Raw genomic sequence first — 71,674 nt, 5'->3', positions numbered from 1 at the left:
ACAGAAACTAATGTCACATGCAAACCACAGAATAATATGTCAGATTAGAAGTTTTCAGAGTGAATGCAGAGTGAATGAGGTCAAATTTCAGGTTGATTTTTACATCAATCTGAAATTTAGATTCAAAATGTAGAAACAGAAAATGTGAAAATTAACAGTTTGGGTCATATTTATTTCAGTCAATCAACTGCAATGTACAAAAAAATCTAAAATGATTATATGTGCCATATGTGAAAACTGCACATATGGCACATTTTCATTGACTATTCATGCAAATAAATACATTCAGAATTTATCCTGATACATTTCTATGATAGAAGGGTCCTCTTTTGTTTGAGCCAACACTAACCATGATTCAGTAATATTAATTTGACAGGTTATTCGATAAACTGGCTTTCCAAAGAATGGAAAGTCAGTTAATGCAGCCAGAAAAGGTTGTTTTTTGTTTGTTTTTTTAAAAAACAACAACAATGTTTTCTGATGTATATCAGCTCTTCCTGCAGCTGCTCTGCTTGTATGGAAAGAATAGATGGGGATAAAAATCATCACCATTCATTAAACCTTAATAACTGGAAACACAAGTTAGCATAATAAAACTGAAGTTACTTCTAATTTCTGATTTATTACACTTTACATAATCAGTTGCGATAATTGAATTTACTCGAGTACTGTATGAGGTAGGTATATTTCCACATTTAAATTATGTTTACTTCATTTACTCCACTTCCTTTATATAAAATCTTTAATTATTTTTTGTATGTTAGTAAAGCCCCTAGGGATCCCAGGGGCTATGTTGTCTGGGGGCTTTTGCCCCCTGGTAGGGTCTCCCATGGCAAATTGGCCCTGGGTGAGGGACCAGACAAAGAGCGATTCATAAGACCCTTATGAAAAGGACACCGAGGGAACAGTTTACCCTGCCCGGGATAGGGTCACCGGGGCCTCGCCCTGGAGCCAGGCCCGGGGAGGGTGCCCGAGGGCGAGCGTCTGGTGGCCGGGCCTTAGTCCATGGGGCCCGGCCGGGCACAGCCCGAAGAGGAGACATGGGCCCATCCTCCCGCAGGCCCACCACCCGCAGGAGGCGCCATAGGGGTCGGGTGCATTGTGTGCCGGGTGGCGGCCAGGAGCGGAGGCCCTGGCGGACTGACCCCCGGCTGCCAAGACTGGCAATAGGGACATGGAATGTCACCTCTCTGGTGGGGAAGGAGCCTGAGTTAGTGCGTGAGGTTGAGAGGTACCGGCTAGATATAGTCGGGCTCACCTCTACACATGGCTTGGGCTCTGGAACCAGTCTCCTGGAGAGGGGCTGGACTCTGTCTCTGTCTGGAGTTGCCCCTGGTGAGAGGCGGCGGGCTGGGGTGGGTATCCTAATATCCCCTCGGCTTGCTGCCAGTACGTTGGGGTTTTTCCCGGTGGACGAGAGGGTTTGTTCCCTGCGCCTTAGGGTCGGGGAACGGGTCCTGACTGTCATCTGCGCTTATGCGCCGAGTGGCAGTTCAGAGTACCCAGCCTTCTTAGAGTCCCTGGGGGGGGGGGGGGGGGGGTGCTGGAGGGTGCTCCACCTGGAGACTCTGTTGTCCTGCTGGGAGACTTCAATGCTCACGTGGGTAACGACAGCAAGACCTGGAGGGGCGTGATTGGGAGGAACGGCCTCCCTGATCTGAACCCGAGCGGTGCTCTGTTATTGGACTTCTGTGCTAATCACAGTTTGGCCATAACGAACACCCTGTTCGAACATAGGAATGTCCATAAGTGCACGTGGCACCAGGACGCTCTAGGCCGTAGGTCGATGATCGATTTTGTAATCGTATCAGCAGATCTGCGACCATATGTTCTGGACACTCGGGTAAAGAGAGGGGCTGAGCTGTCAACTGATCACCACCTGGTGGTGAGTTGGATCAGGTGGCGGGGGAAGACGCTGGACAGACCTGGTGCACCTAAACGCGTAGTGAGGGTGTGCTGGGAACGTCTAGCAGAGGCCCCAGTCCGCAAGATCTTCAACGCACACCTCCGGCAGAGCTTCAACAGCATTCCGAGGGAGGCTGGGGACATTGAGTCCGAATGGACCATGTTCAGCGTCTCCATTGCCGAAGCTGCTGCATTGAGCTGCGGCCGCAAGGTGGTTGGTGCCTGCCGTGGTGGTAATCCCCGAACCAAATGGTGGACACCAGAGGTGAAGGGAGCCACTAGGCTGAAGAAGGAGTCCTATCGGGCTTGGTTAGCCTGTGGGACTCCGGAGGCAGCCGACAGGTATCGACAGGCCAAGCGGAATGCGGCTCGGACAGTGGCTGAAGCAAAAACTCGGGTGTGGGAGGAGTTCGGAGAGGCCATGGAAAAAGACTTTCGGACTGCCTCGAAGAGATTCTGGCAAACCGTCAGACGTCTCAGGAGGGGAAAGCGGTGCTCTACCTGCACTGTGTATAGTGCTGGCGGAGCGCTGCTGGCGGAGCGCTGCTGACGTCGACTGAGAAAATTGTCAGGCGGTGGAAGGAATACTTCGAGGACCTCCTTAATCCCACTGACACGTCTTCCGAGGAGGAAGCAGAGTCTGGGGATGAGGGGAATGACCCGCCAATTTCCGGGGGCGAGGTCACTGAGGCAGTTAAACAACTCCTTGGTGGCAGAGCCCCTGGTGTTGATGAGGTCTGCCCCGAGTTCCTGAAGGCTCTGGACGTTGTAGGGCTGTCCTGGTTGACACGCCTCTGCAATGTTGCGTGGAGATCAGGGGCAGTACCTGTGGACTGGCAGACCGGGGTGGTGGTCCCCATCTTTAAGAAAGGGGACCGGAGGGTGTGTTCCAACTACAGGGGGATCACACTCCTCAGCCTCCCTGGGAAAGTCTATGCCAGGGTGCTGGAAAGGAGAGTTCATCCGTTAGTCGAACCTCGGATACAGGAGGAACAATGCGGTTTTCGTCCTGGTCGCGGAACACTGGACCAGCTCTTTATCCTCTCCAGGATACTTGAGGGTGCATGGGAGTTTGCCCAACCAGTCTACATGTGTTTTGTGGACTTGGAGAAGGCATTCGACCGTGTCCCTCGGGGTGTCCTGTGGGAGGTGTTGCGGGAATATGGGGTGTCTGGCCCATTGCTACGGGCCATTCGATCCCTATACAACCGTTGCAAGAGCTTGGTTCGCATTGCCGGCAATAAGTCGGACTCGTTCCCGGTGGGTGATGGGCCGCCCCAGGGCTGCCCTTTGTCTCCGGTTCTGTTGTGGCGGAGGGCTTTCGCTTTGGTGGCCTCATCTCTGATTTTTGCAGATGATGTGGTTCTGTTGGCTTCATCGGGTGAGGGCCTCCAGCTCGCACTGGAACGGTTCGCAGCCGAGTGTGAAGCAGCGGGAATGAGGATCAGCACCTCCAAATCTGAGGCCATGGTTCTCAGCCGGAAAAGGGTGGAGTGCCCACTCCGGGTCGGGGATGAGTTCCTGCCCCAAGTGGAGGAGTTCAAGTATCTCGGGGTCTTGTTCGCGAGTGATGGGAGAAGGGAGCCGGAGATCGACAGACGGATTGGGGCTGCAGCTGCAGTAATGCGGACGCTGCACCGGTCCGTCGTGGTGAAGAGGGAGCTGAGTGTAAAAGCGAAGCTCTCAATTTACCGGTCGATCTACGTCCCTACCCTCACCTATGGCCACGAGCTATGGGTAGTGACCGAAAGAACGAGATCGCAGATACAAGCGGCAGAAATGAGCTTCCTCCGAAGGGTGGCTGGCCTCTCCCTTAGAGATAGGGTGAGAAGTTCGGCCATTCGGGAGGGGCTCAGAGTAGAGCAGCTGCTGCTCCACATCGAAAGGAGCCAGCTGAGGTGGTTCGGGCATCTGACAAGGATGCCCCCTGGGCGCCTCCTGGGTGAGGTGTTCCAGGCATGTCCCACCGGGAGGAGGCCCCGGGGCAGACCCAGGACACGCTGGAGAGATTATATCTCTCGGCTGGCCTGGGAACGCCTTGGTATTCCCCCAGATAAGCTGGAGGAGGTGGCTGGGGAGAGGGAGGTCTGGGCCTCTTTGCTTAGGCTGCTGCCCCCGCGACCCGGCCCCGGACAAAGCGGATGAAGATGGATGGATGGATGGATGGATGGTAAACTTCCTTCCAAGTATAAGCCCATGTGAAAATACTATGTTTCTTTATCTCCAGTCAGGTTTGATTTCTTTTTAGGTCTCACTGGACCCTTAAACACAGCATCAGATAGAAGCAATTCCAATGCTATTCAGAGAAAGGGAGGCCTTCTCCCTCATTCTAAGCTCACATGTTTAATGCATTACTCAATGACTTTTATTTCACTGGCAGTGGAAATTAACAAGAAGACTGATTTAAAACCACCTTATTAAAAGTCTGGAGTCCTTATACCAGGCACTTCAGATTCAGATCGTTTAGTAAAATGACACAATAAACTTACTACGTAAAAGGTTTTGCCCCTCTTGTGTTAGAGGCATGAAATTTAATATAATGCAGTATTCCCTCCCCCCCAAAAAAGAAAAGAAAAACTCAAATTTGTAGGCAATAATAGATAATCAACATGAACGCATAGGTTATATTTATGAGATCAGTCCCTTGAAAGAAGTATTCTGCCGATACTGAACCCTCCATCTCTGGTATGGCTACACTCTTGCACTGAAACTGGATTTAGTTTCATGTTCGGAACAGGTTTGTTTGTTTATTCCTACTCAACTGCTTTAAATATCAGAGTTTACCAGAGACTGAAGGTAGCCTCAGGCATTATAAGGCTGCCAGTATACTTGTAGAGTATAATGGCAGCCATGAAAAGTTCGTGGTATACCACAAGCTTTCATTCTGTGCAAAAATATCCCCTGTTACTGAAATCTTCTAATTTATAGCATTATTAGTTGTTTAGCCTCTATATGAGGGTCTTTAACAGCTTTTATGCCTGTTAGCTGCCACAAGTACTGATACAGGAAATCTTTAATATGTCACCCAATAGTCCTTACAATACAACATGTCTGGGTAGCAGAGAATCATCTTTTCGCTCACTGTTACAGCAGAGAACAGATGCAAACACAATGCTCTGGCCTCTGTTACGCTGGGCCATCTGATATGTGCTGTTTATATTCATTAAGCCGTTTGAAATCAGATTTTTCCTTTGTTGATTTTTGAAACATTTTACTTTGTTATTTAATAAATAATTTCATATTTGCATCCGACTTCATCCTTATTTTATTTGAGTCAATTTACTTTGGTTTACGTTTCGTTTTTAACTTTTATTGACCCTCATACCTTTCCACTTATTTTGTTATATGTTTGTTGTGTTTCACTCAACGTTAAGTATCTTATCTTTCTTATCTTAAGATAGTTACAGCTTCTCAACACACCTGAACAGTGAGAATGCACACTTCATATCAGGGTTGGAGTCTGATAAGTAATTGGATTGACAAAGTCATTCTTGTAGTAGGGCAGAAGAATAAATTAACAGTAAGTGGCAATATTTAAGCACTTTCATTGAAATATTTTGTAAATACACAGAACACTAACATATATGAAATATGTGTCAAAGTAAAACCGATTTATTAAACATATGGCAGCCTCTTTAAAAGAGAGACTGGCATACATTTAGTGTACTGAATCGAAGATCTCTCCTTTCCACGTGATTTTTTGTTGTTAATTGTCACTCATCTTTTCCAGCTGGTTCTGTTTTTTTTACATTCGTCTTTAGTCACTCTAGACTTGGGTGATTGTTGCTATAAACAGGTGGTTTCAGTGTGTATTGTACATAAATGCAAGTCTCACCTCTGAGCCAGCGCAGGAGGTAGTGATCATGCTGCGCAGGCAAGCTTGGAAGGATGTCCTGAATCCTCTCCCGAAACTGGAAGTGAGAGAACCAGAGAGAAGACAAAGTTATTTTATTATTTAAGGAACAGTTTTACATTTGCAAAATTAGACTTGGTCGCTTTATTGCAAAGTAAGAGAGGTTTGATACCACTCTCATGTCTGTACATAACAGTGTGCAATCACAGGCAATCAAATATATGTTGGTCATACAAATATATGAAACTACAACCAGGAGATACCTAACTTATAATAAAGACTGTTAATGGCCCAAAAAGTACTAACTTGGCCTCATCAGTTCAAGCTACAAAATGATTTTTTAATTTATTTGTAGTTTCAATTTATTCAAAAAGAGAATAGTTAAACTTTCCTCTAGGCTTAACCCACCACCCTAAATTTATGTTACAAGACAAGACATTAACATAAAGTGGTGTGTTTCGTTGTGTGGAAAAAAAAAAGATACACCCCAGTAAACTCACAGCATAATATCAACCAATTTTGATGAGACCAAAGACCAGTGTCAATGAGTTACTGCATATGACACTACCTCAAGCCCACAGATACAACAATTTGATAGATAAGAACAATTAAACCATTCAACTGAACATATATATCTGCATAACGTTAATTGTAAATGTCTTACCTCGGCTAAAATCTCAGCCTGCTTTGGGCTCAGGTCTCCTATTCGTCCACTCATCTCTGTGACCTTGTGTGTTTAATGGAAGCAGCCTATGTGAATGAACAGCACTTGGGGGAAATTGAGATAGAATAGTAAAAAAGCCACACCCCCTCACACACACACCGACCCATCCCTACACAGAGATCTGCCCACACACCAAACACTCACACAAATAGGTGGACTTTCATCTTTTAGCTTAAAGATCTGTTTATATTTTGTCACCTTGTGAAACCTGATTACAGGGGAGGCATTCAAAAAGGTTCACATTACTGCACAATGAGCAACCCCCAAATAATCCTGTCACTTAATTATACAGGGCATGCCCATTTACCAGTGTAATCCTTTTAATGTTGCTACTTTGATTTGCTTCATACACTGCTGGGTAGCTTGTACATTTCCCCCAGGGATCAATAAAATTTGATAATACGCCATGTTTTTAATGATAATCATTAAAAATTATACAAACTTAATTAAAGAATTAAGTTTGTATAATTATGTAATATGTTATAATGCAATAAAAGTAACAGAGATAAAATGCTTTTATTCTATAGCTACCTTCAAGAAAAAGTGCAAAAAACCCCACCAGTTTAAGGCTAGTGCAGACTGAATGCGCTTCTATTCTATTAACCAAGTCTGCCTTTTTTATTGTTGTTATTTGGCATGTGTTATGTCATCGGACAGTATTGTCTCATTTATACTGTGTAGTTTTATGTGATCTATAAGTGTAATTTGGGAGTTTTGCTAAAATGCTTTAGATTTTGTTGACCATCACATTGTGCTCAATCGACTGAGATACTGTGTGTGTACAGGGGTTTGGCTTTTGCGGTGGTTTTATTTATCTAAATGACCCTTTTCTGTGGCTGCTTCCAAGTAAAGCTCCTCTTCCACTTCTCCCTATGGTGTACCTCAAGGTTCTGTTTTGAGGCCTTAAAGGTCTCTGTTATATCTGAATCTCTTCAGCTGATACTTGCTTGTTTGTTCTCAACTGAATGAAGTTAAAACAGAAGTCATTGTTTTTCCCCCTGACAGATTTGTGGGCAGGGATGGAATGACTAATAGGGAGAGTCGGGTGAATACCCGATAAACTAATTCACTTTCACCTCACTTTTGGGCCAGTTCAGTAAGGCCCATAAGTGCAACTCTTCCAAGTGCTCACTTATCACACCATTGCTAATTAAGTTACACCAAATCCCCATTAACTTTGGAGTTCACTTTAATATTGGGGCTTTGAATTTTAGAGCTTTGTATAGACATGCAGCAGTGTACATTGGAAAACTTTTACATATATACATCCCCAGCATATGATCAGGGCCTGGCTGTGCAGCATACAACAGTGGCGAGTCTGTGGGCCTGACTCTGTGAAGCAAGTGGAAACTCCAGTTAAATATTTTATTATTATTTTTTTTTTAACTTTCAGAAAGATAACAGGCAGGTTGAGTTTTGTTTTTTCATAAAATTCTTTTATTCTTTAAATACACAGGCTATTCAGAAACTGGTTAGGATGCAGACCGCAGGGTCCTCAAAAAGTAAAGCTGGTCTTATGAATAAATGGATGATTTACAAAAACTTACATAAAATCAATCAATACTTCTCATTTTCACACAGTGGAAGGTTGTTTTAACGAGAGAGAAAGAAATTTGAATAATATCCCTCCCAAAATATTTCTCAAAATGGACATGTTCTCGTCCCAAAATCCAAAGCTATTAGGCTTTGGACTGTGGAAGGAGAACATGTCCATTTTGTAATGGAGGGGGAAAAAGGTGGACTTTGTAAAAATCAATAAGTTTTACATAAACCACTGCCGTACGTTTCAGAGATGTTTGCACGGCAGTATAAACGGCACAATTTCCCCTCATACCCGCTTTCTACATCAGAATCAAAACTCACATTTTTCCTTTTTCAAACTACTCAATAACAACAACAATAATAATAATGATGATAATGGTGGTAATGGTAATAATAACAACTTTAGATAATCCACCATAAAGAACAAAAGCGGCTTTAGGTGGAAAATAGTAAGTCTTTGTGAGCTCCTGATTAAAGTGTGGTTGGTGTTTAGTAAAGGACCTTAAATACAGATTCAATATAAATACAGATTCAGACTCAGCTTATTCAGTCCACTGAACACATTTCGTTTGCATAGGTTTTTTACAGGTCAGATTTATAGCCAATTTAAATCTTTGGACAACCTTTTATGTTAGCAGAAAATATCATCTGCAGATTAGGTGTACATAAATGCAGTTTTCAGGCAATAGATCACGGCCTCTCCAAAGGGTGAGAGATTTCTACTGAAGCTAGAAAGCCTCCCAATTTAACATTCAGTCATTGCATGCATGGCTAAATATCAACACAGTCAGTTACGGCAGTTGACCTTTCTAGTGTTTAATAAACATATCTCACATGGAGAAGTTAATCAACAACTCACAGATTTCAGTGATTAAAAAAAACTGTATAAACCTTCATACATCTAGAAGACTGCAATCAACCTGGAGGTTTACAAGTCTTTACACGAGTATTCATAATAACGCAGTTGTTGCTAAGAATTAGAGCACGACTTGCAGAAGAGTTCATAACTAAGCTCAGTATTCAGATTTTTACCAAAAACATTCATGTCAAACGAAAGCGCTTCATGTATTTTGAGATTAGATATTTCTACCTTCTAACAATTAATTCATTTCTTGATTTGTTTCTCCTCTCAAACAGCTTGCTACACAAACTGCAGAATTAATGTAGCCAACCTATCAAAAATATTAACTTTTTTTTCTTTTATACCAACATTTCAAAAATAACTTTTAATATTTAAAAAATGCACAAGGTTTGATACAATCTCTATGTATACAGGATATCATCTATACATTTGGAAAAAAAAGTCCTAACTGAAAAGTGAGATGAGATGCGACACAATGCACTTTGCCCTAAAAAACAAAACAAAACAAACAAACTCAGACCTAGCTTTAGACAAATGGAGGCTGCAAAACACTGCTACAAACAGTGGACACAAAAGTGAATGCATTTTACAGGGACATAACCTCTGTGTACTCTGAGTTTCAGGAGCATTTATTATTCCGACTCATAAGAGATAACTGCCAGTTTGGATCCAGAAATATCATTACCAAAAAAAAAAAAAAAAAAAAAAAAGGTTTGGTTTGACAGATTGCCTTCGGGCATCTGTCAAACCAAACCTTTTTTTTCTAACACATCAGCACACTGATATTTATAAAGTGCCTAAAGCTGTTATAGAGACATTAAATAATGCTAAAATATGAACCCAGTATAAAACAGCTCCTACTCCAATCAATAAACTGAGGAAATTAGCTTTTTTTGTCCTTCTGCACAAAACCTGGATGAGAAGATTGATACCACTCTTATATTTGTGTGTTAATTTTAAACTAAAGCCACAAAGCTGCTAGATGAGACTTGAATTTAGACTGGAAACCACCGTCGTGTCTCAGTTCTTCGCTACTTGAATGATAGAAAAGGACCACCAAACAAGGTTCAGCCAGCAGGAGGCTGTAATCATCAGCACTGATGATAGTGGCTTTGCTAGCTTACTAGCTAACAGCAGCAGACAGCAAATTGTCCATATGGGTGGTAAAAGGCAGAACAAGTTTAGAACATGCAGTAAATCGCGGGACAACCTGAGTCCAACATTCAGAATGTCATTTCATTTAAGAGCAGAACGTGACATGTCCATTTGAGAATTAATCAGTCCAAACTTACACACTAGACAAGTCAGCATGTAGTAGTAGTTTTAGTACTACATGAAGTGAACTAATATTATGAACGAAATTGAGACCAAGCATAGGAATTATTTATCTTAAAAGAAATGGTCAATAGAGAATTAGCTCTGAAAAGTTGGGCCAATAACAACACTTAAAAATAATAATTTGGCTGATAATTAAAATGTTATTGTTCTGCCTTTTCTGCAACAGAAACCAAAGTCTTCATTAGAACAAAATAACCAGTTGTTTCAGCATCTTATAGTCAGCACAGAATTAAGGTGACAATACTTGAGTGTGTCACTGCTATTGTTACCTGTCACTGAATGTGTCAGTCAATGGCAGCCCTTAAGTCTGATGTTAGCTGGTAAAGACAATTAGCTGCTCTATCCATGTAAACAGCCTAAAAACCAACCACCAATTAACTCAATTAACTCCAGTGGTTTTCATCCTTCTTTCTAAACATCAAACAAAATATACAGAATAATTTGTAAGCTTTGATGGTTCTTGAAGGCTGAATGAGGCCAGGCTACACAGTTTCACCCGTTTCTACCAATCACGCTGAACTAAGCTAAGCTAATTCGTGAACATAGACTATATAAAAGATAGAGGTAGCCTCTGGGCTTGTAAAGTGGAGCCAATGTGGAAGAGCTTTAACTCTGAATTTCTATAAATGGCCAACAGGAGGCGACCAGACTGAATAGCAATAGTTTCAGTCTGATCCATCCATCACGCTTCACATCCAATTCAAAAACACTACAATGCTCACAATGAAAACAGGCACCTTCAGTCCCACATAACTGGTGACATTACTATGGCCAATTCCATTGCTTATATACAATCTGTGTTCGTGACTTGATAATAGTGTAATCAATCTTCTCATCTGAAAGAATCATCTTCATTTTTTTAAATAACTAGTAAAAGTTGTGAGATGAACTGAATGAAAGAGTTCTCATTAGCTGTGCAAAAACAACATTTAACTGAGACTGAAGCAGATAACGTAAAACATCTTAAAGGAGAAAATAATCATTAGTATTTTGTGTTTGATCTGGCAAGAAGTCATCAACACTGAAAGAGCATCTCTGTGAAAAACAGGAGGGATTTTTTTGTTTTAACTCCCCTGACTGGACATTTTCATCCAGAAGCAGAGTGTGTACAATTAATATAGCATCCTCTTTGTTAAATTTACACCACCTTCTGAGAAATAAAAACTGTCGGGATTGACATCATCTTTTCTTTTGTAAGATCTCAGTGTGAAATGAAACCTCAGTGTGAAGATGGATGATCAAATAATAACGGAAAGATTTTAAGACAAACATACTATTGGATCAATTTTGTGCCAGCAGGATGATGGAAACAGAAACTAAAGCTCTGAGAAGAGCTACACCTGCAAGCTCAGTAATGAGCAGCTTTAACGTCAGCTACTCACCAAGAAAGACATATTCAACTACAAGAGAATATTTTAACCCCTCACCTCCACCAGTTGTAATACTATTATCCAAATAGTTCTGTAGTTTCATCAAGGTCAGTAGGTCAACACTCTTAATCCTGCCAAAATATACCTGTCATATGTTCACTTTTTAGGAATAAAAAAAAACATTTGTAAAGTTCCAGACGCAAACTTCAGCCATGTTACTGACACACACACTGGGCCTCATGCAGGAAAGACTCACTCCCACAGGTTTGTTTCCATCACTCTCATTGCCTGTAAGGAAAGTGTGGCCTTATAATTACGAATTATAATTGACAGAATAAATAAATCCTTGATTATTGCTGCTGTTGTACAATCAGGGCTCAGAGAAATGTTTTTCAGATGCTTTCAGCTGAGAGTATTACGAAGTGTCATCTAGACACTGAGCTAGCCAAACATCTGGGCAGCTCAGTTGAGCTAACCGTTTACACTGGTGAGGCTGCCTCCCCTGAATGAGTTGCATCCTGCACTTTTGTCGTATGAAATTCATGTATATTCTAGACCTGTCGTTTAATGTAGTGCACAGTCTCTGCTTTTATCCACATTGGAATGTGTTTCTTTGACTTGGATACATCTTCATTGGATTTTTTGTCATAATGGCTGTCGTTTTTCTTTAAAGTCTGACATTTTATTGGCGAATATAAGATTGGTAACTTGTACACGTTATTCACTGTCAGCTTGTTAGGTTGTTGTGCATCAACGATTAGTTGTTGTGTAACACTTAACTGACAATAAATAAAGCAGAACAAGTAACAAAGCATGACAGGTCTAGATGTCAATTAAACCAGTGATTCTGTCACACAAAATGAACACACTTAAGCATTATGTAAAAACTCAATAATTGTTAACAGTTAACAATTATATGTCAATTATATTTGCCATATAATTTAACATATAAATTATATGTCAAATATAATTTAAATGAAAAACAAATAAATAAATGAAAAAAGGGGAGAGTCGTGAGAGTACCAGAGTGTTTTAGTAGGCAGCTGGGAAATAATTGGGAGTTGTTTTTAACATAAAGCTAAAATTAGCATCACTGGTCCATGCCATGCTGGTTGGGAGATTGTTGCTGCAAACGGGGCAGGGAGCAGCAGTGGATGTGTGTGCACCAAGAGACCTGCATAGCAGTTACATTGTGAGTGGAAGAGAGCTGAAGCCTCTGCTATCCAACTGTTACTTGTTGCAGAAAGCAGACTCAATTGAGGGGAAAAAAAAAAAAAAAAAAAAAACAGACCCTGAGCAATTTCCGATTGTTAATCCTCCCTGTAGATAGACCTTGTTGATCAAACACTCTACTTTTCTTAGCTTGAGTTGAGTTAAACCGGGAGAAACTCTGGGCACGTGGATAGGTGTCCTTTAGAGCAGTGCACTGTAATGAAGTTTGGTTTAGTTTTTATAAATTATCATTAAAAGGCAAACTTGGAATTTCAATCAAATATCATTTATCAGCCCAGCCCCAGGACATAGTTACAAAAAGGTTTCCTGCAGAAGGCCCATTGTTTTCTTGTGCAGTATCATCACAACCATCATGTCAAATGAGAGCATAGTACCTTGAGAGAAAGTGAGCCCTGTGATGTCTGCATTTAGAACAAGTCAACTATGTATGTCAAGTAGCTCTATAGTAGCACCTGATCACATGTCTACGCTCATTAATGTCCCTACTTTTAATGTAAAAATAATGAGAGCCATTTCCATAGTGTCTGTAGGAAACATTCACTGAGGTACTCCACACTGACGGAGGCCAGCAGGGAGTCTGGAAGGCAGAGCAGAGGAAAGCGCTTTGAATAGTTTGGTTGCTTTTGGTCATGTTGTCATATTTCTTGTTTAGTGTTTGGCTTCTTGTATTAAAGCAGCTTTGGTGAACATGAAACACTCAAAAGTACAATGGCTTCTTAACAGAAGACCATCATCCAATCATTGATCCCTCTAAATCACAAACCTCAGGGTGGAAATGTTTTTCTTCCTGTGTGGGTGGCTGCTGCTCCAGCTGGGAACAAGCATCCTGCCTGAAGCTGCAGCTATGTTTTTGTTTTTTTGCCTCCAAAACTTTGAGTGTGTCATGGTCTACATGCACATTCAATGGCATGTGTGATATAGAACATGAACTCCATGTCCATGGCAGTCTGTGGCACACTTGCACTCTCCCCATGGATGACAGGGATTAGAGCGCTGTCCATCTCATTCATGTAGCGCTGTGGGAGAAGACTGCCTTTGGAGCCAGCCTGGTACTCCACCTGAGAAAAAACAGTAAAGAAATATTCAAAAGGCTTTAAGTGCTAAACACAATAAAATAGGGCTGTCACAATACCAGATGTTCACTTCACAATTACTGTGGTCAAAAAACTTCCCAAAACCTATTAGGGGTGCAACGATACACAAAATGCACGGTTCGGTTCGATACTTTTTTCGAAACAAAAAAATGTTCATGCTTTTTTAATTTGTCATTTATTAAAATTATAAATATCTATTTTATCTCAAAAGTACAGTTTTTAAATTTAATGCTGCTGAAACAACGAAATAATAATAAAAAAATTAATCTATCTGATCGAGAAATCACTCATCTTTGGAAAAGAGTTTATTACAGAGAAATGGCTCTTTCCAAAATGAAAGCTATACTATACGCTTCTTCTGGGCTATATTCTCAGCAGCATATTAAACATATCAGGTCCTCATAAGGAGAATCATGTGCTAACGACTGTCTAAATGACTCGGGTAAAGTTTGTAGCATGCATGCTTCCATGCTTGTTGTTTTTGTCTGCTTCCACTTGTCTTTGCACTAGGATGCTGTCGGAGTAAATGTGCAAATTCGTTGTGTTCCCACTAGTGCTTTCAGGTTAATCTCGTTGAAATGACCTTAACGCCGCAACACGGCAAATCTCCGTTAACGAGCTACCCCTGATCGCCCCGTGCATGGGGCTAGACGGCCAACACGTTAACGAGCTAACTGCGCTAACACACTAGTTCCACCAATGTAATTGAGCATTGCGTGGCACATCCAACATACTGTTTTACTTTAGTCCATGACGCGCTTACCTTCAGGGTCATATGTCACATGAAAACCAAAATAATTCCAAACGCCAGATCTGAATGAGGGTGGGGGAGGTTCAATTTGCCATGTTGAATTCAATTCAATTCAATTTTATTTATATAGCGCCAAATCACAACAAAAGTCGCCTCAAGGCGCTTCATAGATACAGAGAAAAACCCAACAATCATATGACCCCCTATGAGCAAGCACTTTGGCGACAGTGGGAAGGAAAAACTCCCTTTTAACGGGAAGAAACCTCCGGCAGAACCAGGCTCAGGGAGGGGCGGCCATCTGCTGCGACCGGTTGGGGTGAGAGAAGGAAGACAGGATAAAAGACATGCTGTGGAAGAGAGACAGAGGTTAATAACAGATATGATTCAATGCAGAGAGGTCTATTAATACATAGTGAGTGAGAAAGGTGACTGGAAAGGAAAAACTCAATGCATCATGGGAATCCCCGGCAGCCTAAGTCTATTGCAGCATAACTAAGGGAGGATTCAGGATCACCTGGTCCAGCCCTAACTATATGCTTTAGCAAAATGAAAGTTTTAAGCCTAATCTTGAAAGTAGAGATAGTGTCTGTCTCCCGAATCCAAACTGGAAGCTGGTTCCACAGAAGAGGGGCCTGAAAACTGAAGGCTCTCCCTCCCATTCTACTTTTAAATACTCTAGGAACAACAAGTAGGCCTGCAGAGCGAGAGCGAAGTGCTCTAATAGGGTGATATGGTACTACAAGGTCATTAAGATAAGATGGGGCCTGATTATTTAAGACCTTGTATGTGAGGAGCAGGATTTTGAATTCAATTCTGGATTTAACAGGAAGCCAATGAAGGGAAGCCAAAACAGGAGAAATATGCTCTCTCTTTCTAGTCCCTGTCAGTACTCTTGCTGCAGCATTTTGGATTAGTTGAAGGCTTTTCAGCGAGTTTTTTGGACATCCTGATAATAATGAGTTACAGTAGTCCAGCCTGGAAGTAATAAATGCATGAACTAGTTTTTCAGCGTCACTCTGAGACAGGATATTTCTAATTTTAGAGATGTTGCGCAAATGGAAGAAAGCAGTCTTACATATTTGTTTAATATGTGCGTTGAAGGACATGTCCTGGTCAAAAATGACTCCAAGGTTCCTCACAGTGTTACTGGAGGCCAAGGTAATGCCATCCAGAGTAAGAATCTGGTTAGATACCATATTTCTAAGATTTTCAGGGCCGAGTACAATAACCTCAGTTTTATCTGAATTAAGAAGCAGAAAGTTAGCGGCCATCCAGGTCTTTATGTCTTTAAGACATTCCTGCAGTCTAACTAATTGGTGTGTGCTATCTGGCTTCATGGACAGATAGAGCTGGGTGTCATCGGCATAACAGTGAAAATGTATGCTATGTCTTCTAATGATGCTGCCTAAGGGAAGCATGTATAAAGTAAACAGAATTGGTCCTAGTACTGAACCCTGTGGAACTCCATAATTAACCTCAGTGTGTGAAGAGGACTCTCCATTTACATGCACAAATTGGAGTCTATTAGATAGATATGATACAAACCACTGCAGTGCAGTACCTGTAATACCTACAGCATGTTCTAATCGCTCTAATAGGATATTATGGTCGACAGTATCGAACGCTGCACTGAGGTCTAGCAGGACAAGCACAGAAATGAGTCCACTGTCAGAGGCCATAAGAAGATCATTTGTAACCTTCACTAAAGCTGTTTCTGTGCTGTGATGAGCTCTGAAACCTGACTGAAACTCTTCAAATAAACCATTCCTCTGCAGATGATCTGTTAGCTGTTTGACAACTACTCTTTCAAGGATTTTTGATATGAAAGGAAGGTTGGAGATTGGCCTATAATTAGCTAAGACTGCTGGGTCTAGAGATGGCTTTTTGAGTAAAGGTTTAACTACAGCCAGCTTGAAGGCCTGTGGTACATAGCCGATTATTAGAGATAGGTTGATCATATTTAAGATCGAAGAATTAATTAATGGCAGGACTTCTTTGAGCAGTTTTGTAGGAATGGGGTCTAAAAGACACGTTGAAGGTTTGGAGGAAGTAATTATTGAAGTTAACTCAGAAAGATCAATTGGAGAAAAAGAGTCTAACTTAACATCAATGGTACTAAGAGTAGCTGTAGATAATATTACATCTGTGGGATGATTACTGGTAATTTTTTCTCTAATGATAAAAATTTTATTTGTGAAGAAGTTCATGAAGTCATTACTAGTTAACGTTAAAGGGATGGTTGGCTCAAAAGAGCTCTGACTTTTTGTCAGCCTGGCTACAGTGCTGAAGAGAAACCTGGGGTTGTTCTTATTTTCTTCAATCAGTGATGAATAGTAAGATGTTCTGGCTTTGCGGAGGGCTTTCTTATAAAGCAGCAAACTTTTTCTCCAGGCTAAATGATGATCCTCTAAATTTGTGACACGCCATTTCCTCTCCAGATTACGAGTCATCTGCTTTAGGCTACGTGTTTGAGAATTATACCACGGAGTCAGGTACTTCTGATTAGAGACCTTAGTTTTCACAGGAGCTACAGTATCCAGAGTCGTACGTAGTGAGGAGGTGAAATTATTAACAAGATAATCGACCTCTGTTGGGGTAGCGTTCAGATAGCTGCTCTGCTCTGTGTTGGTACAGGGCATTGAAGATGATAACAGTGGGTGGATTATATTCTTAAACTTAGTTACAGCGCTTTCAGAAAGACATCTACTTTGATAAAGTCTACGCTGTGTAATCAATTATTGTAAATGTAAATGTTATCAGGAAATGATCAGACAGGAGAGGGTTTTTAGGAAACACTGTTAAATGTTCAGTTTCTATGCCATATGTTAAAACAAGATCTAGAGTGTGATTAAAGTGGTGGGTGGGTTCTTTTACATTTTGAGAGAAGCCAATTGAGTCTAATAACAGATTAAATGCCATGTTGAGGCTGTCATTTTTAGCATCTACATGGATGTTAAAATCACCCACAATAATTATTTTATCTGAGCTCAGAACTAAATTAGATATAAAGTCTGAGAAATCAGACAGAAACTCTGTGTAAGGCCCAGGTGGACGATAGATGATAACAAGTAAGACTGGTTTCTGAGTTTCACAGCTGGGGTGGAGAATGTTAAGCATCAGGCTTTCAAATGAATTAAAAGTCTGTCTTGGTCTTTCATTGATTAACAGGCTGGTGTGAAAAATTGCTGCCACACCGCCCCCTCGGCCTGTGCTTCGAGGTTTCTGGTAGTTAGAATGACTCGGGGGTGTTGATTCATTTAAACTAACATAATCATCCTGCTGCAACCAGGTTTCTGTAAGGCAGAGTAAATCAATTTGTTGATCAATTATTAAGTCATGTACTAACAGAGACTTGGAGGAGAGAGACCTAATATTTAATAATCCACATTTCACTGTTTTACTCTTTGGTTCAGATGTGGATACTTTATTGTTCTTTCTTTGTAATTGTTTATGTTTAAGTTGTTTGTTGCTGGTTTTTAGTTAGTTTTTTGTCTGTTTGGGAGCTGACACAGTCTCTATGGAGATGGGTTTTTGGGGGGGTAGCAGGAGGAGAGAACCAGAGCTTGCAACCAGAGCTTAACTTCTTTCTCTGGTGGTGGTCAGAGGGCCCGGTGGCGCCAGTGTCCGGCAGCCTCGCCTCTGTCAGTGCGCCCCAGGGTGGCTGTGGCTACAATGTAGCTTGCCATCACCAGTGTGTGAATGTGTGCGTGAATGGGTGGATGACTGGATATGTAAAGCGCTTTGGGGTCCTTAGGGACTAGTAAAGCGCTATATAAATACAGGCCATTTACCATTTCTCGCTAGCTTGCCCTGCGCTCTTCCTTCTGAAGATGCTCTCTGCGTTGAGCGCTCAGTGGCTCTGCGCTCGACAGTGCAGCCTAGGCGGAGTAGTCGAACGCAGATTCACTGAGCACTCAACACAGACACCATTGTCAGAAGGAAAGTTGATAAAATAAATTACAAATTTTGTATTGTTCAATACATATGCGTACCGAACCGAAAGCACTGTATCGAACGGTTCAATATCGATACGAATATCGTTGCACCCCTAATACATATACACACACACACACACACACACACACACACACACACACACACACACACACACACACACACACACACACACACACACACACATGGTTAAACTCAAAACACAAGCATATGAAGGTGGTGAGAAAGTCTGTAACCATAACTGACCATTAGAGTGGTGATACTAGTGTGTGATTTTTAAATACAGTCAGTCATCATTAATACATCACTATTGTTGCATCTGCATTTTCAAATACCTTGTAAGACCACTCTGCGTCTTAAAAAGGTTTTACAATATTAACCTGAATCACTGCTTGTTTACCATGTCAGCCTGTGTCGAGACACACAGTGAGAGTGAGTTGATTCCGCTGGAAGTGAGAACGGCGAGGTGAGGAGTGAGAGCACTGCAGGTTGCCAACGCTATTTCCTTCTGAAAAACACTGCAGGACGATAAGACAGATGCCAGGTTGCAGTCTGGAGACTTCAGCTGGTAGAATACCTGAACAGAAATACAGTTCAGGTCATGCACACATCACAACTTTTAGATGGCTTTAGAACTCAGAATGGAAACCTCATTCAGTTCACAGAAGGTGTCAGATAGGAGCAAACAATTTGATGTGAAAAAAGGAAAATTTACCTCAGTGCATGTAATCAGCCGATTGTCTGATTCAAACTCAGTGTCTTGTTGCATCCTCACACTACACACTCCATCTAGGGATCTTCCATCAACTCCACTAGTTTTGCTGCAGGAATACAAATTCACAGGGTCACAGTAGAAAGTACTGTTTTCCCAGAGATTTAAACTGCATCGTGTTTTAGTTAAAATATGATCAAATACTGGCATTGGCAAACACATACACACATGGAGTAAATCATTGCGTGCAGTTACCCTGTGTTGACAGGTGGATTCCACTCCACCCAGCGGACAGTCACATTCTCTCTGACCTGCTCATCATTAATCTTGCCACAGGGTATGTGGAAGTTTGTCTGCTCCCTGAGGGCAGAGCGAAGAGATTCCATGGTCTCTGGAGGGATTTGCACCATCAACCCATCTGGTAAAAACAAAACAATTGACTAGTCTGGCCCAGCAATAACAGAATGGACATAAGTATTTCAGAGCCAACAACCAGTCACAGTACCTTCTACAATGCTGGACTTCGCAATGAAACCTGAGGAGGCTTTAAGTGCTCCATTGAACACCACAAAACTGGCCCCAGTGACTGTAACAAAACACAAACCCCCAGAAGTTCATATATGCATGGTACAACAAAATGCTTGCCTCTAATGTTTTATTTTTCAAAAATAGAGGAGTATGGAGCATTTCTAAAGACACTCACCTGTCCGAGACTTCCCAGGCATGCTGTTGGCCTGGGTTTGGTAATTTCCCTCCTCATTCTGGTAACAGACCAGGTGAGAGTCGGCCTCCGAGCTGAATCTTGCTCCAATGCTGATGACATGTTCATTGGATGCATTTATCACCTTCTGCACCTGAAAAATACAGAAAAATATACATTTCTGTACAACACTGCTGTGTGCCAACTTTTGCTTTATTTACTTATTATTTTTACATACATACATTGTTTGATTTTGGCCTAAGTAAGTAAGTAAGTAAGTAAAATTTTATTTATATAGCACATTTCTAGATAGAGATCACAAAGTGCTTTACAAGATATAACAGATTAAAAAGACAAAATACAAACAAAGTTAGCAAAAAGCAATTTTAAAAAGATGTGTTTTTAGCTGTTTTTTAAAAGTAATCAATGAATCAGCGGATCGTAAGTCCTGAGGAAGGGAATTCCACAGTCTGGCGGCCACAGTAGCAAAAGCTCTATCACCCCTAGTTTTCAATCTCGTATACTGAATGACAAGTAGGCCCTGACTACTCGACCTCAGAGACCTACTAAGGGCATAGGGCTGTAAAAGTTCAATAATATATGGTGGTGCTTGATGTTGAAGAGCCTTAAAAGTTAAAACCAAAATCTTAAAATGGACTCTAAATTCGACAGGAAGCCAATGTAACTGCATAAGCAACGGTGTTATATGTGAATATTTAGAAGCTTTCGTCAAAAGTCTTGCTGCAGCATTCTGAACGATCTGCAGACGCTCCAAAGAACCTTTGTTTAGACAAGTAAACAGGGAATTGCAATAGTCCAGTCGTGAAGAGATAAAAGCATGAATAACAATCTCCAGTTCGGTATAGGATATTATAGAGCTCAATTTAGAAATATTTCTTAAATGATAAAAGCAAGACCAAACAAGAGATTTAACATGACTATCTAACGTAAGAGCAGGATCAAGGATAATCCCCAAGTTCCTGACAGATGGTTTTACAAACGTTGAAAGAGGACCAAGAGCATTTATTATACTGGGTATATGTCTATCTGGGGCGCATAAGAGGACTTCGGTTTTATGTTGTAAAGAGAATTTTAAAACGACAAGGGAATCATTTTCTGGTTGTTCATTCAAGACAGATCTTACTACACATTCTTTAATAGATAATTTATCAAGGGTTTATTAGGGTTTTTTTTCTCTAAATGCTACCTCTATATTCAGCCTCCAAAACGTATTTTTATTTGCCAATGATGGCCCTAAAACACCACGATACAACTATATGAAACTAAGTAGCTTTGACTTGTTTGTACAAGACAATTTCTCAACATGTGGCAGGACAATTTACGAAAGAAAGTAAAGAAAAACATATTGTACTGATCATTCAACTGATTTAATCTACTTTGTACCCTTTTCAGTTATCCTTTGAAGGGAGTTAGAGGACGACCACAAAAACCTAATTTCTAAACCAATATGTTTCTAGAAGTTACAGAAATTTTGGGGGTTGTTTGTAGTTTGATTACCAAAAAATTAACCCAAAGCACTTGTAAATAAAGAAGTCAACATCTACTGAAACCAAGTACATGAAGCTTGGGCACTAAAACACCTGAGAAGTTATTCTTTTTTTAGTTGCAACTGTGACAAATGACATATTCAAGCATTATCAATGTTTATCTAAATCCTAACCAGAATCTGAACAAGTTTATTTTACAAAATTAAAGGAACTCTTACCTCACTGAAGCTACTTTTGGGAATATCAATGTAGCTGTGGCCCATCTCCATGTGGATCCTCAGGCCCTCCACCACTGACAGGCTATACTGGTAGTTCCTTAGATCCTGGATGAGAACAGTTTATAGAATCTGAACTCATCAAAGTGTTCTAATCAATTTTTTTCAAGTCTGCCAATAATCAGCATCAAAAAAGTGTCTATGACTGTTGTCCTAATAACATTTATGTTCAAAAACCTTTCACCAAAAGCCCAGTATAAAACAAATTAATTTTAAACTGTCAATCATCAAAATCAAAAACTACTCTGCCAGACACCCATGAAATCTGCATTACTTAAAATGTGGCTTGAGTGGAGTTAAGAATTATGTGTAGTTTTAGCTCTAACAAAATTTTGCCAAGCTTCTCAATTATAAATAAATCTTATTTTCTTTATTGTAAAATCTTATTTTGCACTACTTACAGCCAATAAATTCATAATGGTGTGTCCTGTCTCTCGATACACTGACTGCCGAAAACGGATACTTATCAGTGTGGTGGGATACGCTGAAAAACAAAAACATATGTAAATAAACCATAAAAGCACAATATGTATCACTTGTCCCTGTGTCTTTCTCCTAGAACAGCCTATATGCTTACAGACAGTAATTTACAATGGTTTAGTAATTTAACTTGTAGAGGGGTTTACCTTACGATATAAAATGTGTTAGTGTGACTGCTTTTGGTAAAATAAGCTCTTTACAAATGAGAAGGTGGAACTGGGGTATTTTTATTTACTCAGCAAACTGCTGAAACTAATCATTTTAACAATAATAATAATAATAAACTAATAACCATAAGGTTTCAGAAGAGCAGGTTTTTTTTTTTTCATTTTCAACAAATCAAAGTTTAAGATTACTATGTTTTAATATGAAATAACACTCAGTGTTGTCATGAGCAACAAAGATTTACATACAGTTGTATTCAGCTCCAAGACGCAAAAGCAGTCTCAGTGGAAAGACTTTGGCCCAGGGCACCTCCAGTTTCTGAATGAGCAGGCCAAACAAGAATGGCTGTGAAGGGAGAGTGAGGCCGTCTAGAGACTGGCAGGTGGGAGAGAAGAATACCATCCCAGCATGATCCTTACTGCCCAAGAAACTACTTGTAAAAGTCACATTATCCAGCTCCTCCACAAACCTCCCTGTAACACAAGATAATGATTATGTTATCCTTTATAAGCTAAAGGTGTAGTTATTAAAAGTTGCAAAGGCAGGCTGAAGGCAGGTATTACCTTTTTGGGCATCCTGGAAAATGCTGAGATATATGGTAAAGAGGTCTTTGGGAAGAGTTTTTTCTTGAGGCAAACACTCCAACAGAAATACTAACTCTTTCTGTCCCAGAGCCTGCAGCCCATTAGAGCCAAAACACCAGCATTCCCTGCCAGAGTCTGGAAGATAAAACACACAAGAGTTAATACATTGGAAGGCATGTGAGGATTCACAAAATTTGAAAGAGGAAATATGAGATACACTACCAGTCAAAAGTTTGGACACACATTCTTGTTTAATGTTTTTTTCTTTATTTCTACTGTTTGCTACATTGTAGATACATACTAAAGACATCAAATATATGACGGAAGATATCTGGAATTATGTAGCAAAAAAAATAATTTAAAAAAGATAAATAACTCTAAATATGTTTTATATTTTACATTCCTGAGAATAGCCACACTTTGCTTTGTTGATAGCGCTGCCAATCCTTGGTCTTCTCTCAATGAGCTTCATGATGTAGTCACCTGAAATGGTTTTCACTTCAAAGGTGTGCCTTGTCAGGTTCATTTGGCCTCCACAGTCACCTGATCTGAACCCAATGGAGATGGTTTGGGATGAGATGGACCACAGAGTGAAGGGAAAAGGGCCAGCAAGTGCTGAGCATCTCTGGGAACTCCAAGACTGCATAAAACCATTTCAGGTGACTACCTCATGAAGCTCATGGAGAGAATGCCATGACTGTGCAAAACAGTAATCAAAGCAAAGGATGACTATTTTGAATAATCTAAAACATAAAACATGTTTTGAGTTATTTCACACTTTTTAGTGTACTACATAATTCCATATTTGTTCATTCATATTTCACTTACATGTCACCAGTTTGACATTGACTAGCAGGTTGGCATTAAGAATGAATGTCAGAGGACGGGGTCCGCCTTCTTCTAGTAAGTGCAGAATCTGACATGGAGCAGGATTCTCCTCAACTAAAACATCTAAACAGAAAACACAGCAGAGCGATTATTAAAGCATTTCGCATAAAAGCCAGTGTGAGACTTACATTTCACTCTGATCCAAGCACAACAGAAAGACATAAGATGTCCAGATGTGCAAAAATAAACCAAGAGATTCATGTCTAAAACACACCTCCTCCTTCGTCCTCTCCAGTGGCAATGAGCAGTGGAGGCAGCTCGTCTTCATTGTCTGGCAGCAGACTGGGAAACCTGTTCACTGAAGAACCAATTCCACAAAGCAACGCGAAATCCCAGGGTCCAGACACTGGGCGGCAAGCTACCTCTGCTGCCACAGCAGCCTCAGGGGAAGATGCACTGTTAACTCCGGTCTCTGCCCCAGGTAAGCCAGGCTGAAATAAGAATGTCATTTCATGTAATACCATCGTCAATGGACTAATTTTTATTGTCCATTTTTTTTTATTTCTATTTATTGTCTATCTAATTGTCTATTTTAGTGTAGCAGTACTAGAAAATGCCAGGTTGCCAAGAAGCACATAAATCAGCTGCTTCTCAAGAGTTTCTCATCATGTGTATGAACGTCAACTTGTCCATGTTGGACAGCAGCTGGCAGCACTTGTTTTCAATTTATGAAAGAGTTTCTAGGACCTCTGGCCCTGATAATTGACATGGATATATGGAGTAGAAGGGCCAGCGACCTTAGCTGCAGTTCAATACACTGGGAGTGTATGCCGTTATTTTTGTGCCACTATTCTGAGCGCATGTAAAAAAAATTTGAGCGCAAGTGAAAAAAAGTTTGCAGGTGCAAGTGTTGCATTTTGAGAAGAAATTTATTTTGAGCGAAGAAAAGCTGAATTTGAGCGAACAAAATTCATTGCTGCGTGCAAAAAATGTATTTCAGTGTTTGCTGAACACTGAAATCCACTGCTCTCAACGTGTTGCTCGCGCTCTCAACGTGTTGCTCGCGCTCTCAACGTGTTGCTCGCATTCTCAACATTTCTGCCCGTGAGCGTTCAACTCTTTGTGTACGCCGTTATATTTGTGCCACAAAACCAGCCAATCATAGACTTGGATGCAAAAATATCTGATTGACTGTTTTGGTCTCCAATCAGCTCGAAATGACGAAATGCAATATCCCAGAATCCATTTAGTCCAAAACTCAAACGAGGCAGTGGCAGAGGAACACAGAGTGGCGGAGTTTGAAATATTTCTCTTTATGGGTCACGAAATAAACTTTTAAGATATTTTCATGCGATAATGGTGCTGTGTAAACTTCAAATACCTGCTCGATTCATCAAGACATCACATATTTCCATAATGCTCTAGCGTTTTCGGAGATGCCTGTTACCCACCAGCTGACCGGGTGGTCACTCGGGTTAAACATAATATGTAAAGCTCAACTGACAAAAAAATCGGCCGACTACACCACCAGGTATTATAGGAAAAACCATAAAGCCTTTGAACTAAAACAAACGCTGTTGTGACAGTGATGTACACCGTCTTGTTGGTATATATGTATGATTTGTATCACCTTCATGTTTCCAAACCGATACCATGACCAGCAGTTTTACAGCTGTGGCTCCAGCAAACATCAGCTGATACTAGAAATTAATTTTAAATAAATTCTAACAACAGCTTATCAAGCTTGAACGTGCTGTTGTTGTTTAGCACAACATCCGCTGGTTTCCTGTTTCTGGCGCAAAGTGGGAGATAAACAAACAAGAGAGACAGCTGATCATTGATCGGTTTTATGATTGAAGTAGCCACAGGAGAGGGAGGGAGAGAGAATGATGGGAGAAGAGGCAGCTGTGCAACGTAAAGACAGAATAACTCCAGCTTTGTCTTTTTTCGTTCTAGCTGAAGTTTATGGGCTCAAAATGTGGTCATAAATATTTTGTACTTGTAAATCGGTTTTGTACTTGTAAAAAAGATTTGTGCGTGCGTAAAAAAGATTTGTGCGTGCGTAAAAAAGATTTGTGCGTGCGTAAAAAAGATTTGTGCGTGCGTAAAAAAGATTTGTGCGTGTGTAAAAAAGATTTGTGTGTGGACTTAGCCCAAAAAAAAAACCCCCTGCAAGTTACAAGTACGAATTTTGACCCTATTTTTCTTCCTTTAAGCTGATTGGTCAATGTCATGTCAATCACAAATTAAACAATCCAATCAGAGAACAGATGGGTTTGGCCGTCGGAGGGGCATTTTTTTGAACTGCAGGTCCTTGAAGAGTAATCTCTATATAAATATCCGATAGCAGTTAGGTCCCCTTACTTTCAGCAGCAGTTGAAAGGATAAAGTTGTGGTATGTCAGTGGTTAGAAATACCATTATTACTTTAGGATTAGTTAATGCTAATTGCTAACTAAAAGCAAAGGATCCAGAATTTGTTACGCTGGCTGCTGGGCTCTGTGGGTTTTTGCAGCAGCTCTACCTGTACTAGATGCACCTGTTCCTTGTCGTTTTTATCTCTGACTTTATGTGAACTACAAGAGTTTGTGGCTTTTTTTTTGCTAGTTCTTCAAATGTTCAATAAAAACATGTATGCTAATTCATAACGAAGAAAGCTTTGTAATGAAGACTGTCATTTCCAAAACACTGCCGCCCCCCCCCGCGTCCGCAGCGCTGTTGAAAAGGCTGTGGAAGTCCCTCTATTAAACACGTAGTCCTGTGACACAAAAATCACCAAACTCGGACGACCACAGACTGTTGTCCTTCGTGGTGATGAAGGAAAACGCTGGGTTGGCATGTAAAAGGGCATTTATTCCCTTCAAAGACCTGCAGTTCAAAAAAAAGCACCCCTCCGACAGCCAAACCCATCTGTTCTCTGATTGGATTGTTACATTTGTGATTGACATGACATTCACCAATGTGAAAGGAAGAAAAATAGGGTCAAAATTCGTAGTTGTAACTTGCAGGGTTTTTTTTTTGGCTAAGTCCACACACAAATCTTTTTTACACACACGCAAATCTTTTTTACGCACGCGCAAATCTTTTTTACGCACGCAAAAATCTTTTTTACGCACGCACAAATCTTTTTTATGCACGCACAAATCTTTTTTACGCATACAAATCTTTTTTTACGCACGCACAAATCTTTTATACGCACGCACAAATAGTTTTTACGCACGCACAAATCTTTTTTTACACACACACACACACACACACACACACACACAAATCCTGATTTACAAGTACAAAACCGATTTACAAGTACAAAATATTTATGACCATATTTTGAGCCCATAGAAGTACGGTACTAATTGCATTCCTTTTCCTCTCAATACGGATGTATTGTAATTGGGCCAGCCCAGAGTTGATCATGACCAATTGGCTAATCCACCACCTTTCATTGTTTATACCGTTACAAAAATAAACAAACATAAAAATGAAAAAACACCATCAGCCCACCGGGCAAATGCCCGGTATGCCCAATGGCCAGTCCAGCTACACGGTCAGCTGGTGGGTAACAGGCATCTCCGAAAACGTTAGAGCATTATTGAAATATGTGATGTCTTGATGATTTCAAACTCCGCCACTCTGTGTTCTTCCGCCACTGCCTCGTTTGAGTTTTGGACGAAATGGATTCTGGGATATTGCATTTCATCATTTCGAGCTGATTGGAGACCAGAACAGCCAATCAGATATTTTTGCATCCAAGTCTGTGATTGGCTGGTTTTGTGGCACAAATATAACGGCGTACACAAAGAGTTGAACGCGCACGGGCAGAAATGTTGAGAGCGTGAGCAACAATCAAATCAATCAAGGCTTTATTCGCCACGTGCAGGTTGCCCTGCAGTGAAATAGGACCCCCCCCCCCTTACACACACAACACAGACATCACATGGGGATACAGGTCGGAGATCGGTAGCGTTACAGAAAAAAAAAACACTGAAATATACACTACAATGGGAAAGTACAAGAGGAAAAAAAGAGACCTCTATTCATGCTGGGCTCCTGGGAGGACAGCATGAGAACAAAAAAGCACATAAATGTCCACAGCACAACATCGAAGGCGTTTGGAAAGGGAGGGGGGATGAGTGTGTGCATATCGGTGTATATGTATGTATGTGTGTGCGTGTCCAGAGTTCAGCTGAGACAGTGTCCTTCGCCCTGCTAGGCTAAGTAAACAGTCTTCCAGCCAACCCAGGTGGCCTTGCATGGAATGGGAAGGAACAGACTAAACACAGTCGTTATCAGGGTGTTCTTGTTCGGCTCCAGCCTTGCGACCGCAGCTGGTGACGAAAGGGTATCCGCATGAAGTGATGGTGCTTTTTACTTTAGTGCGAACAGCTCATATGAATTTCAAAGCAGTTCTAACAGTCCAACACTGGTCTCTCAATCTCCTGTTGGAGAACCGTGAGCTTTGCCATGATGTTATCAAACTTGCGCTCTGTGATGTTGTCATTCTTGTTCTCAAAGAGCCGATTCTGAGAACTAACGACCACAGTGAGCCTCCCCAAGATGTCATCCAATTTGTGCTCAGAGATGTTATTCCGAGCGAGCCGTTCTAAGATGTAATCCAGTCTGCACTCAGAGATCTTATTCTGAGTATTCACGGCAGCCGTAAGCCTTTCCAAGATCTTATCCGTGCTGCACTCAATGAGTCCATTTTGAGAAACTCACGCCTCTCCCATTGTTTCAATCCCAGCGGGCAGCCTTGTGGGGGTTTGAACAGCCGGTTCCGCTTTCTTAATTCTTCAATAAGTCAGGACCAAGCCAGCTCCGATCAGCAAGAACCCTGTTACCATGGTTCCGTATAGGTAAATATCTTCAGCACTCAGGCTCACCCAAGCCCAAACTTCTCGTTGAGAAAGGGGTGTCAATTGCATTCAGGGACCAGTTGATCAAATCCATAATTCCTCTTTTAGGTTTTAGAGAACAGACCGTGAGAGAGTGTTCCAGGGAAAAGTAATACAAAAAACCACGAGACTAGACTAGGACATAAGAGGCTAAGCAGGGAAGCTAAGGGAGAGGAGGAGAGGAGAAAAGTGCGACCGCCTTCGTCAAGAGTAAGAGCAGAAAAAAAAAAATTGCGAGCGAGCGCAAATACAAAAACTGAGCGAGAGGGGCTGCTATTGTGTGTGTGTGTGTGTGTGTGTGTGTATGTATGTATGGATAATAGCAAACACTGAAATACATTTTTTGCACACAGCAATGAATTTTGTTCGCTCAAATTCAGCTTTTCTTCGCTCAAAATAAATTTCTCCTCAAAATACAACACTTGCACCTGCAAACTTTTTTTTACTTGTGCTCAAATTTTTTTTACGTGCGCTCAGAATAGTGGCACAAAAATAACGCCATAGGAGTGGAGTCTGTGGGCCCACAGAATGAGAAACCCAAGTTAGCCGGGACTAGTTGGTCAGTAGTGACTGAACTTTCAAGACAGATGGGCATGTTGACTTTAATACTGGCTATTAAATGAGTGTAGGTATTTACAATGTATTTATACCAAAACAAGGGATCAGTAATTTGAGCCATTTGTTGAGTTATAAACCGGGGTGTACGTAAGTGGTCTGCAGGTGCGGGTTCACAGTCAAAATAAAAAGACGCGCACCAGATAAGAAGTTGCAACGTGTGTTTGGGTACATAGGATTTTCTGGAGGAGGACAGACATTTGTTCAGAACTCTTAAAGATGTTGAAGAAGCAAGCTCCTTTAAGCAATTGGTGTTCCTCCATCTCCAAAGAAATGTCCAAAGGAGTCCAAACCGCAAATGAAGCACGTATTCTCGGAAAAGTGGTTGCAGGTGGTGAGCTGGCTTCAAACAAATGATGGACGCACAGAGATGTGGTTCAGAATATGCAATGAAAATCCCACTCTAGCGGACAAAAACAGTGCCTTTTATATGTACGCAAACGCGCGTTGCAACTTCTTGTCTGGTGCGCATCTTTTATTTTGACAGTGAATGCGCACCTGCGGACCCCTTACTGTATGGTCACCCCTGGTTATAAAGTTCTAAAAAGGTGGAATCCTGATAGATGAGCTATGAGGATGATTGCATTACTGTTGTCTCATCTGGGGTGGCACCACTGAACTCTTGGGAGCTCCTGCGGCTCATCACAGACAGCTTGGCGGTGTCTGCCACCTCTCCATTGGGTAAGATACCATCAGCAAACCACACGCGCTTTTGCTCACGAGGACAACCTAATAACACAGAAAAAGGAAGTGTCTTCAGGGGTACAGTTAAGGAAAACAAGTGAAAGGTAAAGCAGACTGTGTAAGAATAACCTTACCGTCATTGCTTGGGTGTTTAAGAACAGACACAGGCACCATGACAGTAGGTGGTGGGGAGTTTAGAGTACCAGCAGCACGGGCCTGCTGTAAAGGGGGGATTGTGCTGCAGTATTCAGATGGGACATTTGGGTTTGGGCTAGGACCTGTAGGACTCATCATCCGTTCCAGAGCCTGGGCTACAACAGAAGGATGCTGTTAGAAGCATGTTCATTTTTTTTTTTTTTTTTTTAAAGGTGTTAACTCGAGTCTAAAAAGCTAGTTACCCGACTCATTTAGATGTAGAGACTAGTTTCTTGAATATGAATGTCTGTGAAATGGTGGCAATCTAATCTGAGGTTTTATTTAGATTTTCAAGTCCTCTTTAGAGTAAACTAAACTTCAGTGGTCAAATGATTTTTCGTTATTAAAGTTTATTGTATTTCTGGAGAAGTAATTAAAGGCTGTGCCTTTTGAAGAAACATGCTGGTTTTAGTAGTAAGGCACAACTTTTATTTTGAATGCAATCCATACATTTTTCCCAAGTGGCCCAGTTTACAGGTCTGTGTGACTGAGGCCTATAAGGCCCACTCAGCCTAAATTTGTCCCCTGCTATGAAGAACCAGGATATTTCTTTTTGCTTTAAAAAAAAAAAAAAAATCTACAATTAATCTACAATTAATTAATGGTTGTTACAAAAATTAAAACAAGATTTAAAAAAAGCATACAGAAGATAAAAGGGGGGGCATGTCTACTGCAATGGCTACAAGATTGTGAATAATTTTCCTGTAATTAATAAGTTGTGTTTAGAAAGTGCAAATGGTGGAGAACAAAGGAAAGCACTGCAACATATTATTATAGCTATATTTCATTGGTTTAATTAAAAAGGACTTCCACTTTCTGCGGTTCTGTTACAGATTTGGAAAATAAGTGAGGACACTGGAGAAGGAAAAAGCATCTCTATCAGTAAGTTTCTTCAGAGAAGCCTGTTGAAAAAAAGCTGGACAGTATATTAGCAGTATCTGACCAATAATGGACTAACACAGATATATATCTAAATGCGTCTAAATGCAGTTTAAATATTGAATTTGTCAAGTATATAATATTCACACAGACTTCCACTGCAGGAATTTTAATTAAGAAAATCCTGACAAATAACAAAACGCCTCTCAAATTAGTTCTCTTACAGATGGACATCGACTCCATTGTCCTGGCCTGCAGCTGGTAGCCCTCCATCTGTATTGCTGCCTCGGTGATTGTGTTGTTATGGAACGTGAACCACTTTCCACCTGCTCCACATTCCCTTAAGTGTGGCTCTCTAGCTATCATTACCAGCTGCAGTCCAAGATGGTGGAGTTGGAGTCCCTCTTAATGCAGCAGGTGAATGATACAGAAGAGTGCCGCTACATGTTTCCTCTAGCTCACTGACTAAAAGAATAAAATTGGTGGCAGCCAGTGGTACCCTTAAGCCGATACACCGATGGTATCAGTTCCAAAATCCTACGTTCTCAAACTATCACATTCACAAGATGTTCACAAAATGTAACCGCTATCCTTGATCATGAGGTCAAGTTTTAGGACGTACACTTATATATACACACACGTATAAATTTGAAACTCCTTCTTGCCTTGTTCTCAAGTTTCTGTATTCATAAAGTTCAGTGTTGGGGTGTAGGACTGTAGCGTACATCAGCATAACAGCTTTTCTAAAGCTGTGCCAGTTGGATATTGGTTTAGTCCCCAACATTGCTATAAGATGAGTTATTACTTTCAGGAAAACTGGCTATAGTGGAGAGGCTTTCAGAGCAGCTTTTCTCAGCGCTGCTGATCAAGCAATTATGTCGTATTATATTGATTATGTATCACATAGCTTTACTTATCCAGTATGTAATGACAGCAACAACAATGTCGCTTTCAAAAACACAGGAATGCAACCACAGCAGATTGAAACATTACAAAGATATTATTGTTATTTAGATCCTTGTTTCTATAATTTCTTTTAAGTAATTCAATTAGTATCAATAATTCAATTAGTATCAATAATTCAATTAGTATCAATAATTCAATTAGTATCAATGCAAGAACAGTTATTCGCCTTGCTGTGCAACGAAAGGATGACATGGCAGAAAAAAAGTCAACCAAGGCTTAAGGCTATTTACTGACCCCATTTTCAGTGCAACGGTAACATAACCAAATATATTACTTAAAATGGAGACAAAACACTGATTTGCAATATATGCACACATTCTAAACTCAAACAATCCAGCACAGCAGCAGTACAAAGTTTCCAACATTTTATTCATTACAAGTAAGAAGCATCTTACCTCATCATCTCCTCCTCAACTAAAACACAATTAATCCACGTTATGACAAATCTCTCTCGCCAACTGACATCAGACCAGTCCTCACAGCTTTTCTGAAGTGGCTCCTCTCGTAAATAATAACAGGCTATTAGCTGTAGGCTGAGGTGTATGCAGTAAGCCTCGTATACTGATGTCAGTGAGGGAGAGGAAAGCAAGAGAGGGGAGGAGAGGAGGAGCTGTGTGAGGGAGAGAAGAGAAGGATTGCAACACACTGCCCGAGCATCCAAAAGCCACTAAAGTGGACCATCTCCTCCTTAATTTAGACAGCATGTGAGCATCACATGTCCACTGCACTCGGTGGTCCTGTACTACATAGACTCACAAGCTCAAGGACAAGTAATAGTGTCCTGTTATCACTTTCCTCTGCAATCAACTCCCATCTCTCTCCATATCACTGCTGCAGTCCAGCTAAAAAAAAGGTGCCTATTTCCACATCTTTTATTGTTACCAAGATGGTGACCTCAGGGAGAGTTAAAGAAAATGTTTTTCCCAGTCTCCAAAACAGCATCACTTAATCCTGTAATCAGCATTAAACTTTTACTGGAAAAAGTAAACGAAACTACCTGATCACCAAGCTCCGGCATGAGGAAAAGCTAACTTTGTAACTGTTCCAATCCACCGTTGTTTGTTTTACACAGCGAAAAATGAACTGTTAACTTAGTCTGATGTTTAAATTAGGTAGCCTGTTGAAGGCTGACTGTGGCAGCTATACCACTCTCTATTGCACTGATACTTGGAGCAAGCAGGAGTAAATCTAAAGAGGGGCATAAGGTGTACTAGACCATATTTATTTCAAGGCTTTCATCATATTATTCAGCTCATTGCAAGCACCTGCCTATACAGCATGATAACACTAAGCTAGCCAAGAACCCAGAATGATGTTGAATGCACACGCCAGCCTAGCAGCCAGACCCTAAACTTCAGGTAGCAAATGGATGAGCAGTCAGGGTGCAGCCTTTGTTTCTACCTGTTCATGTTTATACAGTAGAATCACTGTAACGAAGAAACTTCAGAAATATGTTAATGTGTAAATTGATTTACATCGCCCAAAATTTAGGATTCTTATCTTTGCTTTGTGCTGTCAGCTTTGTGTTCCTACCTAAATACTAAAGGAAAGCTTGTATGTGTTTTCATTAGGATAGAAATGGGGCTGGGTATTGATTTTGATTTCTATAATCGATTCAATTCCAATTCACAAGGTCCCTTGCAAGGTCGATTCGATTCAATTTTGACTCAGTCAGAAATATAATTCTGATCATTTATCAGTATATATCCATATTTTTATATCTATGTATAAAAACAAAGCTGACACTTGTGAGACTTCATCAGAGGTGTAAGGATCACGACAGATGCCTTTGTGTAACTGAGGACAAAACAAAGCATGAAGGAGATTTTCCTGGCCTATATTTTTATAGCAGATAACCACCTTAAAAATATACTGCAGTAGATCGATAATCATGAATCAACATAAGAACATTACATGATGCTGCTTAAGTAAAGCAGAGCAAAGTTACAGAGGTTTTATTAAAGACACAGCTAAGCAATAATTTGTAAAAGTTTAAATTCCTCCAGTACTGAACAGCAGAAATTAGGCTTTCTTGTCAGAGGAAAACTTTGTTTTTCTTCAATGCAGCCACCACATCTTCCTTTAAACGTTTACAGACAAACTCACTCATTCATTAGCATAGTTGAACACACAGACATACATGCACAAAAACACACACACCAAATCTACAAAACCATCAGAACTCATTTTCCCTTCTACTAATGTAAGAAACACAACCCATTGTTACAATGCAAACAATGTTAGATTTAAGTACGTCCAAACTTGATTTCAACTTTAACTCTAAAAGCTTTGACTCCAAAACAGGCATTTAAAGAAATGTGAGGAAAATATAAAGGCCAGCTCAAATGCTCTAACTTTCTCATGAGCTGAAACTGGTCCTCACAAAAGGACAAATAATATTTTTATTGTCTTTATTTATTGTATTTTATTTACTTTATTTTCATAATACAGTTTAATTTCATTACTCACTCATGTTTGGATGAGCAGTTAAATCATTTACTGCCCTCTGCCACCCCTGGAGGCTATTGCCAACTCTTTCTGTCTCAATTTCTCACCAGGGCCATCACAGGTGACCCCTTACACACCGCCCACCACCTGTTTGACTCGCTATATTATCATGTATTTTATAATGGTACAACACATGGGGATCTTAATAAAGGCATACAAATAAACCAAACAAGAACCTTACCTCTGTGAATGGTGTCAAAGCAGAGGACACATACACGAGCCTCTTTCTCCAGGTACTTCAGTTTACACTTCCTGTTGCAGCACACAGCACAGTAAACCTGCCACAGAGGAGAGAGGATGACATTGACGGCATAGATACGCTACACAGCAATCTGCATGGACAGTAAATTCACGTCTGGAAGAAGACAACAATTAACAGGATGTTGAAACGTGTTTGTCTATCTGGTCCTTCAAACAGCATAAGATTGTGCTATAAACAATAGTAGAACCTAATCATGTCTGATTTAATAAGAGGCCTTTGAGGGACTTGACTCAGCACAGACCTATAGAAAAGCTGAAAAGAACTGCTGACTCATGCTCTCTGCTTACATCAATTCACTGTGCTATATTTGGTCCTCACTTCATCAGAAATTTTACCCTTACATGCTAAAAACTTCCAGAAATACCTTGAATTACACAAGAAGAAAAAACAGGCAATGCAAAACAGGCATTTATAAGAAGCTCATTAGGTAATCACTTCTATGGTGATTTATTTATCAGAATCACTTTTGGGATCTAGATTTTTATGATGGATGCTTTTCACAGTTTTCAGATTTTTTTTGTATAAAGTAATCAGGAAAAATCTGATTATTCAACAGTGAACTCTGCATTTCTGAGTCAATTAACTGTTTAATTGTAAAGCTGGGCATACTCTGTGTGATCTTTGGCCCATTTTGAGCATATTTTTCAGTTGTGCGACCGTTTTGGGGATCGGCCCAAGTTTCACCTTAATTGTGTGTCGTGCATCGTGGAGTATACATGGGGTAACGAGAAGCGATTAACACCTCACGAATAGCTCCCGATCATCAATCGTATGCTCGCAAGGAAATCAAACCTATTTGAAATCCTGTTGGCCCTTGTGAGGTTGTCAACGCAGCCTCTCACACTGCGCATGCGCAAACAGAAGTGCAGCGTGTGATCTGGACACAAGCGATAGAGGCATAACTTGTAGAACTTTATCATGACTGCACCAACTATGAAAAGAGTTGTATGGACATTGCTGCTCAACTGCAGCTGCCTGGTCAATGTTTTTCATAAGCAATTTAGCAAAGTTGATGGTGGTGGTGTGTGTGTCTGTGTGAGTAAAGACAGAGAGGGAGAGCAAGAGACAGATTTAGTGTTATAAGCTTCATGTTATGGACGCACAGTGTGAGCACTCAGGTCACATCAGTGCATCGGGCCATATAGTGTGAGACCCTGCATCATGACCGACGAACCTCTAACCCCTGCGATTTAATTGTACAGTTTGAGCAGGAGCTGAATAACGTGACTGAAAAAAAACGCACAGTGTATGCCCAGCTTAACGGCATTAAACTGTTTAAGTTTCTCTTACAAATGACATTTTTAATCTCAATGAGATATTTACCTGGATAAATAAAGGAATAATAATTATGTGAAACAACAGCTGTATTGCTTTATTATGTAGCACTCTTTGTCTACCTGAACACTTGCATTTAACAAAGCTACCGAAGTCAGGTAAATGCTGTGCGGCTAGTGGCTGACTAATTACACTTTGCTTTGCTATTACTGCAGAAGTTGACTTCTTTCAGCTGCTATTTGCAAGGGGTTGCCACAGTGAATAGATCTGCATGTCTGAACTTGTATAAATTTTAGGCCAAATGCCCTTCCTGACGCAACCCATCCAGGAATTTGCATCACCTCCCAGTTTTGAAAGTGATACCTTCGCATGCTAGGCACTGGTGTTCCCTTTCAATTGATTCACTCGGTACAACACCTAAGTATGGGATATCACGCCCTTGCGTGTCTTGGCTGAAGAAACCTTTATTCACGCCTTTAAGGCGGATGACATGTGATGACACGCGCACGGACCCGCCTGCACATATAGCCGCTGTCATCACAGTCATGCTTCAGTTCTTATGCTCTTCACCTCGCTGAGAACACCTCTGCTGAGTTGGGCTAGCTAGCTGCTACTAGTTAGCTCCACTGTCTGCGGACTTGAACTTAGCTTAACTGCCCCTGTTGGTGTCAACCTCCACCACGCAGTTGGTCCGTAGGCTGCCCGCGGAGTGCAGCGTTTGGGTTTGCGTTTTGGAATGGACTCCAAACTGATGCGAGCAAAGCAGAAATCTTCTGTTCGCCCCCGTCTTCAGGGATGCGGTTTCTCTTTGCACAACAGCGACCAGCACAATGCCTGCCCTGTCTGCCTGGGGATCATCCACGCTAGGAGAGCATTGACGGAGCCTGAAGCCTGTGCGTTTTGTCGCTAGCTCCGGCGCTCGATCCTGGAAACACGCGGTGGCGTTTGTGGAAATAGTGCTGGGACGCTCTGCTGTTGCACGGCATGAACCTCTCCTTTCCGAGTCTGGAGCCCTGGCTTCGTCCGAGTCCGAAGACGAGAATTATCCGGTCGATGTCCGGGCAATTAGCTGGGCTGACCACATGGAACATGTTGACAGGTTAGCCGATGACGAGCCAAAACCATGCAGGAGCGCTGGCAGGCTTCAGCTTGGCGGGCTCATGCCAAACTTTTAAAAGTTTTTAAAAACTTTTGTACGGTTTTATCGGTTGGACGTTATAGCCCCTTCGGTGGCTCATACTGTCCTTTCTGCTGGATCTATCGCTCACTAAGGTGGTGGTGGTCCGATTCCGGTTCGGTGGCTGCTCTGCGGGGCGTATATATATGTCCCATACTTACAGTTGTGGTCAAAAGTTTACATACACTTGTAAAGAATATAATATAATGGCTCTACCGAGCGTCCCGTTATTTCTAAAACTGATTTTTCTCTGAGGGTGATTGGAACAAATACTTCTTTGTCACAAAAAACATTCATGAAGTTTGGTTCTTTAATGACTTTATTATGGGTTAACAGAAAAAAGTGATCACATCTGCTGGGTCAGAAATATACATACAGCAGTGCTAATATTTGGTTACATGTCCCTTAGCCATTTTCACTTCAATTAGGCGCTTTTGGTAGCCATCCACAAGCTTCTGGCAAGCTTCTGGTTGAATCTTTGACCACTCCTCTTGACAGAATTGGTGCAGTTCAGTTAAATTTGATGGCTTTCTGACATGGACTTGTTTCTTCAGCATTGTCCACATGTTTTCAATGGGGTTTAAGTCAGGACTTTGGGAAGACCATTCTAAAACCTTTATTCTAGCCTGACTTAGCCATTCCTTTACCACTTTTGATGTGTGTTTGGGGTCATTGTCCTGTTGGAACACCCAACTGCGCCCAAGACCCAACCTGTGTGCTGATGATTTTAGGTTATGTTGAAGAATGTGAAGATAATCCTCCTTCTTCATTATCCCATTTACTCTCTGTAAAGCACCAGTTCCATTGGCAGCAAAACAGCCCCACAGCATAATACTCCCACCACCATGCTTGATTGTAGGCATGGTGTTCTTGGGGTTAAAGGCCTCACCTTTTCTCCTCCAAACATATTGCTGGGCATTGTGGCCAAAAAGCTCGATTTTTGTTTCATCTGACCACAGAACTTTCCTCCAGAAAGTCTTATCTTTGTCCATGTGATCAGCAGCAAACTTCAGTCGAGCCTTAAGGTGCCGCTTTTGGAGCAAGGGCTTCCTTCTTGCACGGCAGCCTCTCAGTCCATGGAGATGCAAAGCACGTTTGACTGTGGACAATGACACCTGTGTTCCAGCAGCTTCATATTCTTGGCAGATCTGCTTTTTGGTGATTCTTGGTTGACTCTTCACCCTCCTGACCAATTTTCTCTCAGCAGCAGGTGATAGCTTGCATTTTCTTCCTGATCTTGGCAGTGACGAAACAGTGCCATGTACTTTATACTTACAAACAATTGTTTGCACTGTTGCTCTTGGGATATGCAGCTGCTTTGAAATGGCCCCAAGTGACTTTCCTGACTTGTTCAAGTCAATAATTCGCTTTTTCAGATCCATGCTGAGCTCCTTTGACTTTCCTATTGTAGCGTTTGTATCCAATGAGCCCTATTTAACTGGCCTAAGAGAAGTCACCAGCTGTCATCACTCATAATCACTCACAAGCAGTTAAGAGGCCATGCTATGAAGCTCAGTTCACTGACAACTTTCTAAGTCACCAAAATTGCTAATTCATGTTGCCGTATGATTATTTTTGACCCAGAAAATGTGATCACCTTTTTCTGTTAACCCATAATAAAGTCATTAAAGAACCAAACTTCATGAATGTTTTTTGTGACAAAGAAGTATTTGTTCCAATCACTCTATCAGAGAAAAATCAGAGTTTTAGAAATAACGGGATGCTCGGTAGAGCCATTATATTATATTCTTTACAAGTGTATGTAAACTTTTGACCACAACTGTATGTGTTGTACCGAGTGAATCAACTGAAAGGGAATTGAAGTTATAGACATAACTATTCGTTAACACTATGGAGCCACTGTTATTGTGGAAAGTAACAGTTGGTTATACATTAGGGATCAACCAATATGGACTCCTCAAGGCTGACTGTGGTTATTGGTATAATTAAAACAAAACTCTGGTATCATAATACAGGATAAAGTTGACCCTGAAATCAGATTAGGCCAAGGGCCTTAACGGGGAAAAAAGGAATGACTTGTGTTGGCCAAAAAAACCCCACAAAAAAAAAAAAAACACACACCCACAAAATTTATGTGGCTCTAAATTAATGAATCTGACTCTTTCTCACTGAAAGCCACTGGATTTTTTTTAACGGCAAGCCAGAGAAAAAAGCCATTTGACAACATGTCATAACAACCATTAATTGCAGCCACACTGTATTTACAGCTGACAATAATGCTGACACAATCTAATATTCAAGTGTAAAATACATTCTATTCAGTGACTAACATACCTTCCCACAGGCACGACAGTGATGCCGCCTTTTGGTAAAAGTGAACTTCTGATTGCACTTCATACAGTTGGGAGCTTCAGAGTCTGGCACCCAAGCAGGCTGTCTGTTCCCTAGCTCCTCCACTCCCTCCCTTTTGCAGCTCACTGCCTTGGCACTGTCTATGGTAAACTCCCCAGGGTAAGGTGGGGGTTCTGACAGTTCATCATACACCACACTGTAATCCTGATCCTCCTGAGTTGCATATGAAGGGTTAGAATCCCTAAAGTTGATGGAATGCTCATCTGTAATACTGGGGTTTATTGGTGAACGTTTTCCATCCTGTGCAGTACTTGGCACTGTTGTAGAAGCACTTAACATCTGAGCCAGCTCCCCCTCTTCCTCTTCTCCTGTTGCTGGAGATCTTGCAGTTTGGCAGTGCAGCTGTTTAGGTCTTGCACCTCCATAGGAGGGTTGTAGATCAGGGCTACTGCTGTGCTGGGACTGGAAAGTGTTGCTGGTCAGAGAGCTTACCCCAGAAGAATAGTCTTGCCAAGGTCTGCAAGAGTCCTCTGATACTGATAGAGCACCAGGGTTAATGCTCCCCTCTGCAGATACACATATTGCTTGATCACTTTCTGGAAAAGGTAGACCTAAGTCCTGTTTTACAAGCCCTTCCTCTGGAGCCCTGTTTGATTCTGGGAGAGATTCAGGATAAGAAACACCCTGTTCTGCTTCAGCATGTGCTTGCAGGAAAGCATCCAACTCCTCATCTGTAACCAGCAGCTCAGCCTGGTCGCTCTCAGGCAGGTACTGGAAACCAAACTCTGGAGGATCTACTAGGCTGGTTTCTGAACAATTGGTGGAGGTAAGATCTGTAGAAGCTTCAAGAAAAATCTGTTGTTGCCCCTCTGGAGACTGTCTGCCCTCTGCAACCTCCTGGACCACAAAAGCAGGTAAAGCGGGTGGGTGGGAAGCGGGTGCCTCCGGGTGGGAAGCGGGTGCCTCCGGGTGGGAAGCGGGTGCCTCCGGGTGGGACTCTTCCTCCTTGGCTTCCAGGCCTGACAGGGATTCTGCCTCTGTGCTCTCAGACACATCTGCATCAATGCATAGCTCAGCTTCCCCTGAATCATCTTCTGTGGTCTTTGGGTTCACAAGAGCGCCGCACATGGACACAGCTATGGGTAAACATGACAGGGCTACCGGCTTGCTGTGTGAGGCTTTGGATTCCTGACCTGGAAGACCCTCTGCTTCACATTCATCCAAGGCTTCATGAGACTCATTCTCTTTACTAACTTTGATTGTTCTAGTTTTCCTAACACCATCAACAGGATCCAGATCACTCTGTTCCACAGAGTTCTCAACTACTTGGTCAGAGATATCCCCCCCGTCACTGTCCCCCTCCTCTTTATTAGCTAAGTCAGTATCTATTGAAGATAGTGAATGATCTGCGGGATCACAGCTCCTTTCCACTGCTGCGGGGAGAATGACATCAAGCAGACTGAGTGAGGCAGAGTATCCACCACTCTGCTGATGTAAATCTAGACTCAACAGTACCTCTCCCTTCCCTACAAGGGTTTGTTCTTTTTGAGTGTCTCGACTATGGCATGCACCCTCTTGCTCTTGTCCTACTTCGGGGCTGTTAAAATCCACAAGCAGTGCTTCCTCTTCCTCCATTTGCTTTTCCACAATGTCCAGCTTACTGAAGGCATCGTGGCTACTGGACCTGACCAGAATGGCTGAGCTTGTGTCATTCACAAGGTCGCAGACAGGTTTCAAAGCTCTGTCTGGACAGGGAGGGGTAGAGCTTTTGGCTGACCTGCGATCCACAGACAACAGAAGGTCCACACCAGTGAGAGGCTGACCTTTGACCTCTCTATCAGTGCTGCGGTTATGGTTATGACTGGCAGAACCATCAGGACAGCCGGGTGTCAATCCATAATGAAGAGAATTAAGGTCCGGGAGGCTTGGTGGATTTGGGGACAGCTCTATAGGTGAACACTGAGGGCCAAGTGAGGAGAAGGGGTACACAGAGGGCTTCAGGGAAACAGGCCTGCCTTCGTGTTCCTCTGCAATCCAAAAAAAGGAAAACAGTTAATTCAATTACACTTGAGCTGTACTTTTGATACACTGGCACCGTCAATTCTGTTTTGCTAGATTTTTTTTGGTGCTTTCCCCCCCCCAATCTGGTAATATGGTTCTGGGGTCAAAGTTGTGCTGCTATCCGAACCATGAGTGCTAAAATACAAATACATGGTTATATTTACTAACTGCAAAAAATGCTAAGTTCTAATAAAGTAATTTGGTTACTTAGGCATCCTGTGACCCTCCAGTAAACAGACTACCGTATTTTCACGACCATAAGGCGCACTTAAAAGTCTTAGATTTTCTTCAAAAAGTACGGCGCGCCCTATAGCGCAGTGCGCCCTGTGTGTTGTAAGGATGACGTAGTAGAGAACACCATGAGAACGCTAAAGGGTGAAGTGTGGGCGTTGATCGTATATACCGGACAATCGCACATACCTGTCTAAAAGGACAGGTATGTGCATTATGTGGAACATCGTTGTTTTAACAACCCTGAAAATGGCAAAGAGACACGCTTATGAAGCACAGTTTAAACTGAAGGCCATCAGCTATGCGGAGGAACATGGAAATCGAGCAGCGGCGAGAGAATTTAAGATTAACGAATCGATGGTTCGCAAATGGAGGAAGCTAGAAAACAAGCTCCGGCAGGTCAAGAAAACGCAGCTGAGTTTCCGCGGACATAAGGCGAGGTGGCCCGAGTTGGAGGAAAGACTCGAGCGGTGGATCATCGAGCAAAGAACGAGCGGGAGAAGCGTTTCGACGGTCACCATTCGGCTAAAAGCAGTTTCACTAGCTGAAGAGATGAACATTGAACATTTCCAAGGAGGTCCGTCTTGGTGCTTTCGTTTTATGAAACGGTGCCATTTTTCCATCCGGACCAGGACTACGGTAGCGCAGCAACTTCCAGCGGATTATAAGGAAAAGCTGGCCATCTTCCGCTCCTACTGCAGCAAACACATCAGCGACAAAAACATCCAGCCCAGCCACATCACAAACATGGACGAGGTCCCGCTCACTTTTGACATCCCGGTGAGTCACACTGTGGAGAAGAAGGGGACCAGCACGGTAGCGATACGCACAACGGGGTATGAAAAGTCTTCTTTTGCTGTTGTGCTTGGCTGCCATGCTAATGGACAGAAACTGCCGCCTATGGTGATTTTTAAGCGAAAGACTTTGCCTAAAGAGAAGTTTCCAGCAGGAATCATCATTAAGGCAAATGAAAAGGGCTGGATGGATGAGGAAATGATGAAAGAGTGGCTGAGGGAGGTGTATGTAAGGAGACCAGGTGGTTTTTTCCACGCATCACCATCGCTCTTAATCTGTGACTCTATGCATGCCCATCTCACAGCCAATGTGAAAAAACTAGTGAAACAAATGAACTGTGAGCTTGCTGTCATTCCGGGAGGCCTGACAAAGGAACTCCAACCGCTGGACATCGGTGTGAACTGCCCGTTCAAAGTAAGGCTGCGAGCGGCCTGGGAGCGATGGATGACCGATGGAGACCACAGTTTCACCAAGAGTGGAAGGCAGCGCCGGGCGAGTTACGCCACAATTTGCCAATGGATTGTAGATGCTTGGGCTAACATGTCTGCTGGCACTGTTGTTCGAGCTTTCGCAAAAGCCGGCATCATTTCCCAGGAGCCGCACGGCACGGAAAGTGACTGACAGTGAAGAAAGTGAACTTGGCATGTTTGATGGAGATTTAGCGCAGCTGTTCAATTCAGACACAGAGGATGAGGACTTCGATGGGTTTGATTGATGATAAAAATGTGAGTACCAAACTTCGTTTTGCTCCTGCTTTATTTTTAAATACGCACACTTGTATGCTTGTGTGTTGTTGATGATGACGATTACCGGTAATAGAAATGTGAGTAAGGTACCGAACTCAGGTTTGCTCCCGCTTTATTTTTAAATACGCATACGGTACTTGTATGCGCCCTATAATCCAGTGCGCCTTATGTGTGTGTTAAATACAGTAATGGCACACATAACTGAGACTGCGCCTTTTAGTACAGTGCGTCTTATGGTCGTGAAAATACGGTACTGCATGCCAGTAACATGACAAATGAAGACAGCCATTTGTCTTCATAAAGACAAATGTGTAAAACTTATTTAAATGTGCTAAGAGTACAAACACACTGCAGTTGTTGTTAGTTCTAGAAGAAACACCATTTTTGGCTAAACCTTGGATGTTTGACAAAGTATCATTGAATCACAGGTTTGAGTATAAAATCCGGTGTCTCCAGATGGGACACGGCTTTGCCTGAGTGAGAGTCTTCCTTCCTGGCTTCCAGACCTGACAGAGATTCTGCTATATATATTCTGCTATATGCACTGCCTGGCCAAAAAAAGAAGTCACTGGGCACTATTGTATAGAATGAAAATATCAACATGTTGCTGATAAGAGAAAATATTTGTCTGTAGGTACACTGATAAATGTGTACGTATGCATGTACATCTATGCGCGTGTCTGTGAGTAAATATAGATGTGTGTGTGTATAACGTATGCATGTTAACTTGGTGTGACAAAGGTTGCTAGTTTTGTAACACAGACCAAGAAGTTACACAAAATGTGGTGTTTTTTTAACATCATCTCTTTTAAATATCTTGTTTCCCAAGATGTAAAGATTGTCTGATTTACTGTTTTGCCACTTCTGAGCAGTGCTCACAAAAACAAAAGTTAGTTGGTTGCTCTTAGCAGTGAAAATACTGACAACTGTCACTGAATTACTTTAATGCTGAAGAAATGTTTAAAAGCAGAAGATTCTAATGCAAGTCTCTGCACTGCTGTCCCATTAATCTGCTGTATGATAAACAAAAACATCAGTTCCTTGTGTTATCAGTTGTTAAATAAATCAAAAATCAGTATGAAAGACTTGATCTTTGATACACATCTGTATTGAGGATTTGTTGACTTTTTAAATCACTGGCTTCACTTTAACACTGGGGAGAAAAAAAATGCTAAAACCGCAGAAATCTAGGGCACATTATGAAACACTCCAACTTATGGTATGTACAGTTACATGTGTTGGCTGCAGATTGAGCAACTTTTTTAAATGTACGTATTTTAGCGAAAGTTCTAATTTCTCACTCCCTTTCCTGGTTCTCGTTACGAGTTAGGGTTTTTTTGCTGTTGTTTTTTTAAATCATAAAAGCTATGGAGTACTGTACAACACATTGGGACAACAGCACTGCCATAGCTTCAAAAGTTCCTTAATCCTCTGGTTTAAAGGATTTTCTTTAGCATCAAAGTAATTCAGTGACAGTTGTCAGTAGAGCTGGGCGATATATCGAGTTTTTAAAAAATATCGATATATTTTTATACAAGATGTGACAATATCCTTTATATCGATATAGTCTATGTTACGTTATAATTATACTTGTGGAACCGCAAATTTGCCTCTCTTTCGTCCACTTTCGTCTTTACGCAACGTTACTCGGCCTCGCCTCTCCTTCACTGAACACAACTCCCCCTCCTCCCCCATCGCTTCACCTGCAGGAAGCGACAAGATGGACACGGCAAATCTCCGTTAACGAGTTACTGCGCATCGCCCCGTGCGTGGGGCTGGACGGCATCAACGTGTTAGCTAGCTAACCAGGCTAACGAGCTAACCACGCTAACGCCATGCAGCCCAGAGGTGCTGCACGGACTAAAATCCTTGCATTTTCTCAAAAGTTGACAGCGCGCCTTATGTATGAATTCTGGTTGTGCTTGATGGCCGCGAACAGATTTCATGTGGAACAATCTCAGCAATCTGTCAAAAAATGTTTTAGTACGACTTTGGTAAGCTACGGAGCAGCACCGCTTGATGGATTGTCGGAGCATTACGGCTGAGCCTCGCGGAGTGATACGTACTGTGCTTCAACGTAGTATTACCCTACTGTGTATAAGGACCATAAATGGCACCTGTTAAGAGACGTGGTTGCGAAGCGGATTACAAACTCCAGGCTGTCAGTCAAGTTGGGAACAGAGCAGCTGTGAAATCTGTCTTTGTTATTGTGCTCGGCGTCTTTTAGTTTACATTTTGACTGCACAATTGTGAGCTTTTTGTTATGCACAAAAACAACATTGTTTTCTTTTATTTATGGAGCATTATTATTTAATTATTTAATAAATGCTCATAATTTATTTTCATCTGGGACACAGCTTTGACTAAGAACTCTCTTTTTGTTCTTACTTTATGGCTTTAAAAAAAATATATCGAGATATATATCTTATATCGCCATCCAGCTAAAAAATATCGAGATATGAATTTTGGGTCATATCGCCCAGCCCTAGTTGTCAGTATTTTTATTGCTACCCAGCAATCAACAACTGTTGATAATTAATTTGGCAAAGTTTATTTTCCATATTGCAAAGAAGTACAGTTTTAAACAATGCTTCTGTTGCTGCTACAGTGTAACTCAGTTTAATGCCGAAACCGGAACTGAGCATCAAAATTACCAATAGGACACGCACTTCCTTTGGGCTCCGCCTCCAAACAGTCAAAAGTCAGTCCAATCCTGCCGAGGACTACCCACGAGAGTGTGAAACTGCAGCAGCCTCAAAGCAGACACTCTTGTGTTCGCGATGGCTTCTTTCTGTGCATGGCTGCTAAGTTCTACGCATGCGAGTTATTGAATTTAAACACAGGGAATTTAATTGCACCTGTGAAATGAAATTATTTGCTCAGATTATGTTTTTTCTCGCACGTGACTTATAATAGTATAATATAATAATTCCATACACATTCTTTGTTACTTGTGTTATCAGTGGTTATATCTTTACTGAGATAAACTATAAAATGAATAAATCCATTAACAATGAATCATGTCTATCCCTTATCAGATGTTACTGTCCATGTGATGTGTGACTGGTCTTACCACTATTGAGTTCAAAGTCATCTAGCAGCTTGTCCAGATCACATACAGCTGCCTTGAAGAAGCTGTCCATGCTGCACTAAAGGAAAGAGGCTTTTTATGCCCTACAGTTTCTGAAAAGAAAAACAAAAACAGGTCTGTTGGGTGAAGAAAGGATTACTTCAAATGTTGGATTGTTTTTCAGGTTCTTTGGTGTTTGGGTGGTGGAGTAAAAATCCACTTAACATGCCAACCACAGCTTAGTAAACATTTACTACACCAGTCAAGGACCTCGGTAAAGACAACAAAAGTGCAAATGCACATGACGCTGAGCTGCAAATGAACATCTTTAGCAGGGATCATCCCATTTAGTGGCAGATTGTCAGTACTCTGCACAAAGTGACATGACGATAGTGTGAAGTGGCTAAAATGAGCTGATAATGCTGTTGTTTGGAGGTGAAGAAGCAGAAATCTCTGACATTATAATCTTTATCAGCTTAAGACACAGCAATAACTGTGTTCCATTAGTGTTAAATAAGCACAGTTTCATATAACACTAAAATTCCATAATTATGTTGCAGTGAAAATTTAGATATTCCTCTTTAGGAGATCCCCTCTGGTAACAAATAAAAAAAAGAAAAGCAAGTATAAATAAGGAAAAAGAATCAAAGTGGCTAACAGAAAAAGAACAATGCTTTACAACCCAGAGATTAACACAAAACAGTCAATGGAAAACCATAACAATTAATCTCCAAAAGTTGATTCTGTTCATCTGGACGTAGAGTTTTGTGTAGGGCTGCTCAATTATGGCAAAAATGATAATCACGATTATTTTCACTGAAATTGAGATCACTATTATTTGACGATATTTATTTATTTAACCCTTTAAGACCTACCATAGAACCAAGTCCGCCAGAGCTTATATTATTTTTTTTTACATGTTGTAGTGCCATTTGTGAGAGCATTTCAAGTTGCTATACATCAACTGTTATAGCCCATATTTTAATAATATGTATGCATTAAGTCCATAGTAACTGCATTAATTGCAAACAAGTGCGATAAACTACAAAAAAATTGAAAATCGTTTTTGTTTTTTTTTACATATATTTCTACTTGGAGAAATTTAAGAGGTTTATCCCTCAAAACTTTAAATACAAAAAAGTTGCAAAAAATAGTTTACAACAACAGGAAATTTAGTTTGAGTGTCTTCATAGTTTTATTTTGGAGATACAGCAACAGGAAAAACGAAAAAACAATCCTATGATGCAAATTTGCAAAGAAAACAGCAGGTGCATCAAAATAAACTATTTCCAGCAGTGCAATTTGAGTTCTAAGCATCCCAGAAACTATTCAGAAAAGTCAAACATGACCAGTATAGGCTTTTAAGGCCTACAAGTAAAGAAACTACATTTTCAGCGAAAATGACATCACTTCCGGTTTCGGCCAGGAAATGGTGGACATGCGATAGTTCGCGCTGACGTCTGTTTCACTGTGGGAAGTGTTACGAACAGCTGATCGGATCGGCAAAGCGTGTTTCTGGAATATTATGTTTTTGTTCCTGCAAGCGCTTTTTATGCAATTTTTGCAAAGCTTTATGTGGAAGGAAACCGTGACCGAGGACAAGCTGATGGCATAAGATGTAAGTACAACTCCTCTGGTTTCATATGCAAAACAAATTATTGCGCTAGCTTACACGGTTCAGGTTCTACAGGGATTTTAAAATAGTTACGCAAAACGGAGCATGCTGCTCTGACCGGCTTTAAAGGGTTAACAATGACTTTAAAAAAAATAATATAAAATAGTGTGCAACACCACTGAAGTTTTTTTTACCTCTCTTTTCAACCAACGGCAGTCACTCTCCTCTCCAAATAACTTCTGCTTAGCTTTCCGAGCTTCCCTCGGGTCCTCTTAATCAGCGGTCTCCAACCTTCTTTGCGTCATGGACCGGTTTATGCCCGACAATATTTTCACGGACCAGCCTTTAAGGTGTCGCGGATAAATGAGGGAGGGGCTAATAATCGGCTCAGTCATTTTTAATGATCGTTGAAAGCCCAGATCGTAATCGTGATTAAAATTCGATTAATTGAGCAGCCCTAGTGATATTTCATTTTCTTATCATTGCTCAACATTATACCGGTATTACCGTGAACGGTATGATATGGCCCAGCCCTAATGCAAACTACTGAGGAGATGGGGCATTAGAGCAGGGCGATATGGCCAAAAATATTTATCACGATATATATTTGAAAATTTGCGATAACGATATAACTGACGATATAATTGAAGCGAGACAAAATACAACTCCACAACATTACTAGCGCAAAAAGAAAACCTTCCATTTATTTTCACTTAAATAAGAAGCTGGTTTTTATGTACATTAAAGCTTTATAAAAATGTAACAGTGCAAATACAAATTCCTTGCTGAAAGTTTAACCAAAAGGCATTTCCAGTAGAAATGGGCTGACATATCCTGAGCATAACCATATATAATATCCACTGAAGTTAAAAAGAGGTGCTTTGCAAAATTAAACTGCAGTGTGCAATACGTATTTTTCGGACCATAAGGTGCACGGGATTATAACGCACATCAAGCGAAACAAAGCAGTCAGATAAATCAAACTTTATTAAACTCATTCTTCTTGCTTCCTCCACTTCTGTACCATTGATTCATTAATGTTGAATTCTCTGGCAGCTGCTCTATTCCCATGTTGTTGCAGTATATTAATGACTAACCTCGTATTGTGGATGGATTATCTCAGTTGTTCTCCTGACTGAAGTTTGGTCTGTTTACAGCACCCTGCCATGCGATTGCATTTGTCTCTAACCATGAGGAACCTTAACGTTAACTTTTATAAGTGGAAAAGTGTTAGTGTTCGTCCTCCAGCTTCCCTGTTTATGTTATGCTAACATAGCTGTGTCGCTAGCGATTACGTAGCACATCATTATATACCAGCTAGCCCAACTTCAGTAACCCTACAAACGTCACTGCTGTTTAGTTTCCTGTCTTCATTTATGTTGGAAGTGATAGCAGAGCTGTACGTTTGATTTTTTTCAGAAATCTCTCAGTCAGAACATGCAATATCATGCTTAGGTAACTAGCGAGCTAACTTCCGCTAGCTTCCCGCTAACTTCTAACTCTGTTAAATGTAATAAATTTTGTTTTAATGGATGCCTGGAAGTTAAACTTCATAGTTACACCTGGTAAAGCAGCAATGCTGATCGTTTTATTAAAGATGAAAGAATTTAGACAGTTTTTAACGCTCAGTGATGCTGCAGTGTTCGTTTGAACTGAAGAATAAGGAGTTTAGGACCCAGATTACTCCCAGATTTAAGAGCATCTTAGTCCGACAAATACGACAATAACGATGGCCGCTTGCATGTTCTGCAAAAAAATGTGCTTTGTCGTGTATCTGACGGACAAACACCAAACCAGTTCCACATCACTGAAGTTGCACCATTTTTACAAACCAATTCTGGTTCATCTGTTTCACTCAACAATCGGCCATGTGCGTATGAAAACAAAGGCACTGCGCATGCGCGTTTTACTCATATTCTATCGCGATATTTCATTTTCCTATTGTTGCCTAACATTATACCGGTATTACCGTGAACGGTATAATATGGCCCAGCCCTATGGGGCATTACTGTGTAGAGCTGAGTGTCAGCTGGAGGAAGTAAAGACAGCACTGGTGACAAAGACATTAATCTTAATATCAATTAGTACATCATTGAATCTTGTACCAAATTATCTTGTATTATGAACAAAATAAGGTTGGGAGATATGTAAAAAATTTCCAACCGACGTTAGGCAATATATTCACGCAGGCACAGACTTTTTGATGGGCAGAGCAATCATCCATGAACTTATTTGCCCATTTAGAAAGGTTTTTTTGGAGGGAATATTTTACTTTCTTTTCTTGTTTGTTTCAGTATTAATATAGCTACTTTTTAGATTATGAATTAATTAATGTATTTATTTATTTTCTTGAGATGCGCCAAATTGGCAAAAGACTTACCATTTTATCGGAGATTTTTAACTTTTTGTTTAATTTTGTATTTTTTGTTTGGTGAAGTGTGTAAGACAGATAAACACTGGAACAGCCTGTAACCATTGGTGGAAAAAAGAAGCCAATTTCTCTTTGTTTCCCTCCCCAGCATTGTGGAGTTTTTAATTTAAATAAAATGTGGGGGTTCCTTTTCTGAACATAGGCTACTGCCTTTCTTTCTTTCTGTTATAAGTTGGAGTAAATGAATCGCTGCATTTGTGCGCACTCTGAGGAGGGTGCATTTGCTGGAAGCTGGAAGAGGGTGCTGTTAAAACAGTGTTATTATTTTTTCTGTTGACTCTTAGCTTCAACCAACATTATTAGCAAACTTATTCATGGTCAAATAAATAAATCGCTCTTGTAAAAACAATCAGCAAAAAGCCTATCATCGATAGCTGATATATTCATCCAATCGCCAAGCCTTAGTACACAAGTCATTGTTTTCAGAGCAAGCCTCCATCTTACTTAGAATTTAGTCCAACATGAATTCAAAAAGCTGAGAGTGTATACAAACCCGTATCAACTATGAATTGTCACCCTCACACAAACCAGTTTCACAGCCATCACATGATATGAACCATGTGAGTTCTGATGTCACTCAACTATTACTCATTGTGATTTGTGGGTTTTTACACTACTTAATGACAACTATGTCTCGTTTGTGTAGCGCAATAGTCTATAGCTGAAGAGTAGTAGTAGAAGTAGTAGTAGTTCAGCTGTAGTTTTACCAGACGGAAGCGATAAATGAAAGGAGAACTAGGTGATATACAATCCTCGGGTAACTTAACAGGAACACCACAAGAAGGATACGTGTATGAATGATTCACAGTAGTGCTAAGGTACAGACTGGTACTAGAATGCAGTTCCCACAACTTCAATGTCTCAACTTAACTCATAAAGCTTATCACTACATAGTTCTCAAAGTAAAGAAAAGGAAATAAATAGGGATGCAGCTATTGATTGTTTCACTAATTGACTATGCCATTGATTAACCAAGTAATTGGACAAGAAATAATAACAAATACTTAAAAGAGAAAAAATACTGGTCTTTCAAAATGAACTACTCATTGGTTTCCCTTTAAGAAATAGCAATGCTTTTAATAGTTTAACTTCATACAACATCTGCCAAAGAGTTAAACGTGTTCACTGTATTTATATACCCTATATTATATGTTTGAAAATAGGTCTGTAAGTACTGTATCTTCTGTGAGGTAGATTAGGTGTGTGTTCTTGTGTATGTGCCTCTGTACGTTTAACTATGCTAGTAAATCAGTGAGTGTTTCTGTAAGCTTTTTAAATGAGTATGTGGTGGCTGCAATGAAGAAAATCAAACATATCAACATTCTCAGAACTATGCTTAGCCCTGTGCTTTTATGCAACCTTTCCTGTCGCAGAATACAGACATGATGATAGTACAAAAATAATTAATGTTTATAATAATTCAGTGTCCAAACCAACCAGCCCTAGGGATGGCTTGCTTTAAACATTGTCAGACTAAGCTAATGTCTCCATATCTTATTTTATCTTCTGTAGTTTTGCTGAAGATGTTTCACTAAACAGTGGTGGATAGGAGCAGATACTAATTTCACTTTTCTTCACGTTGGAGCTTTCTGAACACGTGGTTTAATTAAGGAATTCCACCAGCTTTTTCTCAGTAAATGTTTTTCTAGTAATTACAGTAACAAGCTGACGTTTGGAACGCTAGAAAAAAAGAAAAAATTTATTTCACTTCACTAAGCTTCCCACAAAGTGGGAAGAACTTCTTTTTCCGGTCTTACTTAGAGAGCCTCTTTTTGCTGCTGTCATTCAGTAACTATCTTTTCTTTCCCACAAGGTTTAATATTTAAGGGAAGGATTAAGTCTCAACAACCCTCTGAACTGAGGTTTGATAAGTATTCTGTCATTTAAAATTCATGTCGTTCTGCTGCTCATTGCTTATGAGACTGGCAAAATGCAATGACAAATAATATGAAACGAGAAGTACAAACACATTCACTATGGCTGTTTAGAGCTGAAGTTACAAATATCGGTTGTGGCGTAAACAACACATACTACATACATTTTTCTTGCTCTCATTTAAAACAGTTTCACAAACCAAAAAGGCAGTATAAGAGCGAGTAAGGTAAACAAAACTAGCAAACCCATCATATATGAAACGTTAGCAGGTAACATTAGCACTTACATTTCACATTAACAACCCCACTTAGCAGTTAGCTAGAGTCCTATTTTTACAGCTAACTCTGGCTAACTGTTTAAAGGTGAACCACCTTTGGATTGCCTGTTGTACGTCTACTGAAATTAGCACGATTACGCCAGGTGTTGCTAAAAATTAGCCTGTTAGTTGTTACTGAACAGGCTAGCTGGCTAATGTGGCTACCAAACTATGGAGAGGGGGGGGGGGGGGTTAACGAATTTCTTACCAGTATGTTTTACTCCATGTGTCGAACCTCAACAATTATTATCTCTTCAGATGTAACGCATAAGAAAACGTTGCTGGTATCTTAGGGTAATTCCACGGTAAAAGTCGTTCGGCCAACTAGCTGCTGGATTAGTTTTACTGGAGAGGTGTAAATTCTCCACTTAAGCGGCCATCTTGAACATGCAGACTGTCGGGAGGTCACAGGATATGGTTAGGCTGTGTGGCTGGCATACAAGTTTACTCACCAGCGCAGAAGTGGTGGTGAGTAAACTTGTTCTTCCTGGGAGCTACATACAAAAGAGAAATAAAAAAATAAAAAAAACTTGACAAAATCTTTCTCAGGCAAGTTCTGAAACATTAGAGTTTCTTAAAGGTAATCACTGTAAATTTCTCTGTTAATTTTTTCAATATAATTTTCTATTCTAAAAAAATAAAGAATAAAAAATTGGAAGTTGAACAAGGGCTGCCTTGTGCTTTTGTGTAATAGCAATTTATTATTTTATTATTTTGCTATATAAGAACCATTCCATTTCCCATCACCTCTTCTTTTTTTAATACTGAGATTGTGATGCTGGAAAGGCTCATCTCAAAGTTTCAAAATGGGACTTCAGAAATGAGTAGATGGCAACACGATAGCCATCTTTCATGTCATGTGTGATAGCTCCAGATGAGTTTGTTCACAGTTATCAACGACAAGCAATGGTGGATCTTACTGTGAAACAATAAGAGTCATCTGCTGCATACCTAAAATACAAATAACAACTTGTTATAACATATATGTTATAACAAGTTGTTATTTGTATTTTTGTGTCCAGCCTGGCCTGTCTCTTTTGACCTGTAGCATCAACAAGGTATTTCTGCCCAGAGGAATCTTAGGACCTTAAAAAGAAACAGCTGGACTTCTTTAATTTTGTTGAAGACATTTCACCTCTCATCCAAGGCTAAAAAGTGGAGAGTCACAGATATTTAAATCTTAGTTGGTAGTGTCCCTTAGGAGGGGGTAAGTGACCCACTATTAGTCATGTGACTCATCACATAAGGTGTGAAAAAACCACTTGTGGTTTCAGGTGAAATCAGCGTGATCCCTTAACCCACCCTAACATGTGAACAATTGAGGTCACCTGATATAAGATGCGACTGAAAAGAAAACTGCTCCTCACTGTGAGTCACACTTAAAAGGTTGTAATTTAGAGAATTATGAGTAAATTAGAACATTTCTGATAGCTAGTGAGAGTAGGATGTTCTTAGACTCTGTGATTCTTTTTCTTGCATTTTCATTATTATGTCATTGTATCATCAATTCAATTAAATTCAGTTTTATTTATACAGCACCAAATTACAGCAACAGTTGCCTCAAGGCAATTTATATTGCCTACCCAACAATCATAAGACTCCCTATGAGCAAGAACTGTGGTGACAGTGGGAAGAAAAAACTCCCTTTTAACAGGAAGAAACCTCCAGCAGAACCAGGCTCAGGGAGGGGTGGCCATCTGCCACAACTGCTTCATGGTGAGGGGAGGAAAACAGGACAAAAGACGTGTTGTGGAAGAGAGGCGGAGATTAATAACAAGTAATGATTCAGTGCAGAGAGGCAAGGTGACAAAACAGGTGACAAAAAATTTAATTTAATAGAATCACTTTTCAAAAAAATCCATAAAGACTTTTTGATAAAAGGACATTCACCATTTCATCACTTTGAAATGTGAGGAAATTATCTTTTTTTTTCTTTAATTGTCTTCTAATTTCAAAATAATTCATGTGTGCTTGTTTTTTTTATAACGGTTTTGCATCGATTTTCCACATCTCCTTTAAATGAGCCATGGTTAAATGAATGTATTAGATAAACAGAACTAAATACTGGACTAGCTTACCACAATAGATGGATAAATATAATAGTTTTATTCTAAAAGGATGTCTTAAAGAAATGGTGATACCTAAAAGGAAACAGGAACACATATCCAAAGCAAAGCGGTAAAAATTTGGTTAAAATCTGTAACCCTCCGGGCCCAAAGAGGGCGGTAACGCAAGAGAATCCCGCCCGTCATCCGTTTTAAAACAAACTGAAAAGAAGTCGAGGTAGAGCGGAAAGAAAAAGGAAGAAGAAGGAGAAGACAGAATCGGTACCACAATGACTTCGGCTCGGAGACTAACTAGGGTAAGAAAAAGATCTTAGTTGTTGGATTTCTGCAACTTTGACATGGTTTAAACAATGGTTTCGACTTTATGAGTGTAGCTACAGATTCGTGAGCAAAGAGAAAATGTCCGGGTGTTTGTCGCTCAAGTGTCTGACAAAACGAAAGGATAATGACGGCCGATAGACGGTGACTCGGGGTTTAGTTGTTAATTTGAAATGCCAGCAGAGCGTGATTAAGCTTTAAGATAAAACTGTCATCTACGGCTTTAAGTCGGAAAGCAAGCTGGTGTTTAATAGGCAAGCATGGTGGAAACTGTAGCAGCTCGTTTTAACCGCTTTCGCCGTCTGAAGGCAGCCGCGGAGGCGAAAACATGGAGACTTTGGGGTTGGGACGTGACGTCAGACCTCATCTGAGCCGTATACGTTTAATAAACGTTTAATAATAAAAAAATATATATATATGAATGACATTATTCTCTTGTTTAGGGGATTAAGAGTTAGTTATTTGCAAAACAGTATACAAAGTTATTTTGACTTGGTCATGTACTTGCATGTAAACAAACGCAATATAAAACAAACAGAAGGAGTAATGCCTTTATTCAGCTTTTTTCAGCAACAAAATAGAGTAGTCAATAAATTATGAAGAATTAAGTGTAACAATTGGAAAGAATTGTTCCTGTAAGTTAAAAGAGTAAGTAGAAAAATGTGGCTATTGTAGACATTGATTTTTATTTTTAAAGAGAGAAAAAAATGAATTGTATGCTAATGTTGTAAACAGTGTAGTGGCTGGCCAGGCGTTCATACTTTCTTTTGTTCTGACTCGTTTTAGTTTTGATTTGCTGTATGTTAGTAATTTCCTCATACCAAAAAGAAAATGGTGAAGTGTGCTGTCACGACTTCTTGAAATCTCCTGACAGTTCAGTTTTACAGTTCACGTAAATTCCAAATTCCACTGGGAATTAGAAAATAACTACTATTTGCTTTCAGTTAAAACTGTTGCAAGAGAATTATCTGAAATGACTGGGACTGTAGGGCATGTACAGCTTGAATTGATCGGTATAAAATATTATGACTGTCACTTTCTTTCTGCCAATCACTTGCAACTGTAGGACCTCAGTGGTTTGATAACATTTACTAGTTTCTTCCTCCTGTTTGTCTATCTCACCTATATGTTCTTCTGAAATTTATACTGGCAGATTTTTTGACCATATGAATGAAAAATATTTGATCTGAGTAACCAGATGGATTTGTTTTGTAACGCTATTTTTTTTTAAAACTAATGCTAGTGCTAGTGTTCAGCTAACAGCTGGTTGTGGTGGTTGAAGGTGACTGTTATCACAAGGCTGCTCCTTGATATTCTCTGCAACTGCTTTGCTTTATACCTGAAATCAGTCAACCGCAAACAAGGTTAACAAGTCACAAATTAAACACTTTTTGTTTTTTTGTTGTTGTTTTTTTAAATAACTAAAAGTAACCATCATGGAACCATTAGTCCTCAGCCAATGTTGCTGCACACGCACATTTTAAAGATGCAATACCCATTTAAGTTTGAAGCTGTTTCAGGTTTTTGTTTTTTAATTTTTTTTCTTTAATTTGTTGAGGGTTATGTTAAAAAGCTTAGTCTATATGAATCCTTGAGTGTTTCATACATCACAGGCCTTCATAGCAAAAAACTGAGTTCTCCACCTCTGTCTGTTTGCCATACACACATGTCATTGCAAAGGTCACACTTTGGCAACCCATTATTTAATTAAATTTATTTATTTATTCATTAATTTATTTATTTATTGTTAATTAGTATGAATCTATGACTGCTGCCCTGTAAGTATGCAGAACTGTATTAGTGGAGGTGAAGGTCTCACACAGGCCATCATTGTCCGATGTTAATAAAATTTAAAACACCATAATTGTTTTTGCAGTATTTATGTGAACAGCCTGGAAGGAAAAATGCATTGTGTGAATAGTAATCTGAACCGAGGAATGAGCGGGTATGAGTCATTGTGGAGGAAGTGATGTAACTGTTTACTGTCTGACGGGACTCGGTCCATCAGGGCCATATTACACAGTTCCTCTGAATCACCTACACCCAGCAGATTGTATTTCTTAGCTGGTTTCTTGACTTTTCCTCACGTTTTATCGACATCAATCAGCCACAAGTTTAAAACCACAACCTCATAATGTGGCGCTCACCCTAATGTCACCAAAAGAACACACCTTAAGTCAGTGTGTGTGTGTCCGTGTGTGCCCATCCCAACAATGCTTGTCTCGGTTGAGATCTTGGAAATTTGGGGACCAAGTCAGCACTGTGTTGTTCATGTGGTCATTGTAGGTTCTGACAGTCTGCATTTGTGCAGCGTCATGCACAGCAATTTGTGTGCTGACACATTTTTATCCTAGCCAGCTGAAGACTGTTTTTCTGTGGGCTAAAACGGCATGGTCCAGTACTGCCCTTTCTGAACCTGCCGAGTCACCATTTCTCCTTCCTTGGATCACTTTTAGTAGGTTCTGGCTACCAGTTTGGAGATGTTGTGGCTGATTACTCTACGTTATACATTCACGCATTTGTCTGTTTGTTCTTCCTGTTCTGTCACTGCATAATTTTGCACCAAATTTCAATCAATTATGTTTCGTTTCAGGAGATTCAAGACATTCGCGATTCTGGAATAAAGAATTTCCGAATCATTCAAGTGGATGAATCTAATATTTTGAACTGGCAAGGGCTTATTGTTCCTGTAAGTATTGACCCTATGTAACTATACATTTTTCCCACTTTTGTTTCTCTAATGGCTCAAATTTCAGATCACACATTGTGAAGTTCGAGAAGAACATTTTGGTAGAAATTTGGGTTGACTTGTATGAAAAATATTGTTATATATATATATATATATATATATATATATATATCTGTTGTGAACAGTACATTATCAGCTTACTTGTTTTTTGTTCACTTATTTTATTTTTTTAAGGTTTCTGTTTTGGTAAGTGTCAGACACAAGTTTTGGTTCTGTTTAATGCTGTAGAGAGGGGCATCCTTGATATATTCAGAAGTATAAAAAAGAAGAACATTATTAGAGAAGAACACTGAAATCATTTTAGCAACATTTTTAATTTTCACTATTAAAAGTATCAAAGCGCACATAAAAATGACCCCCACCAAGTCATCTTAAAGTCAAAGAGCATTATTAATTAAATTATGTAATTATTGTTGACTAAATATTATTCCGATTTTCCTGAAATTAACACATACTTATTTTCTTCAAGGACTGTCCTCCATATGACAAAGGAGCATTTCGGATTGAGATCATCTTCCCTGCAGAGTATCCTTTCAAGCCACCTAAGATAACCTTCAAGACAAAAATCTACCACCCCAACATTGATGAAAAGGGCCAGGTCTGCCTGCCCATCATCAGTGTGGAGAACTGGAAGCCAGCCACGAAAACCTGCCAAGGTGAAAATGGACATCCACATCTTATTATTGTTTTCTTATATCTGTTCCAAAAAGTACCAAATATGCTCACAAATGTTCTTTTCTCATTCCCTCTGTCTGCCAGTGATTCAGTGTCTGGTTGCGATGGTGAACATGCCTCAGCCAGAGCATCCACTGAGGGCTGACCTGGCAGAGGAGTACACTAAAGACCGTGCGAAATTCATGAAGAACGCAGAGGAGTTCACAAAGAAACACAGTGAAAAGCGACCTGTGGACTGACGATCCGCCTCTTAGACTTCCTTTTTGTTTCCTGTTCAAAGAACCCAGCCTGACTCTCTGTTCTTATCCCCTTATTTCACAGAGATGGCCTGTTCTCCAAACCTGCATTGTTTAGCACTGTCCAACCACTCTTTAATAGAGGCTTGTGTTGCTCTTTCACTTTGCCAAAAAGAAAAGCAGGACTTTTTGGTGCACAGGCAGGCTCTGGCCTCAAAGTGTCACCTTTTGGTTGTTTTTGACTTCTTTCTACTGATTTTTTTTTTCTTTCCTTTTTAGAAAAAATAAAATTTTCTGAGGTGGCATCGTCGAAAGTGAAATCTCTGAAAAGTGCTGTTCTGCTTACTTTAATGCTGAATGTGTTCTTAGATTAATCATTAGCTTATGCACACCTGTTTACAGATTTTTAAGCATTGTTTCAAATCTTGACGGCATTTATGCTGTGGGTTATATTTGTCGTCTACTCCTTTCAGTCGTTTTCCCCCTAGGATACACCGTGATCTGTAAAATCACCCGTGGCAGTGGCAGAATTTAAATTTGTTGCTCATGCAAAATTCACACAGGAGCAAAGAAACTTCTGAAAATGCAACAACATTCAAGTCATTGAATCATTTTTGTATCTTTAGAAATATTATTAAACTTCTTCCACCTCTGTTGGCCCCTTTGTAAAGTGCATGTTGTCAGTGAACAGATCCATTATTACTGATGTAAAAACAAGATACAAAATTACTGATGCTTACAAATGTGAGAAGCCAGTAGGAAATACAGAGGCATATGCAGGATCTTTCCTATTCCTGTAGTGGGATTTTTAGGCATAATCCTTACCAGATTTACAGCTGGGTCCAGCTTTGGAGAGGTAAAGAAAGGCGATTGACATTACTTTGATAATGTCATGGTTGTTGATGCTATAGATGGGCTCATCTAAGGATTTCAAAAACTGCACATCTACTGGGATTTTCCTGCGCAACCATCTCTACGGTTTAGATAATGGTTAGGAAAGGAGAGCGTATTCAGTTAACTTATAGATTTTTAGAGGTCAGAGGAAAGGGACCAGACTACTTTGAGCCACTAGAAAGGTGGCAGTAGCTCAAATAACTACTTGTTACAGCGACACCAACTTTGAATGTTAAGCGTTGAAGCTGATAGGCTACAGAATTAGAAGACCATACCAGATGGCGCTCCTGTCAGCTAAGAAGAGGACACTGAGGCTACAATGTGCACAAGCTCACCAAAATTGGCCAGCAGAGGACAGGAAAAATCTTTATTTCTACTGTGATGTTCAGATGGTAGGGTCAGAATCGGCATGAACATAAAAGCATGGATCCATACTGTGTCAATGTTTCAGGATGATCGTGGTGGTGAAATGGTGCGCAGGGTATTTTCTTGGTACATTTTGGACCCGTAAGTACCAACAGAGCACTATTAGCCTACCTGAGTATTATTGCTGACCATGTCCATTCCTTTATAACCATCACGTGCAACTGGAAAATCTGCAGCAACTGGTTGACGCTATCATGACAGTATGAACCAAAATCTCAGGAATGTTTCTAGCACCTTTTTGAATCTCAGCCACTAATAATTAAGACAGTTCTGAAGACAAAAGGGTTTCCAACCCAGCACCAGCATGGTTTACCTAATAAAGTGGCTGATGATGATAGGAAAATAAACTGACATCTAATAACTACAAAACTGACATTATCTTCATACAAACAACAGACCGTGCTTCAGTGAAAGAATTCTGAACCACTTTCTACACTTTATTGCTCAGCCAAAGTGAAAAACAACAACAGCAAAAAACAAAATGAAAGCAATAAAATGTTGTATAATGTTTATTCATTGAACTTGGGGTTACAATTTTCTTGAGGTAGAGTTTTCCTCTAAAGAACACATCTAAGATGATTTATCTTAAAGAAATGCACTCTGTCTTGGAAACTTAAAGAGAATGCTTTCTCCTCGCTGATGGGAGTCCCTCTCAGGTGCTCTAGCAGGCTCAGTTTGAGAGGGAGGACTGATCAGGTCACCGAGGAAACTGAGGAGTTCAGTTTTCATTTCCTAAACTGAACAATGGGAGATGGGATTTTGATATCCTGGCCTTTTTCCAGCCGTTTCTCACACTCAATCAGGTAGTTGACGCCGTCAACCAACAACTGGACCAACTCCACCTAGAAGCACACAGCAACAGAATAGCTCAGACAGGGCGTTATATAGAACTGATGCATGTGAGCTTATTAGCATGAAAAAAGAAATTGTGCAAAGGGCAACAAAAGAATCTCCTCACTTCAGATTTGCCCAGACGGTCAAGGTTGGAAATGTCAAAGGTATCACCAGTAGCAGCCGTGTCGACTCCCCCTGTGCCGCGTTTCTGCAGCTGCAGGTTGTCAAGGATTTTGCTGAAACGTGTGTCCTGTAAGTTGGAATCATTTATAACATGTTGAAACTGTAGTTAAAAGATTTCTTTTTCAAGAACAGAAATAATAACATGAATAGAAGTTGGGTTTTTTGGGGGATTTAAAAAAAATTCTAGATGAGATCATGAGGAAGAATTTGGATTATAGAAACCTTTAAAAATTAGCTGACAGAAGTCCCATGAGACAACTGTTGTCGTAAATTGAAAATATTTAAATAAAAGTGAACAGAACTTAAAATTATAGTGTTATAGTGTCATTATATTACCTTGCTTAGTTTTGGCAGGCGTACATGGACACCCGCCCTGAGGCCGGTGCCCAGGTTGGACGGACATGTGAGGACGTATCCCAGACGTTCATTCCACATGAATTCCCACCCTCTCTCCTGGATCAGGTGCTCCACCTGTAAACAGTATGTTCATGGTTGCCCAATCACATTTTATCTATACATAATAGTTGAGCAAGATAATCACTTTTTGCAGCGCTTTAGTTGAGAGCTGAGAAGTTTGAAATTTGAGGAGTTTTCATGTTAACAAAATAAGTACATAATGAAATAAATGCAGTTTTCTTTTATTATGAGTCAGGATAGATAATATATAACATTTGTTCCCTTTTTCAAACGTAGACTGTAAGTAAACTAGTCATCAAACAGAAATTATTTATTAATAAACAGAATTTTAAAACACTCAAAGTGCTGGATCAAAGACACTCAGAATTATGACACTTGTTTTCAGATGCCCCAAATGACCAAAATTGGATAGTGCTGACATGTGAAGTAACATAGCTAAATTAATGAAATGCAGTTCCTCTAGTGGCCACTGGAGCCTGGCTCATAATCAAGCCAATGCACATAATTTTGGTGAGTGAAATTCTAGTATTTTATAAGTCTGCTACTTAACAGGTATATGTCTTTGAATAGTTAATGGATCCAACCTGCTAATCGAGCTAGGTAGTACTAGCTAATAAGTTCTACCCTCTTGTCCAAATATGGTTTCTTTTGGTCCCCAAAAACAACATGACAATGACTAAAATGCTGAAACGTTATTAAAACCTGTCAGGAATGGAATGGTGGCTTTGCCCATCTTTTATATACAGTTTGGGAGTGTGATGCATTTATTTTTTAAACCAGTGGCCAAACAGAGTTACAACAGCTGAGTTTGCACCTCACAGTGGATTTAATGTGTCACAAAGAATAATCCTTTTTGATGACTGAAATGAAGATGTGTCAAATATGAAATTTGACACAATTTGTGTATAAACACGAATGTTTATAAACTGAGTAATAATTGAGATATTTCAGCCTGATACAACTCAGCAACATTAGCAGCCACAAAAAAGACTGTCTAATTATCAAAATGATATCCCTTTACTCTGTTTGACATCACACTCCACTGTACCTGTTTGAGTCCGTTGCAAAATCTCTCAAACACTCTCTTCATGTTGCCGCCCTTCTCCATGGAGATAACTCTGGTGTGGTCCTCCTCATTGACCCAGATCAGGAAGGTCTTATCATTGTTGTGCCTGAGGAAAAGAAAACAAGAAAACTACTCGTCTTTCATTACTGCTGATGACTCATGACACAAGGCACTTTGATATTCACACTTGTCGTCTGTGCAAAAACATGCGTTTATAAAAAGCTATGCACACCAAATGGAAAACACAGCATCAAACTTCCTGCTGTTTTAGTGGCTCAGTTTCCAGGAACAGGCACAATAATAACTCATACATGGTCACACAGCAGCGGACATGCACAAGAACTGAATAGACCATACCAGATCCCCCTGGCATCTGGCCAGTCTCTGGCCATAAAGGCACATGTCAACAGTGGAGAGACAGGCTTGTCAAATAAGAAGTGATCCTACAGGTGGGAATGGTTAAGGGAGGATCAAGAAGGAAAGAGATGTAGATTTTTAGATTTTAAAGGGAAGAAAGACTTCTTTACAATTTGGTGATGAAAAGATTTCAAAGAGTCATATATAAAAGGGCATTGGTCTTTTTTAATAGGTATTGTTGAGGCTGCAATGAGATTAGTCTTTAAAAAATGGATTTAAAAAATATATTCTCAAAAAATAAATAAATATATATATATAAATATAGATGAACAGCCTTTACAGAAGCTACACGGGGTTGCTGCACCATCTTGTGGTTCAAAGTGGTATTATGCAAGAGTACAGCTTATCCCATTTCACTGTCAGTTGATATCCCTGCAGATGACCTGAACATAAAGCCACAGCTGCTGTTTCTTCACCTTCTGTTGAAAGCCTTATTTCAGTTTGGAAAGTTTTAAACTCTATTTAAGCAACATATTTTGTTAAGATTTATTTTTGTCCTTATCTGGCAGTTCAGCAGTGAAGAGTAGACAGGAAAGAGGGCGAGAAGGAGAAGGAGAAGACATACAGCAAGGGGCTGCAGGTTAGACTGAAATCAAGCCACTGAATTTCAGCTGTAAGGCATATGGTGCCTGTTTAACCAGTAAGCTAAACGGATACCCAACAAAGTGCTGGGTGCCAAAGAAACATCCACCCCATAAATCTCTATATTTACCATTTTTAAATTTACCATTCACACAAAATAATAATTACAAATAACATTAAATCATAAGTTTAAATATAAAGGAAAGCGTATACATTTCTCTGAAATGATTAACTGACATCAATAAGTTGCTGCTGCTCCTTTTCCGTCATGTCTCCTAGGCTGTAGTAGTGTCCAGCCAGGTCTCCTTTAAGGCCAGCTAGGGCTGTCACTACTACCCGCTCCACCTCACGGCGCTCAGCCCTCGAACAGGCTGGGGGGAGGCTAAGCCCACGGATACTACGGCCAGTACGCACCCGGGATGACAGAACATAATTCTCATCAAACATGCCATGGGTTATCTGGAAAGGACAAAGGCAAAGACAAGTGTTTCATACGTGTAGAAATCGAATATGGATGCACTGAAATTATAGTGGCAAGAAGCTATGGTCTAACCTTGGAGGCATCCAGGTCAGTAGGATGTTTCATGACTCTGGGGTCATAGCCATTATGTCTGTCTTTGATGACAGGGTCAAAGAGCTCAGCAAACACCTAGAAGCACCAGCAAACAAAGTCTGCAGTGTAGGTTTGTTTCAGGAAGTCAGAAGTTTACTTTGACAGTTGATGTCTTATGATATAGACGGTGTGGAATTGCACCTTTATAATAAGGATAATCATCAGCTCTATGACAAAGAATCAACAGTTACTGGCTTAATGGGGAAAAAAGACTGTTCCAACCATACTTTCATTCAGGTACTACACTCTGTATAATGACACATCATTTCTGACAGTATGCATGATACTTTAGCTATGAACATATGAATCAGTTCATAAAAAGTCTTCTGCTATCTTCTGTTGTCGAAACATTTTGTAGTGAGTAATTCTTATGAAATGTGCAAGTGATATGAGGCATGCTTTTTTTAACCTTACTGCCTCAGTTTTTGAGTTCTCACGTATTACCAGATTTACAATTAATCAATATACTGATTATTATTAAGATAAGCACAGGTTATTCAGTGGATAATTTAAACAAAACCCACTTTGTTTTACCTCGTAGCTCTCCTCGTCACCAGCCACGCAACCCACTGTCTTGATGAAAGGGTGTCCAGGGTTGTCGACTCCCGTTTGGATGCACTGGTCAAGGGTCCAGTTGTTGGGGGTGACTTTGTCCCTCAATTTGGCATAAATAGCTGGAGTAAGAGCAGAGGCCATGCAGTTGTTGTGCTTCCTCAGGTCAGGGTAATCAGAGCTTCAAGAGGAGACGGATTGAAGAAATGTAAAAGTTTTGAGAGTTACGACACCCCTGGAATAATATTCCTTCTTACTCCAGCTAATGTTGACAACATAATTTTCCCTTCAACGTATTCAGTGCTGATCTAGCATATAGCTGTGGTACAGAATACCAGTTGGTTAACCTGGAGATATCTCATTTGTAAGCAAATAGACAATTTGATGTGTACATTGTTGGTTTGGGGTTGGGGGAAAGATTTTTAGGTAATTTTTGTTCTTTTATTTTGCTAACTTAGGGGTTTTTATTTATTTATTTGTATAGCGCCAAATCACAACAACAGTCACCCCAAGACACTGTATATTATAAGGTAAAGACCATACAATAATGGAGAAAAACCCTAACAATAAAATGACCCTATCTAAGCAAGCACTTGGCAACAGTAGAAAGGAGAAACTCCCTTTTAACAGGAAGAAACCCCCAGAAGAACCAGGTTCAGGGAGGGGCAGCCATTTGACAGAACAAAAGACATGCAATGAAAGAGAGCCAGAGGTTGATAATAGCTACTGGTGGCTCCCATTTGTCCTCAACTAGCTGCTAAACTTAGCTGCCATTTAGGGGGTAAGAGTACTATAACTCTGGAATCAGAGAGTTCATCAATATCAGGAATCTAATATTGGACAAAGAGTATATGGAGTCAGTGGCTAAATTCTGAATCTTTATATTGTGTAAAACTATTAGGAACTTAAGGTGCTTTTAGATTCTGATCCAGCATGCAGTGGCACTAAGTAGGCTTCAAATCATTCCAAATTTATCCTGGAGCCTAAATATGAGCACACTATCAGAAAAATCTATCTTCAGCCACCAGAGAAGCAAGTGTACTCTATGTATGCATAGGATGAGTGGGTAAAGGCAGTAAAAGGGGAGAGCATAAAATACAGTGTGAAAAAGTAAGTGAGAGTGAGCCAAAGGTAACCCAGATGAAATGTGAGAGCGTCACTGATCTTGCAAGACATCGCCAGCATATCTGACATGACATTGTGTACTCTTTGAAACTCTCAGATGTTTAGTTGGACTGTGTTGACACAATCCACACATGTTTATTAATGCTGCAGGCTCAGTGCATAAGATGAGATCAGAAAGCCCTTATTTATCCCAGAAGTTGGAAAATTGCTGTGAAACAATAACTTGTTATATAGAAAATACAAAACAGTATGCAGGGTACTTTTACTTTGAACACATGAATCAGTTCATAAACAGTCTAGTGATGTCACCTTCTGCTTATTTCTGTTATGGAAACATTTTGTAGTGAGTCACTCTTATGAAATGTGCAAGTGATGTGAGGCACGTAGTTGGTCTGTCTGTTTTTAAGGGAGATAATTGCAGTCTAATACCTACTCACTGACTGGTCAAGGTCATCTACTGCAGAAAGAACTTTTTGCTTCAATCCTCACATCTCTTATTGTCATCAGTCCCTATGATGTAACCTACTCTTTCACCTCACTTTTGACTGTCTTTCTTCTTGCTTAAGCATAGAGTGTATATGAAAGATGTACAAAGCCACTGTGACATCATTCTATTCAATTCAGTTTTATTTGTGTAGTACCAACTCATGCTTGAAGGCACTTTATATTGAACAGTAAACACCCTACAATATTTTAGTGTAAAGGCACAACAATATTAGAAAGTCAACCCCATGAGTAAACACTAGATGACAGTATAAAGGAAAAACTTCATTTTAACAGGAAGAAGCCTCCAGCAGGCTCAAGGGGAAGTTGGGGGAAAGGGAAATAGAAGTGAGCAGGGAGAGACAGGACAAAAGGCGCGCTATGAAAGAGAGAGCCATTAACTATTAATGGTTAAATATAATAGTGGTGTATAGCATCACCAGAGAGTGAAAAGATGACGCAGCAGAACTAAGGATTGAGGTTCAGGGTCACTAAGTCAGCAGTAATTATAAGCTTTATCAAAAAGAAAAGTTTTAAACTTAATTTTCAATTTAGTGGTATTGCGCAAATGGATGAAGATATCCCTGCAAATGTTATCAATGGAAGAACATATCCTGGTCAAAAATGACTCCAAGATTCCTCACACTGTTACTGGGGGCTAAGGTAATGCCACCTAGCATAAGATTCTGGTGAGAGGCCATGTTTTAATATTTTTAGGGTAGAGTAAAATAACCTTAGTTTTCTCTAAATTTAGAATGTCATTCAGGAACTTCATGTCTTTCAGACATGCCCATAGATTAACTAGTTGAATTGTATCATTTGCCACTTGGTATTTTGAAACCACACATCAGGGGTGTCCAACTCCAGGCCTCAAGGGCCGGTGTCCTGGAGGTTTTAGATGTGTCCTTGGTCCAACATAGCTGATTTATAGGGCTATATAAATGGCCTGTCTTAAGGTTCACCAGAGGCCTGGTAATGAACTAATCATTTGATTCAGGTGTGCTGACCTAGGGTGATATCTCAAACTGGCAGGACCCTTGAGACCTGAAGTTGGACACCCCTGCCGTACATAGCCAGTGAGGGGCAGATGTGACTGAGCGATGTGTAAATATACTGTAACAACCTGTCAATAACAAGGTAATGTAGGCTGAATCTTAGAGCACCCCTGGTTTTATCCTCCTTTTTTAAATTGTTGTCATATTTTACAAAGTAAAGCTTTAGTTGCACTGAGATCATAAATTCTTCAAAAAATAAAAAACTATTAAGGTCATAGAACAAGGAAGCCAAATGGTAATGTTCTAACAGATTTCTAGCCAACCAAGTTCTTTTTACAACTGGTCACCCCTTGGTGGCATTAGTGGTGCTAATGTTGACCTGTCTTACCTGGGAGGGTAAAGCTTCTTCTTTGCCTCAGCAGCCAGAGAACTGTTTTCACTCAACAAGAATCCAGCTGTTCCTGCTCCCAAGCCGGCCAACAGCACAGCTGTATTGCGCTTGGAGATCAGGCGTGTGAAAGAGCTTGCCATTTTTCTGCTAGCTGGGTTTTCAGTAGCAAAAGGACTACATATAAAAACACAAAAGCAAGGTTTTGTTGATGACTTGTGAATGGTGCTAACATATACACGTATAGGCAAAGTGGAAATGGACACCTGATGTGTATCTAGTATCCTCATGTTGTGGTGTCCCTGGATCATCATAATAAATGTTGCTGTAAATTCAGCATTGCAAGTGACCAATCACATTGTCATGATGTTATAGTTTTGGGGTGTAGAATAAAACTGCGAAAAAAATCCAAAAAAGGATCAGGTCAGGGTTAGGGCTGAGGATTGGGATGTGATTGTAGTGAGAGTTCTAAAGATTAAGGTAGGATACCCAGAACAATCTAGGCCTAACTTGCTCTTATCTAATGACCTTTCACCCATGAAAAGTTTTATTCAATATTATATCAAGCTTAGACCATGGGAGGCTCTGGCAAACACTCTTAGTGTTATTATCGCAGTCTGAATGGCAGGTTTCATATGACACAGAATGGCAGGTTTCATATGACACTAATGCTTTGCTATTGAACAGTGAGAAGTCAGCCGTAAGCTAACAAAAAATGCGACATTTATTCAAAAAGAAATGGCTTTAATAATCATTCTTGTTAATTTTGTCGAAATGTCCCACAAAAGCAATTCATTTAGTTTCATGGACCTGGCCTGGAAGGTCAAATTTTAGCTTATCCTCTGTGGATTGTGTCCATGAGAGTGTGTCTTTATATAGAGGGGAGCTGTGAGGTCGTTGTTAGTCCTATTAATCAGAGTCAGACCTGAAATTAAAAGTCACTCAGTTAGTCACATGATTTTTATGAGCTCCGTTTGTCCCACTCTAAGGCTTTTCCTTTCTCTGTGTAGGTTAAAGGCAGTTCACTCTGTGGGTCAATGGGCGTAGTATTTATAGATTGGTGGAAGGCGGTTGCACTGCCAGGATTCAGTGTCAAGATCCAAGCCATGCCTGGCTCAGACGGTGACATTCAGAACTGGTCATAAGACCAGAACCTCATAAGGCAGTGGGACAGACAGATGGAAACAAGGCAGTTGGAAGGTGAAGTGTACAGGAGAGCTGATGTATCAGGATGAAAAACAGGTGGAAAGAGAGTGCAAGAGTTCTTTCTAGAGATCAGCCTGTGAGAAACCACCTCTACTAACCAACACTGAAAATTATGAGATCTTACAGATGCTCTAAGATCACTGTCCCCTCCCCTGGTTGCTGTGACCTTTTAACTGGAAACTTTTCATGTAAAAAAAAAAAAGCACCTACTCTCTGTTTGATTTTCTACGTTTCTTCCTGTTGTTTGCTTACATATCACCTTGAAATCATCATCAAATCCTGCTTCACCTTCCACCTGCTTTCCTTGTCCATAGCTTTTAAACTTCACATTAATTTTGAATGTCAAAAGCATGCAATTTTTTTGTATACAGCCTGGATCTTTAATACTAGCTCTACAACCAGCTCAATAATTTTCCCAAGTATTGGAAGCAAATGAAGGCTTTCTGTAGGAGAAATAAGAGAAAGGAGATACAGTACCTGTAGAAAAGCTGCTGCCTTCTTGCTCAGGGTCTCTTGTTAAACAGCTTTTCACTCTCCTCTTACACAAGGCTCCACCCCGTCATGTGGGATTAGAAGGTCGGAGCCAATCAAAAGTTCAGAAAGAAATAATTATAAGCCAATGGACGTATAGTATGCTTTCTGCTGAGCCATGATTAACCATGACCACCAAGGCTCCAATATCACTGTCCAGTTTGACCTTGATATTTGAAAATGATCTCTTGTTCCACTTCTGTGACCATGAGAGCTATGTACAGCAGCAGCCATGCCCTGAGTTAGAGGATTCAATATTTGCACATTACAAAAATCCCATGGATAAAATTTAGTGAGAAAATCCTATGTGGATAGGTAGTTAAACTAGACTCACTGTAGCCAATACCAAGAGAAACTAGATCTCCCAGTATAAACCTTAGAGTTTTGTACACAAGTACTGTCCTCCCAATGCACTGTCAGCTAATAAGCTGCATGGGTATGGGTAAACTTCAGTGCAGCTTGTTTTATTTGATTAAGATCCAGCAGATCCCAGAAGACTCTCTGTCCAGAAGACTTCAGTCTTTGGAACAGCAAAGATGCAGGAACCTCAAGGTCCCAGGAATCTGGTAGAGGAACCGAGCTTTAAGTAGGGGTAAAGACCCCCGCAAGGGCGAGAGGGAAATGAATTTAGAGAGAGAGAGAGAGAGAGAGTGTAATATTATGGCCGATGGCTCAACTCATACCCTGCTTATGCTTATGTAGGGCACACAATTTTGGCTGCTTTCCTTACAGTTGCTGCACATCTGCAACCCAATTTTCAACCCACTTTTTATTTGGTTTTCTGTTTTTGTGCCATGTTTTTTACTGACATTTTCCCACACTGTCACTCTCAGTGCTGACATCATTAATCTAGTCCAATCATCTTCTTGCAATCGTTAAACCAACCCCTGTTTCGCATAGTTTAAATATGGGCTCTCAGTCATTCTCCCTTTCAGGCTCTCCTTCATACAACCTACCTGCTCCCCGTCTAAACCTCACAGACCCTCAGTCTTCATCTTCACCAGCAACCACCAGCATCTAGACTTTGGGGGTGGGGGGGGTGGGGGGGGCGTCCTAAATCCTATGACTGCTGAGATTCTGGTCTGCCATGATGGGTCATGAGTCTAATTATGAAATCCATTATTTTTCAATATCTCAGTAAATCATGCTCAATTCTTCCAAGTGATCTCTTCTCAGTGAACTTGCATTAGTCTGTGTGCAAGTTTTATTTTGGCAACAATGTGTGTTCATTTTTTTTTCTTTTTGATGATTTTATGTGTCCTCTTTCTGCTTGATAAAACAACAATGTGCATCAGAATTACAGTTTGAACAGTTTATTTTTTATTTTATTTTTAAGCTTATAAATACATTAGCAAAACTGTAACTTCAAAGTATGCAGCAGTGTAAGAAAGCAGATTCCGGACCTTTGAAATGGCAAAAAATACGCCCCCAGACCCAATAACCCATCCCTACCACATCCCAAAGACATCAAACAAGCACAAAATTTTAAGTTCAGGGGAAATCACACTATATTCATGTTATAATCAAAATTACAGTCTAATGAAAATCTTTGAATTAATAATAAATTAATAGTGCAAAGATCTTACTATTTCACTAATACACTCAATAGAGTTTGAAATATGAATATGAAAAATTGATCACATTGACGGGAACTATTAAGAATAGTGCCACATATCAAGAATATGTGGCACTATGCTTTTGTAGCATGAAAGAACCCCTTGAGTCCAACTCTCAAAAAGTGAAGCTCAAAAAGTTTTGTGTACAAAATCATAAACATTAAAAAACTCAAAAGACAGGATCTGATTGTAAAGAGAAAGAAAAATGTCTTAAAAACTGTAATGAGCATATTTCAAAACCTGCAATGTGTTTAAACTTTAAGGATTTTTGCTCTGACATGCGAGAGAATCTGTAAGAACATAAAGCTTTCATTTTTCCTTTTTATCATAGCGTAAGATTAAAAAAAGATAAAAAGCGAAGCGTTAGATAACGTCTCCTGTGAAACAGACAGTATTAAAGTAGATAAAATATGTGACGTACTCCAGCTGTTTAGGAAACCCAGCATGTCTACACACACACACACACACACACACACACACACACACACACACACACACACACACACACACACACAGAGA

General features: G+C 40.3%; 4 protein-coding genes across 6 annotated transcripts in view; 1 reads left to right on the top strand and 3 right to left on the bottom strand.

The window, feature by feature from the left end:
• The window catches only part of LOC146629379 (SEC14-like protein 2), a 21,681-nt gene extending 15,177 nt beyond the window's left edge, over positions 1-6,504 (bottom strand). For both annotated transcript variants that reach the window (XM_085360049.1, XM_085360050.1), the window contains exons 1-2: positions 6,423-6,504; positions 5,741-5,816 (exon numbers count right to left, since the gene is read on the bottom strand). In XM_085360049.1, coding sequence (XP_085216175.1) covers positions 5,741-5,816; positions 6,423-6,476 — 130 coding nt within the window. In that variant the 5' untranslated portion in view covers positions 6,477-6,504. The remainder of the gene's footprint in view (positions 1-5,740; positions 5,817-6,422) is intronic.
• Positions 6,505-12,861: 6,357 nt separating this feature from the next.
• On the bottom strand, positions 12,862-53,178 carry zfyve16 (zinc finger, FYVE domain containing 16). 2 transcript variants are annotated; one of them, XM_085360047.1, is made up of 18 exons: positions 52,992-53,178; positions 46,550-46,659; positions 39,626-41,670; positions 34,798-34,894; positions 30,203-30,379; positions 29,974-30,113; positions 24,153-24,369; positions 23,879-24,001; positions 23,030-23,185; positions 22,715-22,939; positions 22,223-22,305; positions 21,765-21,869; positions 20,042-20,192; positions 19,844-19,924; positions 19,594-19,756; positions 19,342-19,447; positions 19,027-19,203; positions 12,862-13,885 (listed from the first exon to the last, which is right to left on the bottom strand). In XM_085360047.1, exons 2-18 carry the CDS (start codon positions 46,617-46,619, stop codon positions 13,709-13,711), a joined length of 4,293 nt encoding a protein of 1,430 aa, XP_085216173.1. In that variant the 5' UTR covers positions 46,620-46,659; positions 52,992-53,178; the 3' UTR covers positions 12,862-13,708. The 2 variants fall into 2 exon arrangements, with proteins under 2 accessions (XP_085216173.1, XP_085216174.1); XM_085360048.1 differs by lacking the exon at positions 12,862-13,885 and adding an exon at positions 14,811-15,019.
• A 1,897-nt stretch (positions 53,179-55,075) lies between these two features.
• On the top strand, positions 55,076-59,472 carry ube2l3a (ubiquitin-conjugating enzyme E2L 3a). The gene is made up of 4 exons (XM_085358550.1): positions 55,076-55,145; positions 57,761-57,856; positions 58,386-58,572; positions 58,676-59,472. Exons 1-4 carry the CDS (start codon positions 55,119-55,121, stop codon positions 58,828-58,830), a joined length of 465 nt encoding a protein of 154 aa, XP_085214676.1. The 5' UTR covers positions 55,076-55,118; the 3' UTR covers positions 58,831-59,472.
• Positions 59,473-60,623: 1,151 nt separating this feature from the next.
• On the bottom strand, positions 60,624-69,540 carry ckmt2a (creatine kinase, mitochondrial 2a (sarcomeric)). Its single transcript, XM_085360046.1, has 10 exons — positions 69,486-69,540; positions 67,803-67,979; positions 64,794-64,992; positions 64,200-64,295; positions 63,884-64,105; positions 63,005-63,090; positions 62,630-62,753; positions 61,501-61,635; positions 61,106-61,231; positions 60,624-60,989 (listed from the first exon to the last, which is right to left on the bottom strand). Exons 2-10 carry the CDS (start codon positions 67,943-67,945, stop codon positions 60,873-60,875), a joined length of 1,248 nt encoding a protein of 415 aa, XP_085216172.1. The 5' UTR covers positions 67,946-67,979; positions 69,486-69,540; the 3' UTR covers positions 60,624-60,872.
• Positions 69,541-71,674: the final 2,134 nt, after the last annotated feature.

Source organism: Diplotaxodon limnothrissa, linkage group LG7 (genome assembly GCF_057381915.1).
Source record: "Diplotaxodon limnothrissa isolate DT_005_m linkage group LG7, D_limnothrissa_male_GT1.1, whole genome shotgun sequence".
In the NCBI taxonomy this organism is placed as follows: domain Eukaryota; kingdom Metazoa; phylum Chordata; class Actinopteri; order Cichliformes; family Cichlidae; genus Diplotaxodon; species Diplotaxodon limnothrissa.
This window is presented reverse-complemented; position numbering and strand designations above follow the sequence as displayed.

Bases quoted from the DNA above. Each gene is read 5' to 3' on its own strand.
- zfyve16 (XM_085360047.1), bottom strand. From the start codon at position 46,619: ATGGACAGCTTCTTCAAGGCAGCTGTATGTGATCTGGACAAGCTGCTA. The intron at 34,895-39,625 runs GTATGTTAGTCA...CCTCTGTGGCAG, and splicing joins ACTGTCGTGCCTGTGGGAAG to GTTTACTGTGCTGTGTGCTG. The intron at 19,757-19,843 runs GTACTGTGACTG...TGTTTTTACCAG, and splicing joins GAAGTCCAGCATTGTAGAAG to ATGGGTTGATGGTGCAAATC.
- ube2l3a (XM_085358550.1), top strand. From the start codon at position 55,119: ATGACTTCGGCTCGGAGACTAACTAGG. The intron at 55,146-57,760 runs GTAAGAAAAAGA...GTTTCGTTTCAG, and splicing joins CGGCTCGGAGACTAACTAGG to GAGATTCAAGACATTCGCGA. The intron at 58,573-58,675 runs GTGAAAATGGAC...TCTGTCTGCCAG, and splicing joins AGCCACGAAAACCTGCCAAG to TGATTCAGTGTCTGGTTGCG.
- ckmt2a (XM_085360046.1), bottom strand. From the start codon at position 67,945: ATGGCAAGCTCTTTCACACGCCTGATCTCCAAGCGCAATACAGCTGTG. The intron at 63,091-63,883 runs GTCAGTTAATCA...TCCCACCTGTAG, and splicing joins AGCAGCAGCAACTTATTGAT to GATCACTTCTTATTTGACAA. The intron at 60,990-61,105 runs GTGAGGAGATTC...GTGTGCTTCTAG, and splicing joins ACCGTCTGGGCAAATCTGAA to GTGGAGTTGGTCCAGTTGTT.